At 45.9% G+C, this 71,788-nt stretch overlaps 1 protein-coding gene and 1 non-coding gene across 3 annotated transcripts; one reads left to right on the forward strand and one right to left on the reverse strand.

The window, feature by feature from the left end:
- Positions 1-27,132: 27,132 nt before the first annotated feature.
- TFRC (transferrin receptor) lies at positions 27,133-60,547 on the reverse strand. Of its 2 annotated transcripts, none has more exons than XM_065539624.1 (19): positions 60,491-60,547; positions 55,541-55,599; positions 53,664-53,865; positions 52,457-52,652; positions 50,234-50,383; positions 49,611-49,713; positions 47,679-47,792; positions 45,610-45,708; positions 45,081-45,220; positions 42,966-43,123; positions 41,720-41,839; positions 40,281-40,366; positions 40,009-40,072; positions 37,622-37,689; positions 36,217-36,275; positions 35,929-36,010; positions 32,914-33,135; positions 31,437-31,577; positions 27,133-30,032 (listed from the first exon to the last, which is right to left on the reverse strand). In XM_065539624.1, exons 2-19 carry the CDS (start codon positions 55,574-55,576, stop codon positions 29,790-29,792), a joined length of 2,283 nt encoding a protein of 760 aa, XP_065395696.1. In that variant the 5' UTR covers positions 55,577-55,599; positions 60,491-60,547; the 3' UTR covers positions 27,133-29,789. The 2 variants fall into 2 exon arrangements, with proteins under 2 accessions (XP_065395696.1, XP_045243212.2); XM_045387277.2 differs by having other exon boundaries at positions 59,555-60,547.
- Positions 51,052-51,111, forward strand: LOC123572037 (U7 small nuclear RNA). The gene has a single exon (XR_006696382.2). It is a non-coding gene; the product is annotated as a U7 small nuclear RNA (small nuclear RNA).
- Positions 60,548-71,788: the final 11,241 nt, after the last annotated feature.

Consider the following 71,788-nt stretch of genomic DNA (forward strand, 5'->3'; position numbering starts at 1 on the left):
ACATCCGCTCCTCCCCAGGTCTCCAGCTCCATGACCCACAATCTAGAACATCAGCTCCTCCCTAAATCTCCAGTTGAAAGACCCTCAATGCGAACAACATCAACTCCTCCCTGAGTCTTCAGTTGCACGATCCTCAAACTAGAACATCAGCTTCTCCACTGGTCTCCAGCTATAGGGCCTTCAAATTAGAACATCAGCTCCTCCCCAAATCTCCCGCTGCACAATCTTCAATCTAGAACATCCGCTCCTCTCCGGGTCTGCAGCTGCATGAACCTCAAACTAGAACATCAGCTCCTCCCCGGGTCTGCAGCTGCTCGAACCTCAATCTAGAACATCAGCTCCTCTCTGGGTCTGCAGCTGCAAGACCCTCAAACTACAACATCAGCTCCTCCCTGGGTCTCCAGCTCCATGACCCTCAATCTAGAACATCAGCTTTTCCCTGAGTCTCCAGCTGAAAGACCCTCAATGCAAACAACATCAGCTCCTCCCCGAATCTCCAGCTGCACAACCTTCAATCGAGAACATCTGCTCCTCTCCGGGTCTGCAGCTGCACGAACCTCAAACTAGAACATCAGCTCCTCCCCGGGTCTTTAGCTGCATGAACCTCAATCTAGAACATCCGCTCCTCTCCGGGTCTCCAGCTCCATGACCCACAATCTAGAACATCAGCTCCTCCCTGAGTCTCCAGTTGAAAGACCCTCAACGTGAACAACATCAGCTCCTCCCTGAGTCTTCAGTTGCACGACCCTCAAACTGGAACATCAGCTCCTCCCTGAATCTCCAGCTGCACAACCTTCAATCTAGAACATCCGCTCCTCCCCGGGTCTGCAGCTGCATGACCCTCAATCTAGAACATCAGCTCCTCCCCGGGTCTGCAGCTGCACGACCCTCAAATTAGAACATCCGCTCCTCCCCGGGTCTGCAGCTGCACGAACCTCAATCTAGGACATCAGCTCCTCTCCGGGTCTGCAGCTCCATGACCCACAATCTAGAACATCAGCTCCTCCCTGACTCTCCAGTTGAAAGACCCTCAACGCGAACAACATCAACTCCTCCCTGAGTCTTCAGTTGCACGATCCTCAAACTAGAACATCAGCTTCTCCACTGGTCTCCAGCTATAGGGCCTTCAAATTAGAACATCAGCTCCTCCCCGAGTCTTAGGCTGCATGACCCTCAAATTAGAACATCTGCTCCTCTCTGGGTCTCCAGCTCCATGACCCTCAATCGAGAACATCAGCTCCTCCCCGGGTCTTCAGCTGCATGAACCTCAATCTAGAATATCAGCTCCTCTCTGGGTCTGCAGCTGCAAGACCCTCAAACTACAACATCAGCTCCTCCCCGGGTCTCCAGCTCCATTACTCTCAATCTAGAACATCAGCTTTTCCCTGAGTCTCCAGTTGAAAGACCCTTAACGCGAACAACATCAGCTCCTCCCTGAGTCTTCAGTTGCATGACCCTCAAACTGGAACATCAGCTCCTCCCCTAATCTCCAGCTGCACAACCTTCAATCGAGAACATCAGCTCCTCCCCGGGTCTTCAGCTGCACCAACCTCAATCTAGAACATCAGCTTATCTCTGGGTCTGCAGCTGCAAGACCCTCAAACTACAACATCAGCTCCTCTCCGGGTCTCCAGCTCCATGACCCTCAATCTAGAACACAGCTTTTCCCTGAGTCTCCAGCTGAAAGACCCTCAATGCAAACAACATCAGCTCCTCCCTGAGTCTTCAGTTGCACGATCCTCAAACTGGAACATCAGCTCCTCCCCGAATCTCCCGCTGCACAATCTTCAATCTAGAACATCTGCTCCTCTCCGGGTCTGCAGCTGCATGAACCTCAAACTAGAACATCAGCTCCTCCCCGGGTCTGCAGCTGCACGAACCTCAATCTAGAACATCAGCTCCTCTTCGGGTCTTCAGCTGCACGAACCTCAATCTAGAACATCAGCTCCTCTCCGGGTCTTCAGCTGCATGACCCTCAATCTAGAACATCAGCTCCTCCCCGGGTCTTCAGCTGCACGAACCTCAATCTAGAACATCAGCTCCTCTCTGGGTCTTCAGCTGCATGACCCTCAATCTAGAACATCAGCTTTTCCCTGTGTCTCCAGTTGAAAGACAATCAACGCGAACAACATCAGCTCCTCCCTGAGTCTTCAGTTACATGACCCTCAAACTGGAACATCAGCTCCTCCCCTAATCTCCAGCTGCACAACCTTCAATCGAGAACATCAGCTCCTCCCCGGGTCTTCAGCTGCACCAACCTCAATCTAGAACATCAGCTTATCTCTGGGTCTGCAGCTGCAGGACCCTCAAATTACAACATCAGCTCCTCCCCGGGTCTCCAGCTCCATGACCCTCAATCTAGAACATCAGCTTTTCCCTGAGTCTCCAGCAGAAAGACCCTCAATGCAAACAACATCAGCTCCTCCCCAAATCTCCCGCTGCACAATCTTCAATCTAGAACATCTGCTCCTCTCCGGGTCTGCAGCTGCATGAACCTCAAATTAGAACATCAGCTCCTCCCCGGGTCTGCAGCTGCACGAACCTCAATCTAAAACATCAGCTCCTCTCCGGGTCTTCAGCTGCACGAACCTCAATCTAGAATATCAGCTCCTCTCCGCGTCTTCAGCTGCATGACCCTCAATCTAGAACATCAGCTCCTCTCCAGGTCTGCAGCTCCATGACCCACAATCTAGAACATCAGCTCCTCCCTGAGTCTCCAGTTGAAAGACCCTCAATGCGAACAACATCAACTCCTCCCTGAGTCTTCAGTTGCACGATCCTCAAACTAGAACATCAGCTTCCCCACTGGTCTCCAGCTATAGGGCCTTCAAATTAGAACATCAGCTCCCCCCCGAGTCTTAGGCTGCATGACCCTAAATTAGAACATCTGCTCCTCTCTGGGTCTCCAGCTCCATGACCCTCAATCGAGAACATCAGCTCCTCCCCGGGTCTTCAGCTGCACGAACCTCAATCTAGAACATCAGCTCCTCTCCGGGTCTCCAGCTCCATGACCCACAATCTAGAACATCAGCTCCTCCCTGAGTCTCCAGTTGAAAGACCCTCAATGCGAACAACATCAGCTCCTCCCTGAGTCTTCAGTTGCACGACCCTCAAACTGGAACATCAACTCCTCTCCGGGTCTCCAGTTGCACGAACCTCAATCTAGAACATCAGCTCCTCTCCGGGTCTGCAGCTCCATGACCCTCAAACTGGAACATCAGCTCCTCCCTGAGTCTTCAGCTGCACGACCCTCAAACTAAAAAACACCAGCTCCTCCCCAGGTCTCCAGCTGCGCGACCCTCCAATTAAAATAACACCAGCTCCTCCCGGGTCTCCAGCTGAATGATCCTCAAACTCTCCCACTCGGATCTCCAGCTCCACGACCCTCACAGAGGAACAGCCACCCCGGCTCCTTCACTGTCTTCAGCTCCACAACCTAAGACATCAGTGGCAGCACCAGTGCCTCCCCGGACCTCCAGCTCAATGACTCTCATAGACTTAAAAGGCAGCATCGGCTCCTCCCCAAGGCTCCAGCTCCACCACCCTCAGATGTGAACAGCAGTAGCACCAGCTCCTGTCCAGGGCTTCAGCCCCGTGACCCTCCCTGAACAATCCCGTCTCGTGAAATTCAGCAGTCAAGAAAACTGCAGCGGAAGCAAATGAATAAATGTTTTGTTTTCAAATCGATGTCTCTTTTATGTTCATGAGTTAACTTTTCTACTTGCCATTAACCTTGCAATCTACTTAAGTCCAATGTGAGATAGAAACACACCATTTGAAATCATGTTTAAAAACTGAGTAATTTTTAAAATACGATCACAGCTGTAGGGCCCTAGACGCAATCTTATTTCTCTCTGCCTGTGCAGAAGTCTTATGAAAATTGAAACTACGAATTCACTTTGTTGAGATTCCCAGAATATACATTAATCCCAAATGTTACTCCCCTCCTTAAAATATTTTAACATGTTCCCCATCACCCAAGCATAAATGCCAGCTCCCATCCACAGCCCGAAGTGCCCGGCACAGCCCTGCCCTCTGCCCTGGCCTCTGGTCTCCCCTCTTACACGCCAGCACCCATCCACAGCCCACAGTGCCCAGCACAGCCCTGCCCTCTGCCCTGCCCTCTGCTGTGGCCTAAGGTCTCTCCCCTGTGCCCTTCCCTTCCCACCGGACAGGCCTCTGTCCGTTCCTCAAACCGCACAGGCTCAGGCCTGACTCTGGGCCTTTGCCCTGTTGTGCCCTCTGCCTGGGGTGCCTTTCCCAGGCTCCGCATCCTCCTCTCGACTCGCTCAGCTCCAGCCTGCTGGTCGCCCCTCGGGTGGATGAACACACGGTGTCCTCCCGCCCCACCGGCCTTTGCACAGGCTCTTCTCTGTGCCAGACACACTCCCCCTCTCACCATCGGGCTTTACACTCTTTTTTTTTTTTTTTTTTTGAGACGGAGTCTGGCTCTGTCGCCCAGGCTGGAGTGAGTGATGCGATCACGGTTCACTGCAAGCTCCGCCTCCCGGGTTCCCGCCATTCTCCTGCCTCAGTCTCCCGAGTAGCTGGGACTACAGGCGCCACCACCTCGCCCAGCTAGTTTTTTTGTATTTTTAGTAGAGATGGGGTTTCACCAGGTTAGCCAGGATGGTCTCGATCTCCTGACCTCGTGATCTGCCCGCCTCGGCCTCCCAAAGTGTTGGGATTACAGGCGTGAGCCATCGCCCGGCCAGGGTTTACTCTCTAAATGCCATTCATCCTTGGAGTCTCCACTGAAATATCGCTCCCTGCCCACCCCCCTCACTGGGACTTAACCTTGGTTCGGTTGCCAACCACCGTCTCCTGACTCCAGGAAGCCAGATGTCATCCCAGCACTCGGAACCCCCCACTGCCACATTTTGCACACCGGTGATCACTGTGTTAGGTTGGTGCAGACGTCATCGCGGTTTCTGCCGTTACTATTAATGAACTGCGGCAGCGGCTCCTCCCTTTTTTTGTGTGTCATTATTTTTAATGACTGCTGCACCAACCTGTTAGAATCATATGTATTTATTCATCCATCATCTGCCTTCCCGTCTAGAAAGGAAGCTCCGTGAGAACAGAGGCCAGATCTACTCAAATCACTCCAGCTTCCCCGCACACTGCTTGTCATAATCATTTCCCGACTGACAGAGAAATGCCGTCACTGTTGCTGGGATGAGGCACACGACACGCCCCTTTGAAAGCCACTGTCATGGACAGTTAGCGTTTGCTCTTCACTCCTGCACCTGTGGCGTGGCTGGGCTTAGGCTGATCTAATCTGGGCTTGACTCCAGGCTGAGCGTGGGAACCATGTGTGCTCCACACGCCTCTCATCCTGCAGCCAGAGCCGCTGTTCCCTGGGGCACGCGCATCTCGTGGGGAAAATGAAGAGCCTCAGAGGGCAGGCCTGGCAGTGCCCGCACGTTCCAGGCTCCTGCTTGTGCCGTGTCCGTGCAAATCTCGTTGGCAGAAGCACGTCACCCAGCCACGAGCAACACCTGTGGGATGGATAAGTCCATCCACCCTCCCTCGGGCCCTGGCTAGGCTGCAACTGGGGGAGTGAACAGATGAAGCCCAACATTAAATCACCCACAGCAAGAAATGTCGGCCTCCGTGTCCCCACGCTGGAATCATTCTTCACCAGCGGGCTCGCCTGAGCTGACTTCCCTTTGCAATGGTGTCTGCAGGTTTAGGCCAATGCTGTTCCCCGTGGAGGACAGAGAAGCCTCAAACGGCCTCTGTCTCCGTGGACAGAAGTTTGCATAAATATTTAAGCGATGTTAGTTCCTGAACGTCAGGACTGAACATACAACCAAGCTGTGGCAGGTCTGCGGCCAGAGCCCTCTGGAGCCCTCGCTGGAAAGGCCCTGCTCAGGGGGCTGCCATTACTGGTTGAGGAGGGGAGATGTGCCACTCACCTCTCCCAGGGAGCCCCCGGCCACGGACTCTGGAAAGAACATGAAGAGCAGTGACCAGGCAGTGGGTGTGCCTGCGTCCCCTCCTGGGCCCCTCCTGCATCCCCTGCCTGCATGGAGGCAGCAGAGTCCACAAGCGCTCAGGGACCACGTGCAGGACACTCCAGGAAGGACCACGCAGACTGAGCTGGGGGTCATGGAGAGAGGACCTAAGGGGAAGGGCAGATACCCCACCCCTCTCCACACTCTGCCCTCTGCCCCCTGCCCCCTGCCCCCAGCAATCACCTGGGTCTGTGGCAGCAGCTGTGGCAACAATGGCAGAGGGCCGGACCCAGCCCCGCGGGGGAACCTCCTCTCCACATGGGGCTCCTGCAGGATGGGGCCAGCCCCACTGCTTCTTTCTCCCTCATCTTCCCAGCACTTGGCCCAGGCCTGGCTCAGCCGTGAGAGTGTACAGCTCAGGAGGTAACTAAATCCCCGGCTTTCTAGCGAGAGAATGAAAATGAGGGTTCCCAGGGAGAAAAGACATTTTAGGGAGATTCAAGAGAGGGAGAGTCTTGATAAGTGGCATGTGGCCTCCTGGACTGCCCTGAGCTGCTCACATGTGGATTTGAGCTCATACGCAGACCTCAGCCTAGACCCTGGTGGTGCACACACAGGGCAGAGGCAAACAGCACTGAAGGCTTTGAGAAAGGAACTGGCTGTGGAAACCCAGACCGCAAAATGTTAGTTGAAACTTGCAGCCTGAATTTAATCGGGTTAATGCTCACTAAAACAAACCAATACACAATCCACGCTCTTCACTGGAGTAAAATAAGATGCAGAGTCTCCAAACATAATATTCATGGTGTCCAGAATGCAATTCAGCCTTACTAGGATATGAAGAACCAGGAAAATCTCAACTCACACAGGAACCAGTCAGCCCAGCCCCTGCCAAGACGACTGAGATGTTGTGATCTGCTGACAGAAACATGCAAATAGCTATGATACAATCACTCCACCCATAGTCACAAACAATCTTGAAACGAAGAGAGAAAGGAGAAAATCTCAGGAAGGAACTAGAAGATGTAAATATAAACCAAAAGGACATCTTAGAATGGAGGGGCAATAAGTTCTTTTTGAAAAAATCCTCACTGGCTGGGATTATAGAAGACGGTAAAGAAATATCAGAATGGAGCAAAGAGTCTGTGGATTCGAATATAGATCAACGGAAATTATCCAATCTTAACAACAGAGAAAAACATGAGAAAGGCATGTTTTAAATGAGAATGTCTTCTCGTGGAGACGCAGTGTGCAGACCTAGCTCGTAACTCTCCTGTCACTGGAGGGGCAGGTGAAGGAGACCTACGTGGAGATGGATTCACAAATTCCAGCAAATATGGATTCCAGGTGACGTGTGAAAAGTTAACGATGTACATTTTATTTCCTAGAGAGTGATGCACTGTGTAAAATTAAATCACCCCAAATATAATGACAGAGACAGGATGAAAATCAAAAGATGAAAAATGAAGCAAATGCCAGGCACACCCTCATAGAAGACAGTGGGATAAGCCATGTTAGTATCAGGCATCGTAGGCCTTGAAGCAAATAAAATCACTAGGGATAAAGAGAAGAAATAAATAATGACAAAAGGGTCAAGAAAACAACAATCCTAAATGTGAATTCACAAAATGCCAGAACTCTAAAATACTTGAAACAAAAATTTAAAAACCCAAAAAGAGAAATAGACAAAGTCCACAGTGAGGAATGGTAACACTGCTCTGTTAATAAAGAGTATACTAAAAAGATAGAAAATTCTCAATAATGTAGGTTTTCACTTTTTAAAAGGTAGAAAAAGGAAACCAAAATGAATCAAAACCAAGCAGGAGTAGGGAAATAATAAAGGTAAGATCAAAAAACAACAAAATTATTTTAAAATACAATAGAGAGGCCGGGCGCGGTGGCTCAAGCCTGTAATCCCAGCACTTTGGGAGGCCGAGACGGGCGAATCACGAGTTCAGGAGATCGAGACCATCCTGGCTAACACGGTGAAACCCCGTCTCTACTAAAATACAAAAAAAATTAGCCGGGCGAGGTGGCGGGCGCCTGTACTCCCAGCTACTCGGGAGGCTGAGGCAGGAGAATGGCGTGAACCCGGGAGGCGGGGCTTGCAGTGAGCTGAGATCCGGCCACTGCACTCCAGCCTGGGCAACAGAGCCAGACTCCATCTCAAAAAAAAAAAAAAAAAAAAATACAATAGAGAAATGAATGACACCAAACCTAATTCTTTGACTAAATTTGAATAAAACTGATGAACTTCTAACAATACCATTGAATAAAAAAGGAGAGGAGGGAGACACAGTTTACCAACGTTGGAAAAGAAAGATGGGTCATCGTTACAAACGCTGCAGGCATTAAGGGATAAACAGGGCATAATATGACAACTCCACACACATGAGCTCAACACTCAGGTAAAATGAATGGATTCTTCAGAAAACACAAACTCACCCATGTGAAAGCAATACCCTCAAAGGGTTATTTGCATTCCCAAACCTTCTAACAAAGAAATCTTCAGGCCCATTTTTTTGCTAAGAAATTCTAATAAATATTTCACAAAGAAATGCCATTAGTTCTACACAATGTCTTCAAAAAATAGAAGAGGAGGAGGACTTCCCAAATTATTTAATGAGAGCAAGTCATCAGGATACCAAATCCAGACAAAGAGCATTCAAATAAAGAAAGCTACAGATCAATACTCCTCATGAACATGGACATAACAGTCCTCATTCAAATGTTACCAAATCGAATCTGACAATAAACCAGGAGAGTAAAGAGTACCACACTAGAGTCGAGTGGTGCTATTTATTCCAGGAATACAAGGGTGGTTTGATAGCTAAAAAAGTAAAATCAACTAATACAATACATCATATTAACAGTCTAAAGAATAAAACAACATGATCATATCAATTGATGCCAAAAGGCAATTGACAAAGGAATATCAATTTATGATAAAAACTCAGCAACAAAGATTAGAGAACTTCTCCAACCTGAACAGGGCATCAGCAGAAGGTCTACAGCTGGCATCACACTCCACAGTGAGGGCCCCATGCTTTCTCAGCGAGATCTGGAAGAAGATAGGAATGCCCAGATTTTCCAATCCTATTGGACATCACACTTAAAATCCCAGTCAGTACAATAAGGCAAGAAAAAGAAATAAAATGCATATTGATTCGAGAGAAAACAGTGGTGTCCTTAGTTGTAGATGACATGATTTTACACACAGAAAACCCCAAGAAACACAAAAACTAAATAAATAACTCCCAGAAATAATGAATGAATTTAGCAAAGTAGAATTTATGATCAACAAACCATATTTCTACATTTACATAGAAAGCCAATCATATTTTTACATAATAACAATGCATAATTGGAGATTCAATTTTTTTTTTAAATGCCATTGTTTTTTTCTTTTTTTTGAGACGGAGTCTCGCTCTGCCGCCCAGGCTGGAGTGCAGTGGCCAGATCTCGGCTCACTGAAAGCTCCACATCCCGGGTTCACGCCATTCTCCTGCCTCAGCCTCCCGAGTATCTGGGACTACAGGCGCCCGCCACCTCGCCCGGCTAGTTTTTTGTATTTTTTAGTAGAGACGGGGGTTTCACCGTGTCAGCCAGGATGGTCTCGATCTCCTGACCTCATGATCCGCCCGTCTCGGCCTCCCAAAGTGCTGGGATTACAGGCTTGAGCCACCGCGCCCGGCCTTAAATGCCATTGTATAACAGGTCCAAACAATGAAGCACTTAGGTGTGAATCTTTCCAAACATGTACAGGATCTCCATGTACTACAAGAAGCCTATGAAGACAGTTTTTGCATGTATGTATAAATAAATGAAGAAACAACATGTTCATAGATTGAAAGCCCCAACATGGTAAATACATCAGCTCTCCCCAAATCGACCTGTAGATTAATGCAATTCCAATTAAAATCCCACAAAAATGTTTAAACTGAGTTGATTCTAAACTTCATATGGAAAGGCAAAGGACAGAGAATATGCAACTTAATACTGAAGAAGAACAAAGTTGGAGAAAACAAAATTAAAACTACTTTTTTAAGACTTACTGTAAATCTGCAGTCATCCAGACTGCGGCATTTGCAGAGTAGCAAACGTATAGATCCTTGAAACAGAATACAGTGTCCAGAACACAAATACGCCAAATATGCAGAAGGAGCTCATGGAGGGAAGGAGCCTTTCCAACAAACCGTTATGAATCATGTTGACAGGCGTGTGCAAACATCCTCGATCTAAACCTCACATCTTATGAATATTTAACTGAAAGTAATCACAGACCTAAATGAAAACTACGAAAGTATAAACATTTTAGAAGAAAGCGTAAGAACTCTTCATGGCCTGTTATTAGGCAAAGAGTTTACTAAAATCAGGTTTAAAAATTGATGTACTCCATCACAATGTTCAAAATTAAACTTTGTACTAAACAATATCTCAATTCAATTGCACCCTGGTAAAAAGCCAATTCTAGCTGGACGTCTCAGAATCCTCTGCACCAAGCGTGGAAGGATGCTGGCTTCCCACACCTGCTGTAGTCAGTTGCCAGAAACCCAGGGGCTTAAAGCCATCGAAGCTTCCCCCACAGCTCTGGAGGCGTGAGGTCCAAAACCAAGGTATGGGCAGGGCCTGCTCCAGTCAAGGCCTCTCGGGTCTGTGGGACGTGGCGGACGGAGGAGGCACCTGTGGGACGGTCGTCACATCAGTCCCAGCAGAAGCGCCCGAGCTTCCCGCAGCAGCCTGAAGAGAGTTGGGGAGGGGCAGTCGGCAGCTGTGCCCTCTCTGTTTGAGCAGAAACCGGAATAAAGGCGCAGGTGGCTGCAGCTGCGTCCAGCACCACCGATGGGGCCTTTGTGAGCCATGGCCACACCGAAGGACCTCAGTATCTTCAAAGTGCTCAGACGTAGCAGAAAACCAGTTGGCAGGAATATTTGCTCCCTCACCGACACGCAGACAGCCTGACCGTGGTGTGAGTACAGAGACCAGGGGGTTCCTTCCGAAGGCTGTTTAAATTCCCATCGTGTTTTCAGCTGGGCATTCATTTAGTGGTCTTGCCTTTGTGGATTATAAAAATCAATGTTCTGTTTGTTTCTGTCCCTCAAACGCACTCAGTTAACCTGCTCCCGTCCCCAGAAGGCGACTAACACTTAAACCGCTGGTCAGCTTGGTCATTACCCCAACCCTGCATGACGGTGGAACCATCAATACAACTTACCTTTGATCTTTTTTTCCTCCCCAAGCACCAGCTCAAAGGAGGCCAGTGGGGTCCCTCTGGCTGGGGAACGTTGCGCCGGGCCCAGGAGCTTCACCCCCTCCTGACGTGATGTGTGACTCTGGGACCTCCTCACACTCCTGGCCCTGCAGCCCCCTCCCCTGCATGCCCGTTCCTGGGAGAGTCTCAGGGACTGTCCAAGAGCACACCTGGCCTTTTCTCTCCATGACCTTCTCCTGGGCTCAGATCAGCACACGGAGAGCCAGGATGGAGAGCTCAGGCCTCAGCTTCCCTCAGCGCGGCCCCAGGGCCTGCGGTGGTGATTGCCTGAGGCTCCCCACGTGTGGTGGGCAGGTGTTGCTGCCGGTGTTGTGGTGGGGGGTGCTGGGGTGGACGGGTGTTGTGGCGGGTGTTGTAGTGGGCAGGTGTGGACTCAGGTGTCGTGGTGGGCGGGCGGGTGTTGTGGTGGGCAGGTGTTGTGGTGGGCAGGTGTGGACTCAGGTGTTGTGGTGGGCAGGTGTTGTGGTGGGTGGGTGTTGTGATGGGCGGGTGTTGTGGTGGGCGGGTGTTGTGGTGGGCGGGTGTTGTGGTGGGCAGGTGTGGACTCAGGTGTTGTGGTGGGCAGGTGTTGTGGTGGGCGGGTGTTGTGGTGGGTGGGTGTTGTGGTGGGCGGGTGTTGTGGTGGGCAGGTGTGGACTCAGGTGTTGTGGTGGGCGGGTGTTGTGGTGGGCAGGTGTGGACTCAGGTGTTGTGGTGGGCAGGTGTTGCCACAGGTTTGTCACCTCTTCCTGCCCCAGGAAAGTGCTGGTTCCCAAGAGCACTCCCAGATGTTAGGTGGAGGTTTTCCACTGTGGGCTCCAGCCTGAGTTCTGGGCCCTGGGAAATTCTCTCTGGACGCTGTGCTCTCACCCTGTGCATGGACATTGAGCTATTGGTAGGTCTTTACAAACAATACTGGGTCCACTATTCTGAGACAAGCTGAACTCCTGTGTGAGACACCACATCTGAAACCAGGGCCAAAAGCACAGATGGAGTCTTCCTTTGCTTCCCCAAAGGAAGGGTGCACAGGAGCCTGGCACTCCTGGACCTGAGGAAACCCTGAAAAGTGTTGGTATCTGCAGATCCTCTCCAAAAAGAGTTGGCCCATCTCCTCAGACTGCAAGCTGACCCCAGCATTCTGGGAGCCAAGAGGGAGAAAGAGTCTGCGGATCTCCCTGCTCAGTAAATGGCTTTCACTAAATACTCGCTTTGCATAAGCAGCATTGCCCAGTGTCCTGGAGCTTAGAAAAGTTCTGTTTCAATGTCTGAAGAAAACGAATTGTTTCTTTTTCCGATGTCAGGGAGGAGCATTTGACTGCCAGGGTGGACTGAGGGGTCTTGGGATCAGCTGCCTCTGTAGGCATCTCTCTTCCCAATGTACTTTGAACCGACCCTCTGTGTCTGCCTCACCATCTCCTCTGCTTACCTAGACACTTGGGAACCCTAACACAAGCCCTTCTAGGAGTCTGTGGTGTGGCTCAGCTGTCTCTGTAGGCATCTCTCGGGGTTAAACATTTTCGACTCTGCTAAGGCAGGGCCATCCATTCTTCTGCTTCATCTTCAGAAGACACCGAGCCCTTCCCCACCCTCCACACCAAGTCCGCGGCGCCCTCGAGGCCATAGGGTTGCTGCCACAGGATTTTTGAATTGACTGCTCTCACTCCAAGCAACTGTGAGAGATTTCTATGGCAGGGCCTCCAGGTTCCTGTCAAATTAAATTGTAGTTGAGTGTTGGGTGCTATTCAAGAAGCATCCCCCTTTCTCCTTCCTAACAGAGCCCTGAATTATTCAGTCACGTGGTTTGAAACATGTGGTGGGTCCTGGTTGACTTAACCAGCACTGTCTCACCATGTGTCAGTTACTGGTTCCGAGGTGGGTGCATAACTGAGGCTCATGCCAGGTGCCACACAGCACTCCCTTGGTCCCCCTAATGGACTTGGGGATGGGCAAGGGTCTGAGTTTTTCCAATTAGAGTCAAATACAAGTTGTGGTAGGTTGTTAGGAACAAGCGTTTGCTTGTTCATGCTCCCTCTTTGGTGAAGAATGCAACCTCAGAAATTGTTCCTGGAGATTTTGCCACACGCAGAATGATTCTGACTTCACTGAAGGCAGAGCAGAAAATTGGGAAGAGACTGAGTTCTGGTAGCATCCATGAGCTTCTGTACTCAGATTCACCCTGAAGCCTGGCCTGCTTCTGAACTACGCACCTGAGTCAATACATTCCCGTGTATTTAAAGTCAAATTGAGCTGGATTTTTAGTTACTTGCAGCTGCAGGTGTTCTGTGACGCTGGTACTGTGAGTTTGCATCTGAGAATATTTACAGTGTTTCTCTCATGGCTGAGTCAATCATTTCAAGGATGCTCTGAGGGTAAAAAGAACGATCAATTGTGAAGCAGTGAATTGTGCTGCCAGGCACAATTCATTGGACAATAGAAAGCCTCATTTCCTGGGCAGTAGAAAGTTTCATTGTACACAAATTACATATCTTGTTTCTGTCTCAACCTCTTATTTTTTCGTATGCAAAGGAGGTAAGGAAGTCCATATCAGTCCAGCAGCCGATATGCCTCTCAGGTGTGATCCAAAGCAGAATTGAATTACACAAGCATTGTTAAAATTCATCGTCATTATTCATATTTCTGAATATTTAAATTAGAAATTCTGAAAAAGCAGTTTGTTTCAGAGGTAGTTTGTGTGTATGTAGGTGTTTTGTCAGGATCAAAAGTTTATTCTTTATTGTCTGATTGAGTTTAATTTACATACAATAGAATATAGTAATTTTAAGTGTACAAATGAATGCATTTTGATGAATATATATAGTCATGTACACAACACTACCATTGAAATGCATTTCATTACCCCAGAAATTCCTTTGCATGCTGCTGTAGTTAGTGACCCCTGCCCCACACCACAGCTCCTGGCAGTTGCTTTCTTTCACTATAGTTTTGTCTGTCTTAGAATTTAATACAGGCCACGTGCAGTGACTCATGTCTGTAATCCTAGCACTAGACTGAGAAGGGAGGATCATTTGAACAAGGAGTTTGAGACCAGCCTAGATAACATGGCAAAACCCCATCTTAAAAGAAAAAAATCACACACACACACAGATGAGCCAGGTGTGGTGGCACACCCCTGTAGTCCCAGCTACTTAGGAGGCTGAGGTAGGAGAATGGTGTGAACCCGGGAGGCAGAGCTTACAGTGAGCCGAGGTTAGGCCACTGCACTCCAGTCTGGGCGAGAGAGCGAGACTCCGTCTCAAAAAAAAAGAAAAGAGGCCGGACGCAGTGGCTCACGCCTGTAATCCCAGCACTTTGGGAGGCCGAGGCGGGTGGATCACGAGGTCAGGAGATCGAGACCATCCTGGCTAACATGGTGAAACCCCGTCTCTACTAAAACTACAAAAAACTAGCTGGGCGTGGTGGCGGCGCCTGTGGTCCCAGCTACCCGGGAGGCTGAGGCAGGAGAATGGCAGGAACCCGGAGGTGGAACTTGCAGTGAGCTGAGCCCTTTGCCCATTTTTAAAATCAGATTTTTTTGTTTTTTGTATATTTTTATATAATCTTTTATCAGATATATGATTTACAAATATTTTTCTCTCATCCTGTTGGTCATTTTTTCTCACTCTCTTGATAATATCCTTTGATGCACAAATGTTTTTCATGTTGATAAAACCCAATTTATCCATGTTTTGTTGTTGTTTCATGTGCTTTTAGTGTTACATTCAAGAAATCATTGCCAAATCCAATGTTATAAAGGTTTTCTGGCTGGTCATGGTGGCTCAAACCTATAGTCCCAACACTTTGGGAGACTGAGGCAGGAGGATAGCTTGAGCCCAGGAGTTGGAAAGCAGCCTGGGCAACATGGCAAAACCCTGTCTCTACAAAAAATACAAAAATTAGCCAGGCGTAGTGGCTTGCACCGACAGTCCCAGCTACTCAGGAGGCTGAGATGGAAAAATAAGTTGAATCTGGGAGATCAAGTCTGCAATGACACTCCAATCAGGGTGACAGAGTGAGAGCTTATCAAAAAAAAAAAAATTCCCTGTTTTTTCTTCTAAGAATTTTATAGTTTTAGCTCTTAAGGTTAGGTATTTAATCATTTAAGTTAATTTTTGGGCCAGATGCTGTGGCTCACGTCTGTAATCCCAGCACTTTGGGAGGCCAAGGTGGGTGGATCACCTGAGGTCAGGAGTTCGAGACCAGCCTGGCCAACGTGGCAAAACCCTATCTCTACTAAAAATACAAAAATTAGCCAGGTGTGGTGGCAGGCACCTGTAGTCCCAGCTACTCGGGAGGCTGAGGCAGGAGAATCGCTCGAACCCAAGAGGTGGAGGTTGCAGTGAGCCGAGATTGCGCCATTGCACTCCAGACTGGGTAACAGAGCAAGACTCCATCTCAAAAAAAAAAAAAAAAGGTAATTTTTATATATGGTGCAAGGTAAGGATACACCTTTATTCTTTTGCAGATAGATACCCAGTTTTCCCAGCACCTTTTGTTAAAAAGACTGTACTTTTCCTATGGAGTATCCTTGGTACTCTCGTCCAGCCAGGGTTTATTTCTGGGCTTTCTATTCTATTTCACCGGACTATGTGTCTGCCCTCATGTCAGTACCACACTGTTCTGATTATTACCTCAGTTTTGTAGTAAGTTTTGAAAAATCAAGAAGTGTGAGTCTGTTACCGCCCAAGGGGTTCACCTTGCCCGCTGCCTAGACAGAGCCGATTCGATTCATCAAGGCGGGGGACTTGCAACAGAGAAAGAGTAACTCAGGCAGAGCCCGGCTTGTGGGAGACCAGGGTTTTGTTATTACTTTTATTATTACTCAAATCAGTCTCTTGCTGGGTGGGGAAGCCAGGGACCGGGGTGCTCACTGGTCAGGGATGAAATCCCGGGGATTCAGAGCTGTCTTCCTGCGGAGTCAGTTCCTGGGTCCGGGTCACGAGATCGGACCAGCCAGGTTATCGATCCGGGTGGTGCCAGCTGATCCATCAGGTGCAGCGTCTGCAGAATATCTCGAGCTCTGATCTTAGGAGCCGTGTAGGGAGGGTCAGAATCGTGTAGCCTCCAGCTGCATGGCTCCTAAACCAGGATTTCGAATCTTGTGACTAATGTTAGTCCTACAAAGGAAGTCTAGTCCTCAGACGAGGAGGTCTGCTTTGGTAAAGTGCTGTTATCGTCTTTGTTTAAACTATAAACTAAGCTGCTCCCAAAGTTAGTTCAGCCTATGCCGAGGAATGAACAAGGACAGCTTGGAGGTTAGAAGCAAGATGGAGTCGGTTAAGTTAAATCTCTTTCACTGTCTCAGTCATCATTTCGCAAAGGCGGTTTCAAGTCCTCCAACTTTGTTCTTCTTTTTCAAGACGGTTTTGGCTATTCAGGGTCCCTTGAGATAACCACATGAATTTTGCCTTTTTTTTTTTTTTCTTTACAGAGACAATCAAGTCACTACATGAATTTTTATTTTTTATTTTATTTTATTTTGAGATGGAGTTTCACTCTTGTTGCTCAGGCTGGAGTACATTGGCGCAATCTCTGCTCACCGCAACCTCCACCTCCCAGGTTCAAGCGATTCTCCTGCCTCAACCTCCCGAGTAGCTGGGATTATAGGCACCTGCCACCAAGCCTGGCTAATTTTGTAGAGACAGGGTTTCTCCATGTTGGTCAGGCTGGTCTCGAACTCCTGACCTCAGGTGATCCACCCACCTTGGCCTCCCAAAGTGCTGGGATTACAGGCGTGAGCCACTGCGCCCTGTGTGAATTTTTATTTTTTATTTTTTATTTTTTTGAGACGGAGTTTCACTCTTGTTGCCCAGGCTGGAGAGCAGTGGCGTGATCTCGGCTCATTGCAACCTCCCCGTCCCGGGTTCAAGGGATTCTCCTGCCTCAGTCTTCGAGTAGCTGGGATTATAGGCACCCACCACCATGCCCAGCTAATTTTGTATTTTTAGTAGAGATGGATGGGGTTTCTCCATGTTGATCAAGCTGGTCTCGAACTCCCGACCTCAGGTGATCTGCCCGCCTCAGCCTCCCGAAGTGCTGGGATTACAGGCGTGAGCCACCACGCCCAGCCAGAATTGTTTTCTTAATATCCTTTCAGAAAGTTCATTGCTAGTGGGTAATAATGCAGCTGATTTTCCTGTGTTGATTTTGTATCTTGCCATGTCTCTGAATTCTGGAGTGAGATGTAACCATGTTACTGTGGATTCTTTAGAATTTGCTACATGTAATGTCTTCTGTGAACAGAGATGATTTTACTTCTTCCTCTCCAATTCAGATGGGATTTATTTTTGGTCGAGTTCCCGCGACTACAAGGGCTACTCCTGTGTTGAAGAGAAGTCCTTATCTTCTTTCTGATCTTTGGGGTAAAGTTTTAAGAAATTCACCATTGTATATGATATTAGCTGTGGGTTTTTCAGATATAACCTTTATTATTTTGAAGGAATTCCCTTCCATTCCTAGTTTATTGGCTGCTTTATCATGAAAGTGTGTTGGATTTTGTCAAATACTTTTTCTGTATCGACTGAGATGATCGTTTGGGGTTTCCACTTCATTCTATTAATTAATTAATGTAGTGTGTTACATTGGTTGATTTTCCTATGTTGAACCGTCCTTGCATTTACAGAATAAACCTCACTTAGTCACAGTATATAATTATTTTGATAAGCTGCTAAATTTGGTTTGCTAGTATTAAACATTTTGCATCAATATTCATAATGGCAGATGGGCGTGGTGGCTCACACCTGTAATCCCAGCACTTCGGGAGGCCAAGGCGGGTGGGTCACGAGGTCAGGAGTTTGAGACCAGCCTGGCCAACATAGTGAAACCCCATCTCTACTAAAAATACAAAAATTAGCTGGGTATGGTGGTGCGCACCTGTAATCCCAGCTACTGAGGAGGGTGAGGCAGGAGAATCACTTGAACCCGGTAGACGGAGGTTGTGGTGAGCCAAGATCATGCCACTGCACTCCAGCCTGGGTGACAGAGCAAGACTCTGTCTCAAAAAAGAAGAAGAAGAATTCACCAGTGAAACCATCTGGTGAAGAAAAGGCCAGGGTCTTACTGATTCGACCTTAGTAGTTTGGAGTCTATTCAGATTTTCTACTGCTTTATGAGTCATTTTTGGTATATTGTGTATGTCTATGAATATGCCCATCTATTCTAGGTTATCCAGTTTGTTGGTATACAATTGTTTATGCTATTCTTTTATAAACCTTTTACTTTCTGTTAAATTGGTAATAATGTCTCTAATTTCATTTCTGATTTTAGTAAACTGAATCTTCTCTCTTTTTTTCTGAATCCACCTAGTTAAAAGTTTGTCACTGGCCGGGCGCGGTGGCTCAAGCCTGTAATCCCAGCACTTTGGGAGGCCGAGACGGGCGGATCACGAGGTCAGGAGATCGAGACCATCCTGGCTAACACGGTGAAACCCCGTCTCTACTAAAAAATACAAAAAAAACTAGCCGGGCGAGGTGGCGGGCGCCTGTAGTCCCAGCTACTCGGGAGGCTGAGGCAGGAGAATGGCGTGAACCCGGGAGGCGGAGCTTGCAGTGAGCTGAGATCCGGCCACTGCACTCCAGCCTGGGCGACAGAGCGAGACTCCGTGTCAAAAAAAAAAAAAAAAAAAAAAAAAAAAAAAAAAAAAGTTTGTCACTTTTGTTGATGTTTTCAAAGAAAAACTTTGGTTTCATTGATTTTCCTTGTTTTTCTATTATCTACTTCATTTATCTCAGCTCTGATTCTTTATTATTTCCTTTTTTCTAGCTTTGAGTTTAATTTGCTCTTCTCTTTCTAGTTCTTTGAGGTGTACAGTTAGGTTGTTGATTTTAGATCTTTCTTCTCTTTTTAATATAATTATTATTTGTCAATTATGCCTCATAAGAAGAAAAGAATTCTGAGTAAAAAATAAAATAATACAGAATTGGTCCATTACATAAAAAATAAAACACAGCCATATTTTATTTACAAAAGAAACATTTTATGTAGACAGACATATTCTAAAAGTGAAAGGATGAAAATAGATCATGCAAATATTAACCAAGGGAAAATTTATATGGCTATATTACTATCAGACAAAGTAGATCTAAAGTAGAATTACAAGACATAAAGATACACATTTCAAAGTAATAAAAAGATCAATTCCATAGGAAGCTCATAAATTTGTAAATACCTAATAGCATAAATTTCAGTTATATAAAGCTTACAGAACTATAAACTATGGTTTATAGTTTATAACTATAGAAGTAATATACAAGTCCAACCAGGCACAGTGGCTCACACCTGTAATCCCAGCACTTTGGGAGCCGAGGCAGGTGGGTCACGAGGTCAACAGATCAAGACCATCCTGGCCAACATGGTGAAACCCCGTCTCTACTAAAAAGTACAAAAATTAGCTGGGTGTGGTGGTGTGAGTCTGTGGTCTCAGATAGTCAGGAGGCTGAGGCAGGAGAATTGCTTGAACCCAAGAGGCAGAGGTTGCAGTGAGCTGAGACCACACCATTGCACTCCAGTCTGGCAACCGAGTGAGACTCCATCTCAAAAAAAAAAAAAAAAAAAAGAAGAAGTAATATACAAGTCCACAATCACAGGGGACACTAATCCACTGTTTGCAGTATTTTTCTTTCATGTATAGATTTACAACTATACATTTCCCTCTTAATGCTGCTTTTGCTGCATCTCATGAGTTTTGGTTGGCATTTTTTTTTCATTTATTTATCTTAAGGTATTATCCAATTTCTCTTGTGATTCTTTCTTAGCTCATTTGTATTTAAGAGTGTGAATTTCCAGCCGGGTGCGGTGGCTCGTGCCTGTAATCCCAGCACTTTGGGAGGCCGAGGCGGGTGGATCACAAAATCAGGAGTTTAAGATCAGCCTGGCCAACATGGTGAAACCCCATCTCTACTAAAAATACAAATATTAGCCAGGCGTGGTGGCACAAGCCTGTAGTTCCAGCTACTCAGGAGGCTGAGGCAGGAGAATTGCTTGAACCCCGGAGGCAGAGGTTGTAGTGAGCCGAGATCATTCCACTGCACTCCAGCCTGGGCAACAGAGCGAGACTCCATCTCAAAAAAAAAAAAAGGGTTAATTTCCATATATGTGTGAATTTTCAAGTTTTCATTGTTATTGATTTCTAGTTTCATTCCATTGTGATTGGAAAAAAAGCTTCGTCTGATTTCAGTCTGTTAAAATGTATTAAAACTTGTTTTTGGCCAGGTGCCAAAACAAGTTTGTATCAAATCTTTTATCAATATGTAATGCCCTTCTTTGTATTTTGTAATCATTTTAAAGTTTATTTTATCTGATAATAATACAGCCACTCAGCTTTCTTTTAATTACTATTTGGTAAAATACCTTTTTTCATCATTTACTTCCAACATTGTATCCTTACATCGAGAGTGAATCTCTTGTTGACAACATTTAGATGGATCTTGTTTTTTTTTTTAAATCCACTCTGCCAATCCCTGCCTTTTCACAGGAGAGTTTAATCCAGTTACATTTAACATTAGTGATAAAACAATATTTTCTTCTGCCATTTATGCATTTGTTTTTGTATGTCTTACATTTTAAAAATTCCTCAATACCTTAATTACTTTTTGTATTTATTTTTTTAGTGTACTTTTTAAAATCCTTTCTTCATTCCATTTCTGTACATTTTTAAGTTATTTTCTTTTTTTTTTTTTTTTTTTTTTTGACACGGAGTCTCGCTCTGTAGCCCAGGCTGGAGTGCAGTGGCCGGATCTCAGCTCACTGCAAGCTCCACCTCCCGGGTTCACGCCATTCTCCGGCCTCAGCCTCCAGAGTAGCTGGGACTACAGGCGCCTGCCACCTCGCCCGGCTATTTTTTTGTATTTCTTTAGTAGAGATGGGGTTTCACCGTGTTCGCCAGGATGGTCTCGATCTCCTGACCTCGTGATCCGCCCGTCTCGGCCTCCCAAAGTGCTGGGATTACAGGCTTGAGCCACCGCGCCCGGCCTTAAGTTATTTTCTTAACGGTTAACATGGGGGCCACAATTCGCATCTTAAATATGTAACAACCTAGTTTTGTTTGTTATGTTTGTTTCGAGACAGGGTCTCACTCTGTTGCCCAGGCTGGGGTGTAGTGGAGCAATCCTGGCTCACTGCAGCCTCCACCTCCTGGGTTCAAGGGATTCTCCTGTCTCAGCCTCCCAAGTAGCTGAGATTACAGGCATCCACCACCACACCCAGCTAATTTTTGTCCTTTTAGTAAAGACAGGGTTTCACCATGTTGGACAGGCTGGTCTCAAATACTGGCCTGAAGTGATCCACCTGCCTCAGCCTCCCAAAGTGTTAGGATTACTAGCGCGAGCCACCGTGCCAGGCATCCAGTTACAGTTTTGAATTACACCTACGTACACCTGTATTACTGAACATAGGAAAGAGATATTCATCACAAATCTATGATGGTCATTACATTTATTTCCTCAATCAATAAAAGAGAAAGAACAGGTAGGAAAGATGAGTCATTATTCCCGAGAAACAATCAATCAAGAATATATCTAATCCAAACTAATGATGTGAATATTTAGTTCTCATGTCAGGTATGTGATTCTGCTTTCACTTGAATAAAATTAAAGTGTGGAAATTGGCCGGGCACAGTGGCTCACACCTGTAATCCCAGCACTTTGGGAGGTCGAGGTGGGCGGATCACCTGAGGCTGGGAGTTCGAGACCAGCCTGGCCAATATGGTGAAACCTTCTCTACTAAAAATACAAAAATTAGCCAGGAATGGTGGCGGGCGCCAGTAATCCCAGCTACTCGGGAGGCTGAGGCAGGAGAATCGCTTGAACCTGGGAGATGGAAGTTGCAGTGAGCAACCTGTGTGCTCCAGCCTGGGTGAGGGAGTGAGACTCTCTCTCAAAAAAAAAAAAAAAAAAAAAAAAAGGAGCAAAAAAGTGTAAAATTTGAGGTAAAGGAGAAGAACGTGGACCACAATTTTACACCCGTAGTATTTTTGTAATGGAAATAAAATAGACATGCAGATTTAAAAATAATAATAATCGTATATACGGGTCTACTCAGATGTCCTGATGTTACATTAATTTTGGTAATTTGAATATATCAATAAACTTGTCTACTTACATTTAAGTTGTCAAATTTGGGGGCCTAAAGTTGTTCACAGGGCCAGACACTGAGACTCACAGCTGGAATCCCAGCAGCTCCAGGCTGAGGTGGGAGGGTCACTGGAGGCCAGGAGTTCAAGACCAGCTTGGGCAGCAGCGCAAGAGCCTGTCTTAAAAACAAACAAAAAAAAAATTGTAGCGGCCGCCGCGGCCTGTGCCCGCCCGTGTGGCGCTGGCGGAGCCGTGGTGGGGTCGGGCGGAGGCGGCTCCCGCGGAGGGTGGTCCCCGCCCACGGCCGCCATCGCGCCGCGCTCGCCTGCCCCCTGCCGGACGGACGGAGCTGACGCTCGCGGGCTGAGGCGCTCGGGCGAGACCACCCGTCACCGCCCTCACGGCAGCCGAGCTCAGCGGAGACGCGACGGCCCCGGGGGCTGCGACCCGAGGAAAGGAACTCACGGTCACGTCGCGGCCAAGATCCAGACCGGCCGGCGCCGAGGCTCACGCCTGTGGTCCCAGCATCTGGGAGGCCGAGGCGGGCGGATCGCCTGAGGTCGGGAGATCGAGACCAGCCTGCGCAACACGGCGAAACCCCGTCTCTACTAAAAATACGAAATATGAGCCGGGCGCGGTGGCGGCGCCTGTGGTCCCAGCTCCTCGGGAGGCTGAGGCAGGAGAATGGCGGGAACCCGGGAGGCGGAGCTTGCAGTGAGCCGAGATCGGCCACTCACTCCAGCCTGGGCGACAGCCGCTAGTCGAGGCTTTTGTTTACAGAATAGATGCTGCAGGCCGGGCGCGGTGGCTCACGCCTGTAATCCCAGCACTTTGGGAGGCCGTAGACGGGCGGATCACGAGGTCAGGAGATCGAGACCATCCTGGCTAACCCGGTGAAACCCCGTCTCTACTAAAAAATACAAAAAACTAGCCGGGCGAGGTGGCGGCGCCTGTAGTCCCAGCTACTCGGGAGGCTGAGGCAGGAGAATGGCCTGAACCCGGGAGGCGGAGCTTGCAGTGAGCTGAGATCCGGCCACTGCACTCCAGCCTGGGCGGCAGAGCGAGACTCCGTCTCAAAAAAAAAAAAGAATAGATGCTGCAGGTCGTGAGAAGATAGAAGCTTCCTGAAACGAGCTACATAATCTTCAACAAGAGAAAAACTCCGTGTCAAAAAAAAAAAAAAAAAAATTGGGTCTTGTTTTACCACCCAATGTATTAGTTCATTCTCACATTGCTTTAAAGAACTACCTGAGACTGGGTAATTCATAAAGAAAAGAGGTTTAACTGACTCACGGTTCCGCCGGCTACACAGGAAGCATGGCTGGGGAGGCCTCAGGAAGCTCACCATTGTGGCAGAAGGCGAAGGGGAAGCAGGTGCATCCCACACGGCTGGAGCAGGAGGAAGACAGCAAAGGTGCTACAGGCTTTCAAACTCCCCGATCATGTGGGACCGATCATGAAAACAGCAAGAGGGGATCCAACCACCTCCCACCAAGCCCCCTCCCTCAACACTGGGGATTACGATTTGATGTGAGATTTGGGCGGGAACAGAAATCCAGACCGTATCACCCAGTGTATGGTCTGTCTTGCTGAATATACCACGTAGACCTAAAAGTGTACTTTGCAGTTGTTGGATGTGGTGTTCTACAAATGTCAGTTAGATTGAGGTGGCTGATACAGTGGTTCAAATAATTTGTCCCGATTTTTTTGGTCTACTTTCTGTATTTACTGCTGATAAATGGGTGTTAAAATCTTTTATAATGGCAGAATTTTCATTTCTTTTTCATGTATTTTAAGGTGCATACATATTTATAAGTGTGCTATCTTCCTGAATGGCCCTTTTTACTATTATAAAATGCTCCTATTTTGTAGTGCTATCTGTTTGAAGTCTTTTTAATCTGATATTTATATAACCATTCCAGCCATACTATGCTAGTGTACATGTTGTATTTTTTCCCATCTCTTTCAATTTATCTGTCTTTAAAGTTCTTGTAGGCAGCATATAAATGGGTCTTGATTGCTTTTTAATTGTCAGTCTTGATTAGAATGTTCACACGTCAATAATATAATTGTTGATATGGCTGGACTCGGCATGCCAGCTTACTAGTTTTTTTGTTTGTTCCTCTTTTGGTTTCTGCCAATTCTTTCCCTTTTGAAGTCACTTCTCCAAGTTGTACTCCCCTCCACAGTTCACCTACCTTTGTTTACATCTCAGGTTTGGGAGAGCTTGCCCCTGTCTTACTGAGCTTACAGCTGTAAGCAGCAGAAGGGATAGGTTGTAGGGGGCTTATGTGGTGACAATAGAACCAGAGCCCCCATATATGCTTTCATGAAGATCTGGTAGATAATTCTCATTTATGCATAGACAACTTTGAAAGTGTACATAAGAAGTTGGTAAATGGCCAGGCCCAGTGGCTCACACCTGTAATCCTAGCACTTTGGGAGGCTGAGGCAGGTTTATCACTTGAGTCCAGGAGTTTGAGACCAGCCTGGGTAACAAGGCAAAACCCCACCTCTCAAAAAATACAAAATTAGCCGGGCGTGGTGGCGCCTGTCTGTAGTCCCAGCTACTCTCAGGAGGCTTAGGTAAGAGGATAGCTGGAACCCAGGAGGTGGAGGTTGCAGCGAACTGAAATCATGCCACTGCAATCCAGCCTGGGTGACACAGCGAGACCATCTCAAACTAAAAAAAGAAAAATGGGTAATTGTGGAGATTTAGAGGGATGACATCTCTGGAGACTAAGAGGAAAATACTCTTTAATACAGACTTTTCTGCACTTCGACTGTATGTGAATATTTTCAAAAAAGGCATTAAAAATTATACAAAGCGGCCGGGTGCGGTGGCTCAAGCCTGTAATCCCAGCACTTTGGGAGGCCGAGACGGGCGGATCACGAGGTCAGGAGATCGAGAGACCATCCCGGCTAACACGGTGAAACCCCGTCTCTACTAAAAAATACAAAAAAACTAGCCGGGCGAGGTGGCGGGCGCCTGTAGTCCCAGCTACTCGGGAGGCTGAGGCAGGAGAATGGCGTAAACCCGGGAGGCGGAGCTTGCAGTGAGCTGAGATCCGGCCACTGCACTCCAGCCTGGGTGACAGAGCAAGACTACGTCTCAAAAAAAAAAAAAAAAAATTATACAAAGCTGGCCAGGCGCAGCGGCTCACGCCTTTAATCCCAGCACTTTGGGAGGCCAAGGCAGGTGGATCACCTGAGGTCAGGAGTTCAAGACCAGCCTGGCCAACATGGTGAAACCCCATCTCTACTAAAAATACAAAAATTAGCCGGGCGTGGTGGCGGCGCCTGTAATCCCAGCTACTGGGAGGCTGAGACAGGAGAATGGCTTGAACCCGGGAGGCGGAGGTTGCAGTGAGCCAAGATCATGCCATTGCATTCCAGCCTGGGTGACAAGAGCAAAACTCCATCCCAAAAAGGAAAAAAAAAAAAAAAGGAATATAAACTATCTTGATAATTTTTAATGATTATATGCTAAAATGATAGTATTTAACATATACAGATAAAACACTAAAATTTCACCTATTTTATTTTTCACCCTTTACCTTTTAATGTGGCTACAGGGACATTTAAAATTACATATGTGGGGCCAGGCATGGTGACTCATGCCTGTAATCCAGCATCTTGGGAGACCGAGGTGGGCAGATCACTTGAGGTCAGGAGTTCGAGACCAGCCTGGCCAATATGGTGAAACCCCATCTCTACTAAAAATACTAAAATTAACCAGGCATGATGGCCCACACTTGTAATCCCAGCTGCTCAGGAGGCTGAGGCAGGAGAATCACTTGAACCCAGGAAGTGGGGGTTGCGGGGAGCTGAGATAGCACCACTGCACTCCAGCCTGGACGATAGCAAAGATTCTGTCTCAAAAACAAATAAAATTACGTATGTGGCACATGGTGCCATATATTTAGAAATTGACAATAGAGGCCGGGCACGCTGGCTCACGCCTGTAATCCCAACACTTTGGGAGGCTGAGGCAGGTGGATCAACTGAGGTCAGGAGTTCAAGACCAGCCCGGCCAACATGGCAAAACCCCATGTCTACTAGAAATACAAAAATTAGCCAGGCGTGGTAGTGGGCACCTGTAATCCCAGCTACTCAGAGGCTGAGGTAGGAGAATCGCTTGAACCCGGGAGGTGGAGGCTGCAGTGAGCCGATTGCCCACTTAGAAGACAGCGGCAATCATGTACCTTGGTATTTACCTAAAGAGCTGAAGACCTAGGTTCACAGAAAAAACATGCACACAGGTGCTTATCAGTTTATTCATAACTGCCAAAACTTAGAAGCAACAAGATTACTTAGTAAGTAGGTGAGCTAGATAAACTGTGCTAACTGCAGACAACAGAATATTGTTCTGTGCTAAAAAGAAATGAAGAACACATCATGAAGACATGGAGGAAACAAATGCTATTGCTTAGTGAAAGAGGCCAGCCTGAAAAGGCTATATTCTGATTCCAACTGTAACATTCTGGAAGAGGTAAAATTATGGATATCGTAAGATCTGTGGTTGCCAGGATCTTACAGAAGAGATGGATGAATGGGCAGAGCACAAGATTTACAGCAATAAAACTATTCTGTAAGGTATAGAATGGTATTACACATTTGTCAAAAACCATAGGAGAACAAACCCTAATAGAAACAGCAGACTAACGGTGCTGACGGCGCTAACGGTGTGCCCACGCAAGCTGCCCACTGTAACAAACACGCCGCTGAGGTGCAAGGTGCTGGCAGTCATGGAGGATGTGTACGTGGCAGAAACGGTGGGTATGTGGGAATTCTGTTTAATTTTGCTATAAGCCTAAAACTGCTCTTTTTAAAAAATTTATCTAAAAACGACAACTCAGTGTTTAAGTATTTTATTAAATCAGATAAGGAATCTCCACATTGTTGCACGTAACAGCTTTTATACAATGATAAGGACATATCATTTGTTTACAAAGAAAGTCTAAAATTTCAACAACATTCAAAGAGCTAACACAGTAAAGGTCATGCAAGTTCTAGAATAGCGAATCATGACAGAACTCACTAATTGTATCCTTTACCTCCAAAAGGCCCATCTCCTTAACGAGAAGACATCTGAAGACCAGGAGCTTGTCACTAGTCTGGTATTTCATTCAGGAATATTGAGCCTGTTACCACACACTGGCTTGATAGGAAGTAACTCAACCCTACTATAGAAGAGGGTTTTCTGAAGAGACTGACTGCTGCAAAATGTATGCCTTTTATTCATGTTGTGTTACACTATGAGTATGTCACACACTTTCATTTAAGTATGTAAGCGTAACACCCAAACCAGGAATCTCGGCTATGACCTTTTCACATAGCTACACTAAATGTCAGTCCAAGATAAAAGAGGAGATTAAAGATAAAACTGAAGATGAAAGAGACTGTGAGTAGTGAAACGATTCCAGTGAGGCTGTAAATCTAGGTGAGTTACACTAAGAACCTCAAGAGACCCCTATGAGCCTCTTCCTAGGAGGCAGTTTCAAACTGCCCTATGACAAACAGCTGATCACGTTTATAACGATGGTTCACTCATGTAGCTTCAAACTTATTCATACCTACATTTAATTTATAACCACGAATGGGTAGGCAGACGTGTCAAAGATCTTCTGGGGACTCTCCCTCCCCACACCCCCCAAACCTCCTATACAAAGTCCCCCTGCTTTAAGTCAAAAGGCCAATTCTGAATTAAAACTTGTCCGCACTAAGTTTATAGGAGGTAACATGCAAATAAGGTGATAAAGTTAAAATGACTTGTCAATAGCAAACATTACAAATGTATGCTACTATCCTGTTAAGTAGAGGACCTGGAGAAACCACAAAGATAACAAAAACCCACGTTAAATTTCAAATTTTGTAGTAATTTCATTTTACAGTGGTTGCATTTACCCACCAAATGCTTTATGACCACAAAATGTTTCTGCAACTAAAACTAAAAGATAGGGAATTATAGGAGTTGGGAATACATGTTAGATACTAACGATCTTCAAGCTTTGAAGATGTCATTGCATGAAGAAAATTATGGGAAACACTGTTCCCGATAATTACTTACACCCTTTAGTGTAACATATGGAGACCACTGTCTCCGATACAGACCCTGTGGTAGGTAAAAACTACCTTGTTCTTTATACATTATGGAAGACACTGCTCCCGATAATGTGTTAGGATTGTGACAAAGGTACTGGAAATTTTGCAAAATGGGAATTAGAGTTATACCTTGGATAAACTGAGCTATAAAATTGTGCAGGAGTACTTCCACAGCCTTTAAGTGACATTTATTTATAACTTGGTCACAATTCATTGCATTTAGGAAAACTAGCATTCTTATCTGGTCAGTGCTCACTTCTTAGCAACCCCTAATTAAATTTAATTCATCTCTAAATCTTAGCTTCAACTTTATTCAATTACATTTGGCTTACGGCTGTTTTCCAAAACCCCTAAGTGTTGACCATAAATGCAAAACTTCCAGTATCTGTTGAGTTTTATTAGCAGATGCTGCTTTTATTTAAAAAAACCGACAGTATAACTGTCATAATTATGGAAGGCACTGCTTCCGATAATTATATTCTATAAAAAAAAACATCATTTATAGTGAACTCTGTCACTGATAAATAAACAATAAATATCTCAGTGCCAAAAGGACAGAAAGCTCTCCCCTAAGATTAACACTTTGGCCAAAATTTGGCAGTGTATTATTCTTTGAAGTCTGACAAACAGAGTCTGCAACTAAACACCTGAAACTGGTTCTCTTTCAATGTGCTTTGGAAGAAACAAAAATAACAAAGAACTAAATGGAGGCTTATGGGGAAGGGACAGAGGAAAAGAAAATATGCTAAGTCTTTGGCTTCTGGTCCCCTCTTTTCATAAATGACATTGAGGTGAACATATTAAGGCCTTATTCCTGCAATCAACAGTTGAGCCTCATTTGATCCAGCAGAAGGACCTCCATTTCAGACCCCACTGGCAAGAAAACAAGCCCATCTCTTCGGAAAGTTAACTGTTTCTTTCAGGAATGAGGAAACCAGCTACGTTCCTTATGGAAAGGCTCAGATCTCATTTGGAGAAGGTCTGTCGACCTGGTGTCTCCTATCCGGCATCAAATGAAGTTGGAGGATCACTCGAAGTAAGCGACCCCTTACAGCCTTCAGCAGAGACCAGCCCTTAGAGTTCACAGCGATCGCTCACAAAACTGGTTTCTGACATTTTCATTACCACCACCAGGAAAGAGGCAGTTACCATTACACAGCACTTACGACTCTAGAGAGGGGAATATTCCATCAGGGACATTTTTTAAGTGGTTATTCGCTTTAACGTGAAGGACAGGTTGTCTACCCTGGATTAAAAGCTGCTGCCTAAAGACATCTAGTAGTACCAAGATGATGGGATGGAATTTTCACATCAGGTTTTGAAGCCCTACTGAAAACGTAGCACAATCAGCACGAGTCTAGAAACTAGACTATCCTGCTGTTCTGACGTAAGCTACGGGTATCACGTTTAAAACTCATTGTCAATGTCCCAAACGTCACCAGAAAGGGCATTTGCAGCTCCCTGAATAGTCCAAGTCGCGAGAGCCAGCTGGTTTCTGAACAGCGTTTCATTAAAAGCACTGTTATTCTGTCTACGCAGTTTCAAGCTCTCCAGTAAAGCGGACAGCGTGTGGGAGCCGGAGCCCCAGAAGACGTGCCGGAAAGGAGACTCTTTTGGAGACACATAGGGTGAGAGGAAGTAATACTCGACCTATAAAACAAAACGTCGGGCAATTTACACTGTCCTGTGACTTCTGTAGCAAAACAACTGTTCACTTCCAACATAAAGTTTCCCAAATTAGGAATGCTGATCGCTCTTTTATTTTTTTTTTGAGACAGAGTTTCTCTGTCGCCCAGGCTGGAGTGCAATAGCACAATCTCGGCTCACCGCCACCTCTACCTCCTGACTTCAAGCAATTCTCCTGCCTCAGCCTCCTGAGTAGCTGGGATTACAGGCGCCGCCACCACACCCGACTGATTTTTGTATTTTTAGTAGGGACGGGGTTTCTCCATGTTGGTCAGGCTGGTCTTAAACTCCGGACCTCAGGTGATCTGCTTGTCTTGGCCTCCCACAGTGCTGGGATGACAGGCGTGAGCCACTGAGTCCAGCAGCTGATCAGACTTTCTGTAGCAGAGTGAGGAAAACAGAATGCTGGGAACCAGGCTAATGCTAATCTTCTAAGGTTAAAATTCTAAAGGAGGCCGGGCACAGCGGCTCACGCCTGTAATACCAGCACTTGGGGAGGCAGAGGCCGGTGGATCACCTGAGGTTGGGAGTTCAAGACTGGCCTGGGGGCCGGGCGCGGTGGCTCAAGCCTGTAATCCCAGCACTTTGGGAGGCCGAGACGGGCGGATCACGAGGTCAGGAGATCGAGACCATCCTGGCGAACACGGTGAAACCCCGTCTCTACTAAAAACTACAAAAATCTAGCCGGGCGAGGTGGCGGGCGCCTGTAGTCCCAGCTACTCGGGAGGCTGAGGCACGAGAATGGCGTAAACCCGGGAGGCGGAGCTTGCAGTGAGCTGAGATCCGGCCACTGCACTCCAGCCTGGGCAACAGAGCAAGACTCCGTCTCAAAAAAAAAAAAAAAAAAAAAAGACTGGCCTGGCTAACATGGTGAAACTCCGTTTCCACTAAAAATACAAAAAATGAGCCGGGCGTAGTGGCAGGCACCTGTAATCCCAGCTACTCGGGAGGCTGAGGCAGGAGAATCACTTGAACCCAGGAGGCAGAGGGTGCAGTGAGCCGAGATTACGCCACTGCACTCCAGCTTGGACAACAACAGTGAAACTCCGTCTCAAAAATAAATAAATAAATAAAAAGTTTAAAGGAAACGGATTCATTTTATGAAGGAAAACTTTAAATGTGTTCAGATTCTTTTCCCCACTGGAGTATACCCGGAAGGTTTACAGCAAGTCTCTTCCAAGAAGACTAGGTTTGGCCAAGGTCTGAATTAGCAGAAATAGAAAATGACAGCTAAGCCATTAATGCTCCTTCTTCCCTTCTTAACGGAATTCTAGACTCCTAGAGTTTGTCCACTCTGCGGAAGTGGAAGATTTATCCACTAAAATTTTACACATACTTTAGTTCCTCCTTTCCCAAAAGTTCACTTACTCTCATGACACGATCATTGAGCTTCTTCATGACAAACTTGTCCCTTTTCTCAGCATTCCTGAAATCTGTTGTTAGCCTGGAAGTAGCACGGAAAAAGTCTCCACGAGCAGAATACAGCCACTGCAAGCTCAGGCCCATTTCCTGAAACAGACATTCTTCGCTATGAGTTTTGTTTCTAAGGACGCTCTTTTGCGTGCCTTTCTAATTTAACGTGTGTTAATAAGATTCTGATAAAAGGAACTCGCAGATAAGCTCAAGACTCCAAAAGCACCTTGCACAGGGTTCCAAGCTCTATAGACTGTGATATACACTCTATTTCAGCCCAGCATGTAAGAAAACCATTCTCATTAGGAATTTAAACATAATTATATAATCCTATGTACTATATTGTTTCCAGTTCAATTCTCCTTCTGGGGGAAAACTTCCCTATAGGGGAAAACATTGTGGTTCAATGTACTTCAGGATCGTTATCTCCATCTGGTAAGTTCCATTTTCAACAGTTACAATTAGTTTCAAGAAAGACATAAGGGGCCAGGCGCGGTGGCTCACACCTGTAATCCCAGCACTTTGGGAGGCTGAGGCGGGTGGATCACCTGAGGGAAGGAGTTTGAAACCAGCCTGTCCAACAGGGTAAAACCTCAGCTCTACTAAAAATACAAAAACTATCCGGGCATGGTGGCACACGCCTGTAATCCCAGCTACTTGGGGAGCTGAGGCAGAAGAATTGCTTGAACCCGGGAGGCGGAGGTTTCAGTGAGCCGGGATCATACCATTGCACTTCTGCCTGGGGGACGAGAGTGAGACTTTGTCTCTCAAAAAAAAAAAGAAAGAAAAAGAAAAGACAAACATAAAAAGATTTGGTTATGAGTGATTTACTTCAATTAAGAGATCTGTTAAAAAATCAACTCCTAGTACCATAAAACTATCTGGAAGCCACTTAATATTAATTTTATTAATTTATTTAGAGATGGGATTTTGCTATGTCGACCAGGCTGGGCTCCAGTAATTCTCCTGCCTCAGCAGAAGTAGCTGGGGCTACGGGCGTGCACCACCTCACCCTGCTTATCAGCTTCACTTAATGGAATATTTGAATTTTAGATGCACAGGATCAATACGAGACAGAATCCTCCTAGCTGTGCTGTCTTTCCATCCACGTCATGTCTGAAACGCACACAGCCCAACTCCTTGTGAGACCGTCATACTCTGTGGCGGGCTGCCTGGGAGACATGAGTGATAGAAAACCTGACATTGCTCTAGATTCCGAAATACTGCTGAGCTCTGTCCTATGTCTCTGATCCACAGCCTCCCAACTTCTGTCAAACAAGTTACAAATTCTATGTAAAATTGTGCCTCCGTTCACTTTAAAATGTACTTTGGCTACAATCATCCTTCCACCCACCAGGAACACATAGGAACACATCACACTTCAAACTACTTGACATTCAGCAGTAAAAACATACTTGGAATCAGTGCTCACCTTTACATCTGCTCTGTACTGGTTCAGATCCCTCAAAAACAAAAGCAGCTGGCTGTTGTACCTCTCATAGTCCAGGTTCAATTCAGTATCATGGGTCAGTTTAATCACGAACTGACCAGCTACTTCTGCCGCTGCTCGTGCCACTTTGTTCAGCTCAGGAATCCTCTCCACCAGTTCCTTATAGGTGTCCATGGTGGTGCCCAAGTAAGGATAATCTGTGTCCTGCAAGAAAAAGCGAGGCTATGGCACTCACGTGAGGTCTACCAGCAAAAGCCTCACATTCTGGCTTCCCCATCGAGGTAAGTTACAACAGCTCCCCGCTGCTTCTAACACATTCCCACCCCAGTGTGATCTCGTTATCTGCTGCTTTAAGTACATTCTTGCTACTTCTCTGAATCTAACCCACTCCTAGAGTGATGACTTTCTTCCAGATTCTACAGAATCCCTGTCCTATCGTATCATATGCCTCGAATAGATTTCTAGCCAAATTCTTACGGCTGTACGTTTTTCATTCTGGGAAGTTTGGGCCTTTATCATGGAAAAAGAGAACACACATGAAATGTACCTTGAGACGAGGTCTCACTCTGTCACCCAGGCTAGCGTGTGCTCATGCACTCCTGGCTCTCTGCAGGCTTGAGCTCCTGGCTCAAGGGACACCCCCTGCCTCAGCCTCCCAAGAAGCTGGGACTACAGATGCCACTGGGCAGCTTAATTAAAAAAATGTTTGTAGAGATATAGACTAGGCATGTTACCCAGGCTGGTCTCACTCCTGGCCACCTCAGCCACCCAATGTGCTGGAATTATAGGTGTGAGCTATTGCACCCAGCCTGATGAAAATACTGTTCAGCTGGACTGTCCAATAGGCAGGCCACTGCTCAATCACTCAAGAAAATCAGCCTCGTTTTTTTGTTGTTGTTAGACAGAGTCCTGCTGTGTCGCCCAGGCTGGAGTGCAATGGCGCGATCTCGGCTCACTGCAACCTCTGCCGCCTGGGTTCAAGCGATTCTTCCACCTCAGCCTCCTGAGTAGCTGGGATCACAGGCATGAGCCACCACACCCAGCTAATTTTTTTGTATTTTTAGTAGAGATGGGGTTTCACCACGTTGGCCAGGCTGGTCTTCAACTCCTGACCTCAAATGATCCACCCACCTTGGCCTCCCAAATGCTGGGATTACAGGTGTGACCCACCACACTCATTATTAAAACTCATACTTAAAGAAGTTTTAGCAATAAACTCAAATGCTAATTAAGCTAATATTAAAACTGATAATGAAGGAACATGCAATAATTACATGTGTATAACTTTTTTTTTGAGACAGGGTCTCACTCTGTCGCCCAAGCTGGAGTGCAGTGGCTCCATCTCAGCTCACTGCAACCTCCACCTCCCAGGTTCAAGCCATTCTCCTGCCTCAGCCTCCTGAGTAGTGGGCTTACAGGTGCCCGCCACCACATCTGACTAATTTTTTGTATTTTTAGCAGAGACGGGGTTTCAACATTTTGGTCAGGCTAGTCTCAAACTCCTGACCTCGTGATCTGCCTGCCTTGGCCTCCCAAAGTGCTGGGATTAAGGGAGGAGACCACCCCTCATATTGTCTTATGCCCAATTTCTGCCTTCAAAGAAAGAAGTAGAAACTAAAAGGCAGAGGCAGACAGCCCAGCGCCGCACCCTGGGCATAGTTAAAGATCGACCCCTGACCTACGGGTAATGTTATCTATAGATTCCAGACATTGTATGGAAAAGCATTGTGAAAACCCCCGTCCTGTTCTGTTCAAATTACCAGTACATACAGCCCCCAGTCACGTTCCCACTGCCTGATCAACCATGACCCTCTCACGCCGACCCCCTTAGAGTTGTGAGCCCTTAAAAGGGACAGAATTGCTCACTCAGGGAGCTCGGTTTTTAGAGACGTGAGTCTTGCCAAAGCTTCCAGCCCAATAAAGTTCTTCCTTCTTTAACTCGGTGTCTGGGGGGTTTTGTCTGCGGCTGGTCCTGCTACAGGATTACAGACGTGAGCTACCACGTCCAGCACTTGTGTATAACTTCTTAAAACATTTTAAGGCCGGGCGCGGTGGCTCAAGCCTGTAATCCCAGCACTTTGGGAGGCCGAGATGGGCGGATCGCAAGGTCAGGAGATCGAGACCATCCTGGCTAACCTGGTGAAACCCCGTCTCTACTAAAAAAAAATACAAAACACTAGCCGGGCGAGGTGGCGGGCGCCTGTAGTCCCAGCTACTTGGGAGGCTGAGGCAGGAGAATGGCGTGAACCCGGGAGGCGGAGCTTGCAGTGAGCTGAGATCCGGCCACTGCACTCCAGCCTGGGCGACAGAGCAAGACTCCGTCTCAAAAAAAAAAAAAAAACAAAAAACATTTTAAGCACTCCAGTAAACTTGGTCTCAAAGTTGACACAAGAAGATCCATGGCCAGGTGTAGTAAGTAGCTCTTGCCTGTAATCCGAACGGTTTGGAGGCTGAAGGGGGAAGACGGCTTGAGACTGCAGTGAGCCATGATTGGGCCACTGTACCCCAGCCTTGGTGACACAGCAAGACATCATTGTCAAAAAACAAACAAAAAAACCCCAACAACTAAGATACGTGCAAAAGCAAAATGGAGTCACTAGTGTTAACAAAAATGCAACCCTGAAGAGAAGGGTCTCACCCTTCTATGTCTGATAACAAGGACTAAGGGTTTTTGTTTTCCTTTTTACGAAAATACAACCTTACACAGAGGCCACTGACACCTTGCACCAAAAAAATTCTCTTGTGAGAAAATCTGCCGAGCAACTGCCTGTAAACCTTGACTGATCTTGGTAGTCAAGAATAATTACCTCAAAATAATTATGTAATCCTTGTCATTTGTCCTTTAAAAACTTGCTTTCCTTTACCTCTCTGAATAAAGCACATTCCCATGTACTTTCCCATTCCCAAATAAAGATCATTTCTTTTAGAGAGCCTCTCTCCATTTGTCATTTAAATGAACTGATGGAATGCTTTTGGTTTTGGGTTCCTCAGACTTACCTCACAAAAACAGAAAGAAACTGCTGGGATTCCAGAATACGCAAGGAAAGGGAAAGCAGCATTGTCTAAAGTGAGTTTCTCACTGCAAGAAGAAAGGATGTGTCTTTAGAAAGTTTTCTAAAGAAGACTGTTCTATCATGCTAGTCCTCACATCCGAAATAAATTCTTTAGTTGAGTATCTTTAGGTGTAAGTAAGCTCAATGCAAGGACAGATTTGGATTCTACTTGACACAGGAGGCAGAATCTCTGCTTTTCTATTAGTTTGTTCATTCACTTTTCTCAACTTACACTTTGCTGGCCCAGTTGCTGTCCTGATATAGAGATCGCCCAGTAACCGGATGTTTCACCTGTAAGATAAGAAATTATCATTAAAACTAACCTTTTGGAACTTATTTATTCAGGCTAGTCACTAACATGTTACTCTATAAAAATTTATAAATAGAAAACTTGTATTATATCTTCTTGAAAAGAAATTATTTATGACAGTTAAAACAGTCTCAATTTTAAGTTATTACTAACTAGGCTCATGTTTTCAGTTCCTTTAGTTATGGTTAGGAAAAAATGTTTCCTTCTTAATTAACATTTTAAAAGTGGGCCTAGGCCAGGTGGGGTAGTTCACACCTGCAATCCCAACACTTTGGGAGGCCAAGGTGGGAGACCTCTTGAGCCCAGAAGTTTGAGACCAGCCTGGGCAACAGAGCAAGACCCTGTCTCTTAAAAAAAAAAAAAAAAAAAGCCGGGCACAGTGGCTCATGCCTGTAATCCCAGCACTTTGGGAGGCCGAGTGGGATGATCACATGGTCAAGAGATCGAGACCATCCTGGCCAACATGGTGAAACCCCGTCTCCACTAAAAATACAAACATTAGCCAGGTGTGGTGGTGCATGCCTGTAATTCCAGCTACTCGGGAGGCTGTGGCAGGACAATCACTTGAACCCAGGAGGCGGAGGCTGCGGTGAGCCAGGATTGCTCCACTACACCCCAGCCTGGGCAACAGAGGGAGACTCCGTCTCAAAAAAAAAAAAAAAAAAAGCACCCAAAAAACCACGGTGGCATACCCACAATTGTAAAAGCCCTCTTTAGGCTCCATAATATGCCTATCTTGTTTCTGGTTTCTTCCTTCTAGTGCATCTTATGCCACCAACCTAACTGGTAAATTCATTATTGCCTTGCTTGAGATCCTATAATCCCTAGTATCCCTTGGGATCAAAGCCAATATCTGCTGTCTGACCTGTATCTAACTTTACTCACTCCAATACACAGCCTCTAATCCCATTAAGCAAATGTTTTCTTTCATATGCTGCTCCCTCACTCAAAACTATGGTAATTCTTTATTCAATGAATATTTCATACGGCTTTCTCAAAGTATAGTTCAAGTTGATTTCAGCCTTCCTTAGCATTGTGACTCTACAGACAATCCCCTGTGGGCACCTGCACTACAGCTCAGGCCTCATGGCATTTTGTTATATATTCCTAAAGAGACGACATATTTTTTGAGATTGCAGCCCTTCATATACCTCCTCATCTCATATGGTTCAACAGGCAAGTATCTCTTTAATGATGCTGCTATAGAATTTATTCTCAATTCCTAGTTTTTGTTACTGACTATGGTTTTACATATCAGTGTTTTTTATCTCAGGTCGATTCAACAAAAAATTAAGTCATCCATTTTTGTAATGAGGTATATACTCACATCTTGCATTGTTTTCTCAATCAGCGTATACAACAACGGGCTGGCAGAAACCTTGAAGTTGCTGGTACCTGAAAAGAAATTATTTTATCATTGCCCCTTCTCCACTCCAGTAATTTTCACACTGCTACTTCTACAAGTACTTGACAAGACAGTAATCTACATCAGTGGCCCTACGCAACAGCTATCCTATTCATCAAGTAGACAAAAGTAATTTTGGTATCAAGTTCTTTAGCAACTATGATAACTTGACTCAAGTGAGGCTCTTACTACTCCTTGAGTTTGCATACTTTAATCCTAGTGATCTTTTTAAAAATATCAGCAGTTTTAGGTTCAGCAGCAAAATTAAGATAAAAGTACCTAGAGGTCCCATAAATCCACTGCCCCGACACATGTGCAGCCTCCCCCATTAGCAATTTCACATTTAACTTTCTGGTTCACCCAGGTTAGAGCTACAACATGCTTGCTATACTCAGCACATTCTGCTGCAAACACACAACAGGGAAATAACTAACCTAGAGGCTTAATTGTAACTCTTTCCTTTTTCCCCCCATGTAGACATTTCACTATTCTCAGTTCATCAGCTACATCTGCACTTTCTTTACCCCATTCCTGTTGAATGTAATCTGCACTTTAAATAACACTCAAACTCTGTCAATTTTCTGCTGCCAGTGAACATTCAAACTCTTCTAGAAGTATGATTATCCAATATTTCTATCAGTGATGCCACAACATAACAGGATGTGAATTACTCTCTAAGTACCATTCTATATGGCATAGTTTAGTTTCTTCTCACCTCAAAACAGTCCAGACTTATGGTCCTAAAACTTTAGTGCATCAGAATTACCTGGCATGCTTGTTAAAGTTTTTTGTTTATTTGTTTGGGTTTCTTTGCTTCAGGATACTTTGTCCTTAAGAAAATAGTAAGTTTTTATTCCCCAAAGGTTGCCCAAAAAAAAAGCCCAGTTTTTTTGTTTGTTTCTTTGAGATGGAGTATCGCTCTGTCACCCAGGCTGGAGTGCAAAGGCACCATCTCGGCTCACTGCAACCTCTGCCTCCCGGGTTTAAGTGATTCCCCTGCCTCAGTCTCCTGAGTAGCAGGGATTACAGGTGCCCACCACCACGCCCAGCTAATTTTTGTATTTTTAGTAGAGATGGGGTTTCACCATGTTGGCCAGGCTGGTCTCGAACTCCTGACCTCAGGTGATCCACCTGCCTTGGCCTCCCCAAGTGCTGGGATTACAGGCGTGCGCCACCATGCCCAGCCAAAAAAGCCCAGTTTTTAGACCAACACTCCCATTTCTGACTCAAAGGTCTGGGGTGGACCTGAAAGTTTGCATTGTAACAGTTCCTGATGCTGCTGATCTGGGGGCCACATTGAGAACCACGCACTGGGCCGGGCGCGGTGGCTCAAGCCTGTAATCCCAGCACTTTGGGAGGCCGAGACGGGCGGATCACAAGGTCAGCAGATCGAGACCATCCTGGCTAACATGGTGAAACCCCGTCTCTACTAAAAATATAAAAAAAACTAGCCGGGCGAGGTGGCGGGCGCCTGTAGTCCCAGCTACTCGAGAGGCTGAGGCAGGAGAATGGCGCAAACCCGGGAGGCGGAGCTTGCAGTGAGCTGAGATCCGGCCACTGCACTCCAGCCTGGGCGACACAGCGAGACTCCGTCTCAAAAAAAAAAAAAAAAAGAGAACCACGCACTGCTCTAGACAAGGCAATATGTGTTCATTGTGTAACTTGACCGACTATTTAAAGGAAGGTTAAGATACAGGCTGAGGGCAACGGCTCACGCATGTAACCGCAGCATTTTGGGCAGCCGAAGTAGAATGCCTGAACTCAGGAGTTTGAGACCAGCCTGTGCAACATGGCAAAACCCCATCTCTATAAAAAAAAATTAGCCAGGTGGCTGAAGTGGGAGGATCACCTGAGCCCAGGAGGTCAAGGCTGCAGTAAGCCAAGATTGCGCCACTGCACTCTAGCCTGAGCAATCGAGTGAGACCCTGTCTCAAAAAAAAGCTTCCTTCCACTTCAAAGTAGTTTACCCGGCCAGGCATGGTGGCTCACGTCTGTAATCCCAGGCCAAGGCAGGCGAATTGCCTGAGGTCAGGAGTTCGAGACCATACTGACCAACATAGTGAAGCATAGTCAATTTTTTGTACTAAAAATACAAAAAATTAGCTGGGCGTGGTAGTGAGCACCTGTAATCCCAGCTACTTGGGAGGCTGAGGCAGGAGAATCACTTGAACCTGGGAGGCGGGGCTTGCAGTGGGCCAAGATTGTGCCATTGCACTCCAGCCTGGGCGACAAGAATGAAACTCCATCTCAAAAAAAAAAAAAAAGTAATTTACCTGAATTCATAAACAGCTAAACAAAGGGATACTTACCAAGCACCGCTTTATCCAGATTAATGTAAGTGAAAGCCTTTAAATGCAAGGATGAAAGGTATCCCTAGAAGAGAAAACACTAATAAGTACAAATCTGTTCATTTATCACATACAGTAGCAATAGGGATTCATTTTCAATTCTGGACTCTATTGAGACTAAGCGCAAAGGCAAAAATGGTAAAATCAAACCTAAAAGAACATCATTTCTGGAGGACAGCCTGAACCCACAAGCTCAGGTGCCCAATATGGGAATAGATGATGATAAAGAATACCTCTAGCCATTCAGTGGCACCAACCGATCCAAAGTCTCCAGCACTCCAACTGGCAAAGATAATGCTTCTGCTGGGCTGAAACCCATCTGAAAGAGAAGAAAGTTAGCTTTATCTTGGGAACGGTTATACACGGGCAAGGATGGAAGGTATCCTACTTCAGATGAATCAGAAAGTCTAACTCCAAGATAGCAGATTCCAAAATCTTCTTTTCTGAGCCAAAAAAGAAAAAAAAAATACTAACAAAATCTTTGAGACTCCAGGTGAAAGAATAAAAGAATAGGAATAATTTTTTTTTAAGCAACCTACAAAAAGCAATATAGGAGATCTGCAAATAAGATTTCGAGTACATAGCAGGGGCCAGTAGTCGCCCTTTTACAATTTCATTCTTTCAGTTCCTTAACTTCTGGACCCAGAAATCACTGAAAACAGTGTAAGCATGATGATGCACATCTTGAGAATAATTTGCATAGAAGTAAATCAAAACATTGGATTTTTAAAAAATAACTCTAAAATAAAATAAAAATTCACAAATTTAAGTTATAAGAAGAGTTTGCAGAGAAACTACACTTGTGACAGCGCCTTTTGGGGATACATATATCACTGCCCTCCATCCCACCCACTTCCCTCAGTATTTTTTTTTCTCCATTAATGTACTCTGTATTAAATAAAGATAAGCATTGCAATTTGCCTTGTGACCCAAAGATTCAAGAATATGATGATTTTGAATGTGTGGGTGGGTAGGAGTGTGAAAGAGTGGCAAGCAGGACAGAAAGGCTCAAAAATAAAACAGGCGGGGCACGGTGGCTCACTCGTAGCAGTTTGGGAGGCTGAGGCGGGTGAATCACTTGAGGTCAGGAGACCAGCCTGGCCAACATGGTGAAGCCCCGTCTCTACTAAAAATACAAAAATTAGCCAGGCGTGGTGGTGGGCGCCTGTAATCCCAGCTACTCAGGAGGCTGAGGCAGGAGAATGGCTTAAAGTCAGGAGGAGGAGGTTGCAGTGAGCTGAGATCATGCCACTGCACTCCAGCCTGGGCAACAGAGTTAAACTCTGTCTCAAAAAATAAATGAATAAACATAAAATTTCAATAGCTGTTAGGCCTCAGTACATGAGTATAGAGGTATGCTACTGCTTTCAAATAGATTACTTAGGGACTATGGTCCGCCTTATCATGCTGGATACATCAAACTAAGCACTAGGGCTCAATAACCCACTGTCTCAAAGAAACTGGTGATTTTTAGCACAGCTAAGACATTTTATGGAAAGCTGTTTCAAAGAAAAAGGTAGCTACAACAAAAGACAATCTGCCTTGTATTTAAGAACTAGAGTCTGGCATGAGGGAACCACAGGAATGCAGGCAAAGCGAGCAAAGCACAGTACAACATCTAGAACCATCTGTAGTGCACCAATATTCAAAGGAACCAAAATTTGTACTCTACCTTTTAAGACCATATCTGAGAACATCTGGGCAAGTTTCAACAGGAGAGCTGTCCCCACACTGGATTTTGCAGCTCCGGGGCCCCACGCATCTCTCTGGGCCCCAACCACAACATAGTGATCTTTAAAAACAAAAGAGGAAGAATTTAAATAAGCTTCTAAACTTTTCTACAATTAGCACATCAGTAAAAAGGTAAAAGTGCAGTATATGTATTAAGAATAAAAGCACCTTACTTCAAATCTGACTAAAAACTCTGGGAATTAAAAATTCACATGAGAATATTAATTTTACTTTACTAGTAGAGCTACTTTTTTCCTACACTACTAATTAAATTTACTGACTACTTAAGTGAAAGAAAAAAAGAACAGGAATAATTTTTTTTAAGTAACCTACAAAGAGCAGCAATATGGGAGATCTGCAAATAAGATTTTGAGTATGTAGCGGGGCCAGCAGTCATTTTCTTATTTCTTAGTAGGTTTGGCTATTTGATTGCATTTAAACTCAACTCCAGGGACTGGCAAACTACAGCCTGCATACCCATTCATTACGTACAGTCTATGCCTATTTTCTTGCTTCTACAGAGTTGAACAGCTAAAACAGAGACTGTATAGCCTGCAAAAGGTTTATTATCTGCCCCCTTAAGAAATTTGCTTATCACTGGTCTAGTCAATAACTTAGAATAGATTTTCTAGTCACAATGGTCAATTTTTAACAAGAATTTCCTAGGGCCTTATTACCTCCCAGTAAAACTGACACATAGGCCGGGCACAGTGGCTCACACCTGTAATCCCAGCACTTTGGGAGGCCGAGGCAGGCAGATCACGTGAGGTCAGGAGCTGACCTCATAGAGCCTGACCAACATGGAGAAACCCTGTCTACTAAAAACACAAAATTAGCCAGGCATGGTGGTACACGCCTGTAATCCCAGCTACTGGGGAGGCTGAGGCAGGAGAATCACTTGAACCTGGGAGGTGGAGGTTGCAGTGAGCCGAGATCGCACCACCGCACTCCAGCCTGGGCAACAAGAGTGAAACTCCTTCTCAAAAAAACAAAAACAAAAACAAAAAAATCTGACACATAAACAATTCACTTTAGGACAGATAAGATTAAGCACTTCATAAAACCAAGCCAAGCCAGCATCGTACACTCCCTCCTTCCCTAGCCACATCCTTAAGAACAGCAAAGAAAACAACAACAACAACAACAACAACAACAACAAAACCAAGAGGGGTGGGGGCGGTCTTTACCTGGTTCTACGAAGCCTTTAATAACTCCAAAGATGTTAAGAATTTTTGTCTCTTTCAGCACATTGCTCACCGTGAGCTTCACACTCTTGTTTTCCGAGGTTACCATCTTACACGTAGAGTCTGTTTTCCAGTCAGAGGGACAGTCTCCCTCCATATTTCTAGAACCAGAAAGTTCTGAGTTATTGTTCCTTGCCCAAAGTTTACTTTTGTCTAGTGAGGCTCTAGATTAAGAGGACATATAAACAAAACTTACTCTCGGGCAGGCGCAGTGCCTCACCCCTTTAATCCCAGCACTTTGGGAGGCCGAGGCAGGTGGATCACAAGGTCAGGAGTTCAAGACCAGCCTGACCAACATGGTGAAACCCCGTTACTACTAAAAATACAAAAATTAACTGGGCATGGTGGCGGGTGCCTGTAATCCCAGCTACTCAGGAGGCTGAGGCAGGAGAATCGCTTGAACCTGGGAGGCAGAGGCTGCAGTGAGCCGAGATCACACCATTGCACCCTACCCTGGGCAACAGAGCAAAATTCCTGTCTCAAAAACAAAAACAAAAACAAACTTACTCTGTAGTGGTGAACCATTTGTGTCTTACTTTGATCTGTAGGCAGCCAACTGAAAACCATGAATTCCTAGTTTAAGCAATATTTTACAAAACTTCCAACTGTCCTCATCTGATATATGCCTTTCCGCCAGATATAGTTATGTAGTTTATATTTGGAATACATACCAAGATGGACTCAAAATGAAGTTCTTTTAATATATAAAAGGATAGTAATACATTTTTATGTTTCCCAACTGTCACCACTAATAAGGATAGTATACATTCTTATCTCAGTTATAAAAAATATTCCTCAGCTGGGTGCAGTGGCTCACGCCTGTAATCCCAGCACTTTGGGAGGCTAAGGCAGAATTCCTTGAACCCAGGAGGTGGAGGTTGCAGTGAGCCAGGATCACACTACTGCACTCCAGCCTGGGCAACAGAGTAAGACTATCACCAAAAAAAAAAAAAAAAAAAAAAAATCCTATGCTTCCCCCATCTAATTCCTCTGTGTTACCCCAAATAATAGCTGTTCCTAAGGAGGCTTAATTACACAAATATAGGTTGAAACATTATTACTCCCCTACTACATAAGGGTAAGATGCGTCACTGGCTTCACAGGTTGGTTACGACTTGTAGGTGGTAGGTAGAATGAGTCAACAAAAATCACCTATGCTAAAGGCCTCTTAGCATTACCAATGATCATAGTATGTTACACACTCCTTCCTATGCTAAACGCCTCTTAGCATTATCAATGGCCATAGTATGTTACACACTCCCTCCCCTACGCTAAAGGCCTCTTAGCATGATCAATAGTCATGGTATTTCACATAGTCCTTACATACAGACGTTCTTCATTTGAGACTATCAAGTAGAATATATTTTCACTATCGAATTATGTTAAAGAAACAGGATCAGAGAGCCTATGTCATACAGGAGATAAATGCTTTCATAAAGGTCTGAAACTCGATCTCTATCCTATAACAGGAAATGAGAAATATGTCCACATCCAAATCAAAATTAATGCTACGTACTGTAACAGAACTGGGCTGTTTTTAAAGAGGAACACTAACACTACAGGGAGGATATCCAGGAGCGCCATGACCATAAATGGTTTCTCTGGAAACCAGCATGAGAAGTGAGGCTTCTCAATCTACAGACAAGGAAACTGGAATCATCCCGTGTTGCTTAGAAGAAAAATCCAGACAAATGGATGTTTCAGGGAATGGGATTTTATCCCAATATGAATTCTAACAGATTCTCTCCACTAACTGAATGGGTTGCCACAGGCATCGTGCCTCAGCACAGAAGTACTTGAGCAGAAGTTATGCCAGGAATCTTGCACAAGGAATTCACTGGGGTTGTAAGTCTCCTTATTCTCCTGCATTTGTAAGTCCATTATTAAGATCTCTTTATAGAGAAAAATTCATTTTTATCTATACCAAGGTAACAGCTATCTTCCAAATTCCCAAATGTGGAAAATTATAATCATGTTTAACATTTTAATCAACATATTACCGTTCTTCCCTAACCATAAAACCTCACCCTGCAAGACAGCTTTCAAATAAAAACTTACCCAAACAGCTTTTCTGCAGCAGCTCTGGAGATCGTTTGGACAGGTATATTAGGCAATCCTGACGACTGAGATGGTGGAAACTGAGTGTGATTGAAGGAAGGGAATCCAGGCGTGTAAGGGTCACCTGTTCCCAGATGAGCCTAGAAAAACAAAGAGCAATTCGCTCCATCACATACTTCCTCAAAAGTTCTCTGTAAGATTCGGAGTTGGTATAAGATTCGGATTTGGTATAAGGCTGCAGCCCAACCTTAGTTTACCAACTTGAAGCCTCAAAAATCTGAGTGGCTATACAATGTGACTCCTGTTTTCATGGCACATGGAAATTCTCAGTTCAAGGTACTATTGATAAAGTACTTCTACCAACAAATAATAAAGCCTCAAAGTCAATGTAATCTATCTTCTTGCTTACTGCTAATGCCCTCCCAGAAAAAGAGCATTTAAGGAAGACACAGTGCTATTTCTGCTAATATAGGAATCCAAGAACAATTCAAAGAACTCAAAACAGCGATTTACTCAAGAAATAACTCACATGTCCAAAGAATGAAAGGTCTGCCTTAACAATAGGAAATTTAGTCTGGTCCATATATATCAAGACACCAATTGCATTTAAGCTTTCAGCATTTGCAACCTAAAAGAAAACATATAAAGCTCAGAAAATGAAAATCTGATCATATGAAATGAGAATACATCTTGGACATTATGCTAAAGGCCAAATGGTTACAGAGGACTAAACTCAGAATACTTCCAAATGTTTCAAATTGTTTATCTAGTAATGTGTTGTTAATTGTTTCCTGAAAAATTAACTCACTTGTTTGCAAAGTAAGAATAACGGGCCGGGCGTGGTGGCTCACGCCTGTAATCCCAACACCTTGCAAGGCTGAGGCAGGCAGATCATGAGGTCAGGAGTTTGAAACCAGCCTGGCCAACATGGTGAAATCCTGTCTCTACTAAAAATACAAAAATCTGGCCGGGCGCGGTGGCTCAAGCCTGTAATCCCAGCACTTTGGGAGGCCGAGACGGGCGGATCACGAGGTCAGGAGATCGAGACCATCCTGGCTAACACGGTGAAACCCCGTCTCTACTAAAAATACAAGAAAATTAGCCGGGCGAGGTGGCGGGCGCCTGTAGTCCCAGCTACTCGGGAGGCTGAGGCAGGAGAATGGCGTGAACCCGGGGAGGCGGAGCTTGCAGTGAGCTGAGATCGCGCCACTGCACTCCAGCCTGGGGCACAGAGCAAGACTCCGTCTCAAAAAAAAAAAAAAAAAAGAAATTTAAAAATACAAAAATTTGCTGGGCTTAGTGGCAGGCGCCTGTAATCCCAGCCATTTGGGAGGCTGAGGCAGGAGAATTGCTTGAAACTGTAAGGCAGAGGTTGCAGTAAGCCACTGCACTCTAGCCTGAACAAAAGAGCAAAACTCCATCTCAAAAAAAAAAAAAAAAACAAAGAATAACGAAGGCCAGGAGTGGTGGTTCACGCCTGTAATCCCAGCAATTTGGGAGGCCGAGGCAGGCGGATCACCTGAGGTCAGGAGTTCAAGACCAGCCAGGCCAACTTGGTGAAATCCCCTCTCTACTAAAAATGCAAACATTAGCCGGGCCTGGTGGCAGACGCCTGTAATCCCAGCTACTCAGGAGGCTGAGGCAGGAGCATCACTTGAACACGGGAGGCAGAGGTTGCAGTGAGCTGAGATCACGCCACTGCATTCCAGCCAGGGTGACAGAGACTCCATCTCAAATAAAAAAAAAAAAAGAAAAGAAAAGAAAAATAACAAAAACCCATCTAAGACAACCACTTTTTTGAGTCCCACTGTCACCCAGGCTGGAGTGGCACAAGTCACATCTCACAGCCTCCAGGGCTCAAGCAGTCCTCTCACCTCAGCCTCTCCAAGTGTTGGGATTACAAGTGTGAGCCCTGCCACTTCTTTAAAAATGCAGAAATCACCACTGTCCTTTGATATGTTCCAATCTAGTTCCTTGTGTATGTTTGGCTATTTATTTTCCTTTTTATAAAACATGCTTTTAACTGTATTCTGTATATGCATAAAACTGAGTTATACAGACAAACAGCTTTCACTTAAGCATTTCTGATTAGGGAAGTGGAACTTATTTGATTTGCTTAGCACTTTTTTTTTTTTTTTTTTTTTTTTTTTTTTTTTTTTGAGACGGAGTCTCACGCTGTTGCCCAGGCTGGAGTGCAGTGGCGCGATCTCGGCTCACTGCAAGCTCCGCCTCCCGGGTTCACGCCATTCTCCTGCCTCAGCCTCCTGAGTAGCTGGGACTACAGGCGCCCGCCACCGCGCCCGGCTAATTTTTTGTATTTTTAGTAGAGACGGGGTTTCACTGTGGTCTCGATCTCCTGACCTTGCGATCCGCCCGCCTCGGCCTCCCAAAGTGCTGGGATTACAGGCTTGAGCCACCGCGCCCGGCCTGCTTAGCACTTTTAATAAATTATATTATCTGGTATGAGAGTTTAAGATCGCTGGTTTTCAGAATGTAAGAATATTAACAAGAAATATAACTTACCTGAAGAGTAAGATACCAAAGTACTGTATTGAATATTATATATATATATATATATATAAAATAACCCACACTCACCTTTTCTGCAAAGGTGATTTTTCCTGCTCTGACAATCACTATAGATCCATTCACAGGAGAGTCTAAATCCTCAAAGTCTTTTTTAGTACCAAAATTAGCATGGACCAGTTTACCCTAGAACAAAGACATTAGATTTAATGAGCATTATGGTATTGGAACAGCTCTAAAATCTTGAGACAAAAGAGTTTTATAGATCAAACCTAAGACAGGCAATCCAAGTAAGAGATAAAAGGAGGCCAAGGCCTAAAAAAGACATGAGTTCTAAAAAACTTTATAATTTTTAGGTCAGAGGTATTAGAATAAAATCAAAAGTTTTAGCCTCCTATGTCTTTCATGCTTTTATTCCACACTGCCTTTCATGTAAAGGGCACTTAGATTAAAGAGGCCTGTGTAGGCTGGTCATGGGACTGGAGGCCTGGAACAATCTTCGCCTTGAGGACATCATAGAAAGAGGTTTTAACCGAAAGACCTGACAATACATCTGTCCCAAAATTAAAATACCATCTGTTACAACAAAGTGACTTGCATACACCAACTTTGGATGTGTCATTATGTTCCTAAGCTAAGAAGAGTCCAGATGAACAGCTATAGACAGACACTAACACCAAGCACCTGAACACAGAAAGCTGGAAGCTGAAGAAAAATCTTCAATGTTCTTTAGCAGAACAATCTACCATCTCTAAACTCCTGGCTTACAGGCAGCCAGGCAAAGTGATAAAGCACAAGTATCCAGAAAGGCAAGGAATCACCACAGACCTGCGCCCGCCTCGAAAGGTATCCACTGGAGATGCCCGACTCACAAATGTGATTTTTTTTTTTTTGAGATGAATTTCGCTCTTGTTGCTCCTGCTGGAGTGCAATGGCGCAATCTCCACTCACTGCAACCTCCGCCTCCTGGGTTCAAGGGATTCTCCTGCCCCAGTCTCCCAAGTAGCTGGGATTACAGGCACCCACCACCACGCCTAGCTAATTTTTGTATTTTTAGTAGACTTCAACATGTTGGCCAGGCTTGTCTCTGACCTCAGGTGATCTGTCTACCTTGGACTCCCAAAGTGCTGGCATTATGGGCGTGAGCCACCACGCCCAACCACAAATGTGATTTTTAAGCTGAAAATTATTCCATCTATCTGTTCTCTATTTCTGTGTTAATTTGACTGTATCTGCCTAAGTTTAAAAAGATCAAGGGCTGGGTGCAGCAGCTTACTCCTGTAATCCCAGCACTTTGGGAGGCCGAGGTGCATGAATGGCTTGAGCTCAGGAGTTTGAATTCAAGACCAGCCTGGTCAACATGGCAAAACCCTGTCTCTACCACAAATAATAATAATAATAATAATAATAATAATAATAATAAATAAAAATTAGCAGGACGTCCCAGCTACTCGGGAGGTTCACTTGAGCCTGGGTGGTGGTGGAGGTTGCAGTCAGCCAAGCTCACGCCACTGCATTCCAGCTAAGGCAAAAGAGTGACACCCTGTCTCAAAACAAAAATAAAAAAAGATCAAGCATTAATGAATCAAGCTAAGACTAGGCCCCATCCAAGATGGATATTTAGATCTGTCCCCACAGGGAGGATATGCATTTGTTTAGCAAATACTACTATGTATGGTCAGCCATTCTCCAAAGCTCTGGGACATGGCAGTAAATAGAACTAACCCATGGTTCTTCATTTGGCTCACATTCTAACGGAAACAAAGGTATAGATAATGTCAGGTGCTATCAGTACCATAAAGAAAAAATAAAGCAGGATATGGGGAAAGTAATTAGAGAGAGAAGACATTGCATGTTGACTGTGTCATTAGAGGGTTGAAAACCAAAATATCTCTCGATAATTTACATTTTACAAGTAAATGTATAACTCCTAAGAATAGAAAAGATGAGTTTTGAATGATTCAAGAGGGAAAAGCATCTCATGCACTGTTTTGCCTTACTTACAGTAACTGTTGCAGCCTTACTATATGCCACATAACCCCCAGGATTCTCCACCAGGTAAACAAGTCCACCATTCTTATCAACTATGATCACCGAGTTTTGAGCACTGTTAAAAAGATGAAGTTAAAATAAGCCTAAGGTCATCCTTCCAAAAAACACAACAGCTTACATTTAGTATGTCTTGCATTATTTGGCTTCAGGAAATTTACCTCTAAATCTTAAGCTTAATTTTTATTTTAAAAGCCTTTGGGCCACGTGTGGTGGCTCACGCCTGTAATCCCAGCACTTTTGGGAGGCCGAGGCGGGCAGATCACCTGAGGTCAAAAGTTCGAGACCAGCCTGGCCAATATGGTGAAACCCCACCTCTACTAAAAATACAAGAATTAGCTGGGCATGGAGGTGTACACCTGTAATCCTAGCTGCTTTGGAGGCTGAGGCAGGAGAATCAGTTGAACCCAGAAGGCAGAGGCTGCAGTGAGCAGAGACTGTGTCACTGCACTCCAGCCTGGGCGACAGAGCAAGACTCTGTTTCAAAAAAAGCAACAGTAACAAAAAGTCTTTGCTATATTTAGCACACCTGAAAATAGCTACTTGTATAAAAATAAGTTTACCATCTTTCAACATACCTGTCCTTGACCTGAATCTTAACAAAATGTTGATCACGCCAGACTTTGCTGAGTTTAAATTCACGAAATTGATTTTCAATATACAATGCAAGATTTTCATCTTTTTGAGATCCAGCCTCACGAGGGACATATAAATTTTCATTCAGCAGCCTGGAGGAGAAAATGTCTTTTAAATAAACTTAAGTTTAATTTAAAATAAACATTTAACTCAAGGATTAAACAAATTGTTTTGAAAGCAAAATATTATCCCTCATAGTTTAGATAAACGAACTGTGACCCAAAACTTCTAGATTAACACAAACTAAGAAAAAAAAAACTGTGCCCCAAATCTTAATTTATAACTTCACAGCTTCTTTACCCACTATAAAGGACCCCTTCAAGAGCCTCATCATAATGTATCTGCTGAGGGGAAATGAGTAGCTTCCAGGAGATCTACTATAAAGTCAATTATAAAATCTAAGATAGTACTACTGTGCTAAACAGGGTGCATAGTTTCAATTTTCACCTACTTGTGAAGCATTTCTGAATACCCTGAAGCAAAGCTGCTCCTTGGTCTGATCTCCCATCGCTCTTTCTATTTACTCAGCATATTAGTTCTCACATGTTTGTGGGGTGGACTATATTCTCACTTTATCCATAATATCTGGTGTACAGTAAATAAGCACAAAAGCATCAACTAGATGAAGTAGAAAATGCCATAACTTAAGACTAAAGAATTACAGTACCACGCTAACTATAGGAAGCTCGAAAAAAGGAAAAGATAAATTTATTATTTGCACAGAGGCATGGATGTGCAAAGATAGTAAAACTATATGGACAAGTGTTACAGCTCTTAGAATCTGTCTAGCATGCTTTCTGGCTTTTGCCAGAAAGCCCATTAAAAATAAAATAAATAAATATAAAATAAAAATCTGGCCAGGTGTGGTGGCTCACACCTGTAATTCCAGCACTTTGGGAGGCCGAGGCAGGAGGGTCGGTCACCTGAGGTCAGAAGTTCGAGACCAGCCTGGCCAACATGGTGAAATCCCGTTTCTACCAAAAACAAAATTAGCAGAGTGTGGTGGCACAAGCCTGTGATCTCAGCTACTCAGGAGACTGAGGTAGGAGAATCACTTGAACCTGGGAGACAGAGGTTGCAGTGAGCTGAGATCGTGCCACTACACTCCAGTCTGGACAACACAGGAAGACTCCATCTCAAAATAAATAACTAAATAAATAAAAATAAAAATCTAAGGACAGACCGGCCTGGAAGACATGGTGAGACTCCGTCTCTTAAAAAACAAATTAGCTGGGTGTGGTGCTGCGTGCTTATAGTCCCAGCTACTCAGGAAGCTATGGTGGCGGGATCGTTTGAGCCTGGGAGGTTGAAGCTGCAGTGAGATGAGATCGTACCACTGTATTCCAGCCTCCACCAGAGGGAGACACTGTCTCTGGATACTTATTGGCCTATGGGTTAATGGGTGAGTATCAGCAGAAACTAAGAAGCACTAGAGACTTAAGTCAGGCAGTTAAATTACCCATGATCTAGAAGATGAAAAAGGCTACTTCTGGCATGTGTTGTTTCCCATAAAAGAGAAAAGCTACTGATGCCCTTGTCAACAAAGGAGAGCTTAGTACAACATTATAAGAGGTTAAGAAGAGCCAGGCGCGGTGTCTCACACCTGTAATCCCACCACTTTGGAAGGCCAAGGCGGGCAGATCACGAGGTCAGGAGATCGAGACCACCCTGGCTAACACAGTGAAACCCTGTGTCTACTAAAAACACAAAAAATTAGCCGGGCGTGGTGATGGTCGCCTGTAGTCCCAGCTACTCGGGAGGCTGAGGCAGGAGGCAGAGCTTGCGGTGAGCTGAGATCGTGCCACTGCACTCCAGCCTGGGCGACAGAGCAAGACTCCTCAAAAAAAAAAAAAAAAAAAAAAAAAAGAGATTAAGAAGAAAAATCAGAGCCAAAGAATGACAGCAAGCAATAAGCTACAAAGATCGGGAAAACATCAAGGGCCTATGAATTTTTTAAGAAAAAGGAGACTCCCTAGAAGTTCTACCTTTTTTCCTACCAGTATAGTTTCAGTTCTTTACAGGCCCCTCACCCTCTTTAGCTAAACATGGCAAGTCTTGTATTCTCTGAAAAGCCATTCCCACAGTGTCACCATTATTGTTTCCCTGCAGCCTATCATAATTCCTGAATTACTCATCTAGATACTTGCAAAGTAGCTCATGCTCACTTGATGGTGCTGGTGAAGTCTGTGGTGTCCAGTTTCTCTGACAACTTTCTCTTCAGGTCGTCCCAGTATAAGCGCGGTGCCGCAGGGAAGTCCTCTTCTGGCTCCTCCCTCGCTGGAGACTCGGTGCCTGCCAGTCTCTCACACTCAGTTTTTGGTTCTACCCCTTTACAATAGCCCAAGTAGCCAATCATAAACCCTAAAGAGACAAAGTTCCAGAGCTGAACTCAGAATTTCACTTGTGATCTATCCCTGTTAATACTTTTCAGGTAAGCCTTGAAAATACTGGTTTTCAAATTCTAAGTAGTTTTAAAGTATATAATGCATCTCAGTTTTGTATACTTTAAGCCACTTAATGAACTGTATACTAGCTTTATTGCAAATAGCTAGCTATTCAAAACATAGGTACTTTTTCCAAAAGACCTCCTTGAAACATCAGACTGAGCTTCTACACCACCAGTATCCTGTGTATATGTTTTAGTGTAACATTTGTTTCCTGGTGGAGTGGTAGCAAACAAAAAAATACATAAATAAAAAGAAAACACTTGCTCGTCGTATTGAAAGAATTCATGGGTCTCTCTCTCCAACCAGACTAAATTCAATGACAGGTATAGAATCTACTCATGATTGTCTTCCTAGTGGGACTTAAAAAGGCACAAAGTGGACGGGTGAAGTGGCTCGTGTCTGTAATCCTAGCACCTTCGGAGGCCAAGGTGGGTGGATCACAAGGTCAGGAATTAGAGACCAGCCTGCCCAACATGGTGAAACCCCGTCTCTACTAAAAATACAAAAACTAGCCAGGTGTGGTGGCGCACACCTGTAGTCTCAGCTCCTCAGGAGGCTGAGGCAAAAGAATCGCTTGAACCCAGGAGGCAGAGGTTGCTATGAGCCAAGATCACGCCACTGCACTCCAGCCTGGGCGACAGAGACTCCATCTCAAAAAAAAAAAAAAAAATTAGCCGGGTGTGGTGGTGAGCCCCTATAGTCCCAGCTACTCAGGAGGCTAACGCAAAGAATCGCTTAAACCTGGTAGGCAGAGGTTGCAGTGAGCCAAGACGGTGCCACTGCATTCTAGCCTAGGCAACAGAGTAAGACTGTCACAAAACAAAACAAAACAAAAAGGCACAAAATAACTATATGCTGAACTGAAATAACAGACTTCTCAGAGTTGGTTATGGAAAATATTGAAGTTTGGAATGGTCATTCTTACCAATCAAGAAAAAGATGATCACGGCAATAGTCCCATAGCAGATATTTCCACCACACCTTTTTGGTTTTGTGCCATTGGGCTTTGTGTTATTGTCAGTATTTTCTTCTTCATCTACACCAAGTTTCATCTCCACATGACTGTTATCGCCGTCTACTTGCCGAGCCAGGCTGAACCGGGTATATGACAATGGTTCTCCACCAAACTGTTTTGGGGAAAAAGGCATGATGAAGAACAGGCACAGGAATGTTTAGGAAAAGCTTGCTTAGGTATATGCTTGTTATTGGGCCATTACTATGACTTGCTATGTATTCCTCAGTGTTTTCCTTTCAAACCAACATTCTTCCCTGGGCCCAGTCAAGGGCTAGTTCACACTGGTCTTCTCAATCAGTCTTTCCTTTTCTGTAAATGGTTTTTTGGTTTTTTTTTTTGAGACAAGGTCTCCCTCTCTCTCCCAGGATGAAGTGCAGTGGTGTCATCACAGCTCACTGCAGCCTCAAAATCCTGGGCTCTACTGATTCTGCTGTCTCAGTCTCCTGAGCAGCTGGGACTAGGGGCACAAATCACTTTAGGATACTATGCAGTAACCCAGACCATGATGCTGGCGGGAGCCAGGGAACAAGAATAAAACAAGGTTATAAATAAGCAGAAATTCTGACTAAGCATAAGATAGAAGACAGAAAAGAGAGAATAGGCCGGACGCGGTGGCTCACGCCTGTAATCCCAACACTCTGGGGGGCCAAGGCAGACGGATCATTTGAGGTCAGGAGTTTGAGGCCAGCTTGACCAACACAGTGAAATCCCGTCTCTACTAAAATAAAAAAATTTAAAAATTTAAAAATTAAAAATTAAAAAAAAAAAACAAAACACCAGCTGGGCATGGTGGTGCACGCCTGTAATCTCAGCCACTCAGGAGGCTAAGGCAGGAGAATTACTTGAGCTCAGGAGGCGGAGGTTGCGGTGAGCACTCCAACATGGGCAACAAGAGCCCACGCTGAGACTCCATCCCAAAAAATAAATAAATAAAAGAGAGAATTGAGGTCTAGATAGTGTGTCAAGAGTTAGGCTCCTTTTCATCATGTCCTGGATGGCTGTCTTTTCTGTATGTTCTTTCAGCTTTCGCTCATACTGTCTACTCAATGTTTCTTAAAATTTCATTTTTTTTTAATAGAGATGGGATTGCTATGTTGCCCAGGCAAGTCTCAAACTCCTCAAGTGATCCTCCTGCCTCACCTCCCAAAGTGCTGGGATTACAGGACTGAGCCACCACACTTGGCCTCATTTTTTTTTGAGATGGAGTCTCCCTCTGTGACCCAGGCTGGAGTGCAGTGGCGCGATCTCGGCTCATTGCAACCTCCACCTCCCAGGTTCAAGCCATTCTCCTGCCTCAGCCTCCCGAGTAGCTGGGACTACAGGCGTGCGCCATGACACTCCACTAATTTTTTTTTTTTTCTTTTTGTATTTTTAGTAGAGATGGAGTTTCACCGTGTTGGTCAGGCTGGTCTTGAACTCCTGACCACAGGTGATTGACCTACTTCAGCCTCCCAAAGTGCTGTGATTACAGGCGTGAGCCGCGACGCCCGGCCAACTTTGCTTTTTACCTCTCTCACTAAGGAGACATTTTGATCAGCGCTTTCTTTAGTTCACCTTGTCTACTCGGCTGCCCCTCTACCACACCCAGAACCACGCTGAGAATTCTTCCAAGACCTTCTATAATCAACCCTATTGAAGGCTGAACTCTGTGGGATCAGTTATGCCTCAAGACCAATTCAAATGTAAATGAATACCTGATAATAGATTTGGGTTATTATTTCATGCTTCAAGTCATGCTTGTATATTTCACATTCTTGCAGACAGAAATACAACTGAAAATATCTTACCAAGTTAGAGAATGCTGATCTAGCTTGATCCATCATCCCGAACTGCCACACAGAAGAACCTAGGTATCAGAATAGAGAATTATTGAGAAAGATACTACTGTATCACATTAGTGAACTTTCTATTACCAGGCTAAATGTTGTATCAAATTTTTAAAATACCTTATCACTTTTCTAGAAAAGGCATTTAACCACAATTTACATGACAACTAAATTAAGTGTGATCCTTTTTAATACTTGTTATATATGTATTTCCTTTTTTTTTTTTTTTGTAGAGACAAGGTCACTCTATGTTGCCCAGGCTGGTCTTGAACTCCTGGCCTCAAACAATCCTCCCACCTTGGCATCCCAAAGGGCTGCGATTACAGGTATGAACCACTATGCTCTGAGTAGACAAAGAAGTGACACATACTGCCGGGTGCAGTGGCTCACGCCTGTAATGCCAGCACTTTGGGAGGCTGAGGCTGGTGGATCACCTGAGGTCAGGAGTTCGAGACCAGCCTGAGTTCGAGACCAGCCTAACCAACATGGTGAAACCCTGTCTCTACTAAAAATACAAAAATCAGCTGGGCATGGTGGTGTGCACCTGTAATCCCAGCTACTCGGGAGGCTGAGGCAGGAGAATCACTTGAACCCGGGGAGCGGAGGTTACGGTGAGCCAAGATCACACCATTGCACTCCAGCCTGGGCAATAAGAGCAAAATTCCGTCTCAAAAAAAAAAAAAAAGTGACACACACAAAAAGACAACAGACTATCACTTGAAAAAATTAAGACTAAAGCAGACAAGACCAGTTATGCTACGAACACCACAAACCATCTTCAATGGAAAGGGGAAGAAATCCTGATTCTGACTGAATAGTTCTACAAGTGATTCGATCTTTGACACAAAAAGAAACACGAAACACAGATCTGCTATTTTACAGATGAAGAGGCCACTTATCAGAGAAACTAAGTGGCCTGTTCACGGCTGAAAATTGATAATCTAAGTGAAGTTAAATGGGTTACTGGGTTATAGAAATTGTATTCTCATCTCTGGAAATTTAAGACATTAACCTTAACTTCTGTCAAAGCAAAATACATCTCTGTAATCAAAGTCCTATGTTAAGTTAAAGGCCTTAACTGAAATCTGAATTTTCGGTTTGAGGGCATCTAGATACGTGAAAGTGATATGATCCTGAGATTTGCAAAATGGACATTTATTGGACTATTTTAAAGCTTTTCCTACATACGAGTACACTGAGAGCATATTAAACGCGCACACGGCACAAAGCCAGCTGTGAGGTATATGCAAACTGTAAAGCAAAGGGTATGATAACTGGCATTAAGAAAAAGCTTTCTGGCCGGGCGTGGTGGCTAACGCCTGTAATCCCAACACTTTGGGAGGCTGAGGCAGGTGGATCACGAAGTCAGGAGTTAGAGACCAGCCTGGCCAAGGTGGTAAAACCCCCATCTCTACTAAAAGCACAAAAATTAGCTGGGCGGGCTGATGGGCACCTGTAATCCCAGCTACTGGGGAGGCTGAGGCAGGAGAATCGCTTGAACCCGGGAGGCAGAGGTTGTGGTAAGCCAAGATGGCGCCACTGCACTCCAGCCTGGGGGACAGTGAGACTCCATCTCAAAAAAAAAGAAAAAAAGTTCTAAAACCCATTACAAAAAAACTTATTTTTAAATCCAAGCTTTAAAGACCAGCGTCCATATGCAATGGGTCATATTCTTAGAAGCATAATCTTTTTTTTTGAGACAGAGTTTCAGTCTTGTTGCTGAGGCAGGAGTGCAACAGCATGATCTCGGCTCACTGCAACCTCCGACTCCTGGGTTCAAGCGATTTTCCCCACCTCAGACCCCGAGTACCTGGGATTACAGGCGCCTGCCACCATGCCCGGCTAATTTTTGTATTTTTAATAGAGACAGGATTTCACCATGTTGGCCAGGGTGGTCTGGACCTAAGGTGATCCACCCACCTGGCTTCTCAAAGTACTAAGATTAGTTACTTGACAAGAACATCCCAAGGCGTGAGCCACTGCGCCTGGCCAGAAGCACAATCTTTTGCCCCTTCTGTTACAAAAAGCTTATCACTGCCACCACCAGAGCAGTAAGGACCCAATCACTAGAGCAGACCTGGAAGGCCCCACCCTGAACCAATTTTAATCATCCTTTTCCAGGAAAAAACATCTTGCAAGGTTTGACACTCATCTGAACCATCATTCCTCAAGTTTTCTAGTTTTAAATTAATTTTAAGAACACAAAGCGATGGCCGGGCATGGTGGCTCACACCTGTAATCCCAGCAACACTTTGGGAGGCCGAGGCGAGCAGATCACCTGAGGTCGGGAGTTTGAGACTAGCCTGACCAACATGGAGAAACTCCATCTCTACTAAAAAAAATACAAAATTAGCTGGGCGTGGTGGCGAATGCCTGTAATCCCAGCTACTGGGGAGGCTGAGGCGGGAGAATCACTTGAACCCAGGGGAGGTGGAGGTTGCGGAGAGATCGCGCCATTGCATTCTAGCCTGGGCAACAAGCGTGAAACTCCGTCAAAAATAAATAAATAAATAATCTAAGCTACTTGTGTATCTTTGGTGTTCTCAATGGTGACTGAAAACAACAATTCAATTTTTCACATTAATAATGAAGTTCAGGTAGGCAAAACGTAGCCCCACATTTTGAACTATGAAATGGAACACATTCACTGCCTAACCACTTCACTACCCTCTATTTTCTCCAAAATCTGACAGAATCCAGCCCATCTTTTTACCCACTAACATTCTTCTCTGTTCCTTGAGGTCCTCATTTCTTCCAGGCTCAGCTCAAGGGCCATCTCTATGAAGCCTTCTCTGACTGACTTCCCTATCCTGTAATAACTGGTATTGAACGACCTGATAATGAGTAAAAATATTGTATTTAACAGTACTGGGGCATGCTTGATGTATGAGATTCCAAATGATATGAAAAATATAATGAAAACATTGGACCAGTAATCTTTTCCCATCCCAGCCACTCTTCTGGTTTAGTAGGGAGGTTCTTTTTTTGTTTTTGAGATGGCATCTCGTTCTGTGGCCCAGGCTGGAGTGCAGTGGTGCCATCTCAGCTCACTACAACCTCTGACTTCCAGGTTAAAGTGATTCTCAAGCTTCTGCCTCCTGAGTGGCTGGGATTACAGGTGTGCACCACCACACCCAGCTAATTTTTGTATTTTTAGTAGAGATGGGCTTTCCCCATGTTGGCCAGGCTGGTCTCGAACTCCTCACCTCAAGCGATCTGCCTGCCTTGGCCTCCCAAAGTGCTGGGATTACAGGCATGAGCCACCATGCCCTGCTAATTTTTGTATTTTTAGCAGAGGCAGGCTTTCACCATGTTAGTCAGCCTGGTCTCGAACTCCTGACCTTAGGTGATCCGCCTGCCTCAGCCTCCCAAAGTGCTGGGATTACAGGTGTGAGTGAGCCACGGCACCCAACCAAGAATCAGTTTTAACATAAATTGGATTGTGATCCAATTCAGGTTTGGCTGGGAACCTTGCTCCATGACATGTAAATACATTATCAGAGGCAAGTAACTGCCTCGCCTGAGGGCACAGTTAGCCAAACTGCTGTGTATCCAACGACCTTCAACACAGGCTAGGTTTACAGCCACCATTACTTGATAAGAACATCCAAAGGAAATTGAAGGATGCCGTGCTCTATATAACCTTGCAATATCGATGACAAAAATTATCTTAACTCTGGATTTTCTTGAGAAGCATACTGTAACCCAAAATTGAGGGCGGGGGGTGGGGGGACCAGCAGGGTCCACAAACACTCTAGAGAGCTTAACCTTAATTTTCACAGTAAGCTTAGCATACAAGTATGGGGTGGCCAAATACAATTTCCTACTTCAATCCTCTTATCAACGGGGAAGAAAATGGAAAAAGCTGCAGAATCCAGTCCCCGGATAAGTGACGTACCCAAGTCTCTACAAGCAGTGAGCAGAGGGAAAGCGTTAACCGAAAAAAGCCGAATCAGAATGTATTTTCTTACCCACCCTCCCAACCTTAAAGAACTGTCCAGCAGAATGTGACACAACGGCCTCTCGGGCGCCCATCAACACAGCGCAGCCCTCTGACCACACCGCTAATCTCCAAGTGTCTTTCACCAGTAAGACTCCCATGGCTCCCGTCTTGTCGTGAGAACTGCTAGCAATATTCTTAATGTCAACACCTGCGGCGTTCCGCCGGATTCTGCCTTGAGAAAATAGAATCCACACACGGCGAACAGGCAGAGCGTGGCGAGACCAGCTGGTACCAGAGCCGAAGGGTCAGTTTACAGAAGCCCGTATCTAATTAATGCCTGTAACACGCCAGGTAACCGAATCGGGGACAGCTCTGTCCCCTTCCGCAGTGAGAGCGGGGCCTGCCCGGAGCCCGGGGAAGCGAAGGTTTACAAGCCCAAGGTCACCCACGGATCCCAGCCATTCCCCGGGGCGACTTCCTGGAGCAGCCACGTGTTCCCCGACGCCGCACGCCGCGCAGCTGCACCGGGACTGCGCCCGCGCTCCCGGACCCGCAGCCCGGAGCCCGCGCACGAGGGCCTGCAGCCTGCAAGGGCGAGGACCCGAAGTCCGCGGGGCTGAGCGACGTGGGGTACACCTGCTCTCGTCCTCCGAGCAGTAAGAGAAGCCATTCGTCGCTCTGTGACTGAGGCGGCGGGCAAGAAGGGACGAGAGGCGAAGGGACGAGAGGAGAAGGGACGCCTCTCCGCACAGCCGCCCGACCCCGCTCGAGGTGCCGCCACAGCCCCTTCCCCACAGGCTCGCGGCCCCGCTCCATCCCGGCCGCCCCGCCTGGGGCCGCGGCCGCCTTCCCGCTCCCCGCGCGGCCCCCTGTGGCTGCTGGACAGCAGCGGAGCGGCCGCTCCAGCAAGCCCCGCAGGACGAAGGGAGGCCACGAGGGTCGGCGTCGTTCTAGAAGCCCGCACTCACACTAGCGCGTCCTCCGTCCCGCGCCGCCTCAGCCGCCACCCGATATCACGACGCTCTGAGGGGATGGCGGCCCCGAACCGGCGGTTTATAGCCTGGCCCCGCCCCCGGCCCCCCGGGGCCTTGCGTCACTTCCTGAGGCACGTACGCTCGGCGAGGTGCTCTGACAGATCGCCTGGGGGCGGGGATGCGCGCGCACCGGGCGGGGCCCTCCGCGGAGGGCGCTGCGGGCGAGGCGAAGGCAGAGGGAAAAGGCGCCAAGGCAGCAGGTGCCCCGAGGAGCCGCGCGATGGGCGCGCTGGCCTCTGCCTCGGCGCCTTCCTCCACCCTGGCAGCCTGGCAGCCTCCGCCTGACCTTGACCGACCTCCAGTCCCTGCAGTGCAAGGTCAAATCTGTTGGCGTTGACGCTCAAATGTTGGATACTTGCACTGCAGCAGTTCCTTAAAATGTATGTGCAGGATGGAATGTTAGGTAACCATTAAAGCCGCTCTTGTGAAGATGTATTTTGCAGCCTCAGAAATTCAAAAAGGAAAAGAAAAGCAAAATGCAAATTTTTGTTCAGAATATATACAAGCTGCACTGTAACCAAGAGTAGCGGAGTGCTTTGCATAATGTTTAATGCATGAGGGAATAAAAGGGAAAATAGAAACAATCGGGTGATAGGATTGTAGATTAACTTTCGTTTTCATTGCCATTATTGCTGTTACTGGATTGTGCAGGGCATAACAAAATTCAATTCTTATCACCGTTTAAACTCTTTCCAAACAATCACACCCTCTCCCTCCCTCTGGTCAGTAAACTGCAGGCCAGGGAGGTAGTAGCTACAATGCAAGAAACCAACCCAGACCTTAAAAGCATTGCACATAAACTGACCTTCAGCGCCCTTAGGGACACAGAACAGCCCTTTAAGAAGCAAATCTGTTTCTCGGCCTTGGGCTTTTACTTTTCCCTTTATTTTTTCTGCTCTAAGATAAAGTACTTGGGATTATCTCACCGCCTTTCTCTTTACTCCCATTCTCTGCAATCTCTCTCCCCAGAGAGAAGTGTTTAAAAGTCATTGAGTTGCCGGGCGCGGTGGCTCACGCCCTAATCCCAGCACTTTGGGAGGCCGAGGTGGGTGGATCACGAGATCTGGAGTTCCAGCCCAGCCTGACCAACATGGTGAAACCCCATCTCTACTAAAAAAAAATTTTAAAAAAATTAGCCGGGTGTAATGGCGCGCGCCTGTAATCGCAGCTACTCACAAGGCTGAGGCAGAAGAATCCCTTGAACCCAAGAAGTGGAGGTTGCAGTGAGCCGAGATCGCACCATTGCACTCCAGCCTGGGTAACAGCAAGATTCCGTCTCAAATTTAAAAAAAAAAAAGTAATTTGAGCAGGAGCATTGCTGCACCTTAAATGATCTACTCAGGAAAAGGTTAAGGACGGACTTCCACAGAAGGCCTACCTTAATATTCAGATACCAGGCCTGCTCCCCTCTGCTCTTCTTTCTTTATTTTTTTAATTATTAATTTTATATATTTGTGTTATTATTATTTTTAAGAAAGTGTCTTGCCCTGTCACTCAGGCTGGAGTACAGTGGCATGATCTCGGGCTCACTGCAACCTCTGCCTCCGGATTCAAGCAATTCTCCTGCCTCGGCCTCCCAAGTAGCTGGGACTACAGGTGTGCACCACCACGCCCGGCTACTTTTTGTACTTTGAGTAGTGATGGGGTTTTATCATGTTGGCCAGGCTTGTCTCGAATTCCTGACCTCAGGTGATCTGCCCACCTTGGCCTCCCAAAGTGTTGGGATAACAGGCATGAGCCACCGTGCCCAGCCTATTTATTTTTTATTTTTTATTTGACGCAGTTTGCTATGTAGCCCAGACTGGTCTTGAACTCCTGGGCTCAAACAGTCCTCCTGCCTCCGGCCTCCCAAAGTGCTGGGATTACAGGCATGAGCTACTGTGCCTGGCCTTCTGCCTTTCCTTGACTGAAGTATCTTTTAAAAAGAAACAAACTATGCTGGTATTTGCCGGTGAAGATCTTATACCCTCATGGAGGACGTAGGTTTAGGTGGACATATGAGATGGCTAATCCCTGTAATCCCAACACTTTGGGAGACCGAGGCAGGTGGATCACCTGACGTCAGGAGTTCAAGACCGGCCTGGCCAACATAAAACCCCATCACAACCAAAAATACAAAAATTAGCCTGGCTTGGTGGTGCACACCTGTGGTCCCAGCTACTCCAGAGGCTGAGGCAGGAGAATCATTTGAACCCGGGAAGGGGAGGTTGCAGTAAGCTGAGATCGCACCACTGTCCTCCAGCCGGGGCAACAGAGCAAGACTCTGTCTCAAAAGAAAAGAAAAGAAAAGAAAAATATGCTTAGGAGACATTTAGAGGCCAGGACCATTTGGACATGAAAATCCAAATCTGAAAAATTTATATTTGCTGAAATAAAACCATAAACATGACACTAAAGGGGCTGTCAATTATATTTTTATTTTTATGCTGTTATTCGTATTAACAGACACTGCAATTAAAGTCCATTTATTAACACTTTGACTATTTATTTATTTATTTTTGAAACAGTCTTACTCTGTCACCCAGGCTGGAGTGCAGTGGTGCGATCTCAGCTCACTGCAACCTCCACCTCCGGGGTTCAAGCAATTCTCCTGCCCCAGCCTCCAGAGTAGCTGGGATTTGAGGCCTAAACCATCACGCCACGCTGATTTTTTTTTTTTTTTTTTTTTTTTTTTTTTTTTTTGTATTTTTACTAGAGACGGGGTTTCCCCATGTTGGCCAGGCTAGTCTCGAGCTCCTGACCTCAAGTGATCCACCTGCCTCAGCCTCCCAAAGTGCTGGGATTACAGGCATGAGCCACCATGCATGGCCTATTCTTTTGAGATGGGATATCACTCTGTCGCCCAGGCTGGAGTGCAGTGGCGTGATCATGGCTCACTGCAGCCTCCACCTCCCAGGCTCAGGTGGTTCTCCTGTCTCAGCCTCCCAAGTAGCTGAGACCACAGGTAAATGCCACCATGCCTGGGTAATGTTTAATACTTGCAGAGACAGAGTCTCCCTTTGTTGCCCAGGCTAGTCTCCAACTCCTGGGCTCAAGGGATTCTCCCACCTTAGCCTCCCCAAGTGCTGGGATTACAGACATACCAACCCTTTGTGACTGAAGGCTTTGCAGAATCTCCCTCCTCTGCAATGTCAAGTAAATGAATATAAATTTGTCTTGTTTTGTTCCAGAACCTTTACACGCTAAGAGGCAATACAAAGGTTCATGCCAGGAAGGTAGCGTTACGGGTAGAAGTTCAAATGTTTTATTTTTTATCTGATTTTCATTGTGGTTATTGTTGCCATTATTATATAGTATTACCTCTGTTTGGGCTCAGAAACCAATACCCCAAAAATACAGCATTTTGACGTGCTGAACTAAAGAAACCTCAAGGCCTCTCTGGCCTCCCACCTCCACCTACAAAAGCACAGAGTGAAGTTGAAGTTCCTCTGTCTTCCTGAGATCCAGGCCCACCAGAAAGGAGCAGCTGGTTTTTTCTGCCCCTCTCTGTAAGACCAAGAATGTCACCACATCTGACAAATTAATCTGTTTCCTGATCCATTCATTCTCATTCTCCCTGGTAATCTCCTCAATAGAATTCCTCTTCTGGGCTGGGCACAGTGGCTCACACCTTTAATCTCAGCACTGTGGGAGGACGAGGCAGGTGGATCACCTGAGATCAGGCATTTGAGACCAGCCTGGCCAACATGGCAAAACCCCTCCTCTACTAAAAATACAAAAATTAGGCCAGGTGCGGTGGCTCGCGCCTGTAATCCCAGCACTTTGGGAGGCTGAGACAGGCGGATCACGAGGTCAGGAGATCGAGACCACCCAGGCTAACACGGTGAAACCCCGTCTCTACTAAAAATACAAAAATTAGCCGGGCGAGGTGGCGGCGCCTGTAGTCCCAGCTACATGGGAGGCTGAGGCAGGAGAATGGCGGGAACCTGGGAGGTGGAGCTTGCAGTGAGCCGAGATCACGCCACTGCATTCCAGCCTGGGTGACAGAGAGAGACTCTGTCTCAAAATAAATAAATAAATAAATACAAATATTAGCAGGGCATGGTGGTGCATACCTGTAATTCCAGCTACTTGGGAGCCTGGGCAGGAGAATCACTTGAACCCAGGAGGTGGAGGTTGCAGTGAGCTGAGATCGTACCATTGCTCTCCAGCCGGGGCAACAGAGCAAGATTCCATCTCAAAAAAAAAAAACCAAAAAACAAAAAAACAAAAAAAAACTCCTCTTCTGTCTTCTCCCATAACCTGGTTTGCCAGGAGCTTCTGAAGCCTGTCAGGGGATAAGCAGTCACTCTGTGATTGTCCCTGTGCCTGCACATGGTATGTTAAATAAATTTGTGTGCCTTTTCTCTTGCCAATCAGCTTCATGTCAGTGATCTTTGAACCTCCAGGGGGCCCAAGGCCTTGGCCCCTATACCTTTCATTTCTGGACATCCAGTAACTTGGATGTTTGCAATGAAATATATTTTTGGCACCCTTTATTTAATATCTAGGCCGTGGCCGGGCGCGGTGGCTCAAGCCTGTAATCCCAGCACTTTGGGAGGCCGAGACGGGCGGATCACGAGGTCAGGAGATCGAGACCATCCTGGCTAACACGGTGAAACCCCATCTCTATTAAGAAATACAAAAAAAAAAAAAACTAGCCGGGCGAGGTGGCGGGCACCTGTAGTCCCAGCTACTCGGGAGGCTGAGGCCGGAGAATGGCGTGAACCCGGGAGGCGGAGCTTGCAGTGAGCTGAGATCCGGCCACTGCACTCCAGCCTGGACGACAGAGGGAGACTCCGTCTCAAAAAAAAAAAAAAAGCCGGGTGCGGTGGCTCACGCCTGTAATCCCAGCACTTTGGGAGGCCGAGGCGGGCGGATCACAAGGTCAGGAGATCCAGACCACGGTGAAACCCCGTCTCTACTAAAAATACAAAAAATTAGCCGGGCGCTGTTGTGGGCGCCTGTAGTCCCAGCTACTCGGGAGGCTGAGGCAGGAGAATGGCGTGAACCCGGGAGGCGGAGCTTGCAGTGAGCCGAGATCGCGCCACTGCACTCCAGCCTGGGCGACAGAGCGAGACTCCGTCTCAAAAAAAAAAAAAAAAAAAAAAATATCTAGGCCGTGTATGGTGGGCTCATGCCTGTAATCCCAGCACTTTGGGAGGCTGAGTGGGTGGATTACTTGAGATCGGAAGTTCAAAACTAGCCTGGCCAACATAGTGAGATCCCATCTCTACTAAAAAAATACAAAAAACATAATTTGCGTGCGTGATGGTGCACGTCTATAGTCCCAGCTACTTGGGAGGCAGAGGTGGGAGAATTGCTTGAACCTGGGAGGCAGAGATTGCAGTGAGCTGAGATCACACCACTGCACTCTAGCCTAGGTGACACGGCGATGAGACTCTGTCGAAAGAAAAAAAAAAACCCTACATACATACATAAATACAAACAAAAATAAATAAATTCCAAAAGCTAAACTCAATGGCCAGCCCCTCCCATGGGAGTAACTCTCACAATGAGAACCAGCAAACTCCAGAGACAAACCCGGACCGCGGGAGACACAGGACCCGGACCGCGGCAGACACAGTCACAGAGACAGACCCAGACCGCGGGAGACACAGTCACAGAGACAGACCCGGACCGCTGCAGACACAGTCACAGAGATAGACCCGGACCGCTGCAGACACAGTCACAGAGACAGACCTGGACCGCGGGAGACACAGTCACAGAGACAGACCCGGACCGTGGCAGACACAGTCACAGAGATAGACCCGGACCGCTGCAGACACAGTCACAGAGACAGACCTGGACCGCGGGAGACACAGTCACAGAGACAGACCCGGACCGTGGCAGACACAGCCCATACCAAGCTGGGCCCCTGTGAACCCATTTACTCCAACAGGTGGAGGTACCAAAGTGGGATCTGGGGCACCTCTGACCTTAGTCAGGATGGAGAGAGTAACCGAAGCACATGCAGAGCGTAGGAGTGCACATCTGGAAATTACTGGAAATTGTTCAATTATTCGAATTTTTTTTTTTTTTTTTTTTTTTTTTGAGACAGAGTCTCATACTTTCGCCCAGGCTGGAGTGAGTGGCACCATCTCGGCTCAATGCAACCTCCACCTCCTGGATTCAAGCGATTCTCCTGCCTCAGCCTCCTGAGTAGCTGGGATTACAGGCACCTGCCACCACACCTGGCTAATTTTTTGTATTTTTAATAGAGACGGGGTTTCACTATGTTGGCCAGGCTAGTCTTGATCTCCCAACCTCATGATCCACCCACCTCGGCCTCCCAAAGTGCTGGGATTACAGGCGTGAACCACCGCACACAGCCTAATTATTTGAAATTATTATTGGAAATTATTTAATTTCCAACCCTCCACAAACTATTCCATGAGGCTTACCTCACTCTCTTGCAGTTCTTCTGAATGGTACACAGAAACCCCAGAATTTTCATAAAGGGAAGGAGATTGGTGAGGAAAAAGACACCATGAGCTATGGGGAAAAGAAAAGAGCACAAAGCCTAGAGGGCCGAGAAGCTGGAGTTCTCGACTTTCCTGAGCCTGGGTTGCATCAGCTGTAAAATGGGAATAAAGGCCGGGCGCGGTGGCTCACACTTGTAATCTCAGCACTTTGGGAGGCTGAGGCGGGAGTATCATTTGAGGTCAGGAGTTCAAGACCAGCCTGACCAACGTGGTGAAACCCCGTCTCTACTAAAAACATGAAAATTAGCTGGGTGCCAGGCGCAGTGGCTCACTCCTGTAATCCCAGCACTTTGGGAGGCTGAGGTGGGCGGCTCACAAGGTCAGGAGATCGAGACCATCCTGGCTAACATGGTGAAACCCCATCTCTACTAAAAATAGAAAAAAAAAAATTAGCCGGGTGTGGTGGTGGGCACCTGTAATCCCAGCTACTCGGGAGGCTGAGGCAGGAGAATGGCGTGAACCCGGGAGGCGGAGCTTGCAGTGAGCCGAGATTGTGCCACTGCACTCCAGCCTGGGCGACAGAGCGAAACTCCGTCTCAAAAAAACAAAAAAAAAGAAAAGAAAAGAAATTAGCCGGGCGACAGAGCAAGACTCTTTCTCAAAAAATAAAAATAAAAAATAAAATGGGGAAAAAAAAACCTTATTCCAAAAATTCCTCTTTTAGGGTCTAGAAGACCCTAAAAGCAATGACTGTCCCTGTCGTAGACTGTTGGTCAGCATGGTTGAGTCAGAGTCCCCATAGGGCGGAATGGGGTCAGGTAGGAATGTGACGAGGAAGATGTCTGCAGACTGGGATGGATGTGGGTTCAGGGAGAGGAAGGATGAAGGCATTTCAGCAGAGAAGTGGCCACCTGAAGGCTCCGTAGTGAGAAGGAGCCTGCGGTGTGTGTTAGAAATCCTAAGGAGATGTCTGACAGCTAATTCAGGGGAATCACTGCTGGAAACAAGAGTGCAGGATGATTAACCACAAAATTCTGCCTCCCTCTCTTTTTTCTTCACCAAGAGATGAAAGCGGGAGTCTTGCTTTTTGGTGAGAGAGAACTGGCAGGAAAAGGAAACCAGATAAGCCACTTACCTAGTGAAGGAGCCCCAGTTGGCAGGGCACAGACGCTCACGCCTGGAATCCCAGCACTTCGGGAGGCAGAGGCGGGAGCATCACTTGAGGTCACGAGTTCGAGACCAGCCTGGCCAACATGACGAGACACTGTCTCTACTAAAAGTACGAAAATTAGCCAGGCGTGGTTGTGTGCGCCCGTAATCCCAGCTACTCAGGAGGTTGAGGCAGGAGAATCATTTGAACCTGGGAGGCGGAGGTCATAGTAAGCTGAGGCTGGGCCACTACACTCCAGCCTGGGTGGCAAAGTGAGTCTGCCTCAAAAATAAAATAAAAAGCCCCAGCCTAGAAATTAGCAACTGCTCCCAGTGGGCCTGTCACGCACTGTGCTGCGGAACCGTGTGCGTCAGTCATGGCTCTGTACTTCATTTTCCCTGTCTGCCATGTGGAAATAATATCCCGTTACTGCCTTCATTCATTTACCAGTGAAATAAAAAGTAAAAAAACTCCTTAAACTACATGGTTATACAAATTTAAGGTGTTACTGGTGCAGAGCCTAGACTAAGTGAGTAAATGTGGTGGTGATGGGTCGAAGCTTTAAAAAAAAAAAAGGAAAAGGAAACTTTTTTTTTCTGGCTCTGTCACCCAGGCTGGAGTGCAATGGCACAGTCTCGGCTCACTGCAACCTCCGCCTCCCAGGTTCAAGCGATTCTTCTGCCTCAGCCTCCTGAGTAGCTGGGATTACAGGTGTGTGCCACCACGCCTGGCTAATTTTTGTATTTTTAGTAGAGATGGGGTTTCACTGTGTTGGCCAGGGTGGTCTGGAACTCCTGACCTCGTGATCCACCTGCCTTGGCCTCCCAAAGTGCTGGGATTACAGGTATGAGTCACCATGCCTGGCCCTTCAGGGCCTTTTGAATGCACCTATTCCAGAAAAAGTGACTTGGTCATTGATAGCAGTGGATACAAAAAGGTAATGCCATCATTATTTACTGAGTACTGTTGTGCGCTGGGAAAGGACATGTAAAGAGGTAAGAAGCAAGTCTGTACCCTTGAAAAGGCAAAAAACGTAGCTGGGGAAGCGTAATGTATATTTACAAGGATTTATATTTAAAGGCCAGGCCTAGTGCGGTGGCTCATGCCTGTAATCCCAGCACTCAAGGGGCCAAGGCAGGAGGATCGATAGCTTGAGGCCAGGAGTTCAAGACGACCAGCCTGTGCAACACAGTGAGACCCCCTATCACTCCAAAACACTTAAAAATTGCCAGGTGTGGTGGTGCTGCCTGTAGTCCCAGCTACTCTGGGGGCTGAAGTGGGAGGATAGCTGGAGCCCAGGAGTTCAAGGTTGCGATGAACTGTGATTGCACCACTACACTCTTATCTGAGTTCAAGGTTGCGATGAACTGTGATTGCACCACTACACTCTTATCTGGGCAACAGAGCAAGACCCTGTCTCAAATAATCATAATAATAAATATATAATGCTAGTCACCGTGGCTCATGTGTATAATCCCAGCACTTTGGGAGGCCAAGGTGGGCGGATCACCTGAGGTCAAGAGTTCAAGACCAGCCTGGCCAATGTGGCCAAACTTCTGTCTGTACTAAAAACACAAAAATTAGCCCGGCATGGTAGAAGGCGCCTGTAATCCCAGCTACTCAGGAGGCTGAGGCAGGAGAATCGCTGGAACCTGGGAAGTGAGCCGAGATCATGCCATTGCACTGCAGCCTGGGCAACAAAAGCGAAACTTTTGTTTTTTTGTTTTGTTTTGTTTTGTTTTGTTTTGTTTTTGAAGCAGAGTCTCACTTTGTCACTGAGGCTGGAGTGCAGTGGTGTGATGTCAGCTCATTGCAACCTCCGACACCCGGGTTCAAGGGATTCTCCTGCCTTAGCCTCCTGAGTAGCTGGGATTACAGGTGCGTGTGACCACACCCGGCTAATTTTTGTATTTTTGGTAGAGACAAGGTTTCGCCATGTTGGCCAGGCTGCTCTCAAACTCCTGACCTGATCCACCCACCTCGCCTCCCAAAGTGCTGGGATTATAGGCGTGAGCCACCGTGCCTGGCTAGAATCCCAGATATTTCTAAAAATAAGAGTTTGTAGCCGGGAGCTCGGCTCTTAAGACACGAGTCTGCCGAAGCTCCCGGCCAAATAAAAAAACCTCTTCCTTCTTTAATTTAGTGTCTGAGGAGTTTTGTCTGCGGCTGGTCCTGCTACACAACTGATGCTCCAGAAATCTCTGGATACTGTTTGACAGAAATGCAGTGCATTCATATTGCCCTTGCAAGCTAGCTGATTTGCTTAAATTTCCAGAATGCGTACCTACCTTTGATAAGGAGAGTTATTGAACTGATAAAATTATAGTATGAATGTATATATATTAAACATTGTTTCTGGGCCACACGGCAAAACCCTGTCTCTACAAAAAATATGAAAAAAAAGAAAAAACATTAGCCAGGCGTGGTGGCACACTCCTGAAGTCCCAGCTACTTGGGAGGCCGAGGCAGGAGGATCTCTTGAGCCCAAGAGTTTGAGGCTGCAGTGAACCGTAATCATGCCACTATACACTATACTACACTGGGCAACAGAGTGAGAGCCTGTCTCAAAAATAAATAAATAAATAAATAAATAAATAAATAAATAAATAAGTTAAAAAAAAAAAAAAAACTTTGTTTCCAAAATATAAATTAGTCAGTTAGGTTTTTCTTATTTGCCTCTTCCTTCTTTCTTTCTTTCTTTCTTTCTTTTTTTTGTATGGAGTTTCACTCTTATTACCTAGGCTGGAGGGCAATGGTACCATCTTCGCTCACTGCAACCTCTGCCTCCCGGGTTCAAGCGATTCTCCTGCTTCAGCCTCCTAAGTAGCTGGGATTACAGGCATGCACCACCATGCCCAGCTAATTTGTATTTTTAGTAGAGACAGGGTTTTACTATGTTGGTCAGGCTGGTCTCGATCTCCTGACCTCAGGTGATCCGCCCACCTCGGCCTCCCAAAGTGCTGAGATTACAGGTGTGAGCCACCACGCCCGGCCTCTTTCTTTCTGTTTTTTATAGAGACAGGACCTTGCTATGTCGACCAGGCTGGTCTTGAACTCCTGGCCTCAAGCAATCCTCCCACCTTGGCCTCCCAAAGTGCTAGGATTGCAGGCATCAGCCACTGTACCCTGCCTCCTATTTGTATCTTCTTTTGACATCTGAGCTTGCAACTCTCACTTATGTCTGAGTTTCCCTTCCTCTGTGGCTGGGACCTCAAACAATAATACTTCTGATAAACTGGGCGCCTGATGGCCAAAGGTTGCCTTTAAAAAAATGACTAAGCAAGAGGCCTTTGAAAAGGACACTGTGAAGTGGGGGTGACTGATGATGTCAATGGGAAAAATGAAGAAATGTGTGAAGAAAACATTTGCATACCGACGTCTAAATCTAAATCCCAAGTCAGCAAATCTAGCATTCAGGAAAAGTACCAAATCAGCGAAACTTTTGGTTTCTTCAGCTTCGTATACACAGTAGACAAATTTTCCTTTGGTTTGGAAAACGTTCTTGCCAAAACGTGGATTTCTTACACATGGAAACGTGGTCAAGGAGGCAGCTGTATGGTGGTTACATTTGTGAGAGCTGGACCGGCTTCGCTTGGTTCATCTCACACAATCCCCTGAGTGGTAGGAAGAGCCATATCCCAGGGCTGGGGGGCCCAGGGGTCAGAGTGCACTAACGTT

This window comes from Macaca fascicularis, chromosome 2, assembly GCF_037993035.2.
Source record: "Macaca fascicularis isolate 582-1 chromosome 2, T2T-MFA8v1.1".
Classification (NCBI taxonomy): domain Eukaryota; kingdom Metazoa; phylum Chordata; class Mammalia; order Primates; family Cercopithecidae; genus Macaca; species Macaca fascicularis.

Coding starts and splice junctions, on each gene's coding strand:
- TFRC (XM_065539624.1), bottom strand. CDS start 55,576: ATGATGGATCAAGCTAGATCAGCATTCTCTAACTTG. Junction 33,136..35,928: donor TTTCTTTCTGTTTTTGTGAG/GTAAGTCTGAGG, acceptor TTTTTCTTGCAG/GACACAGATTATCCTTACTT. Junction 31,578..32,913: donor AGTACAGAGCAGATGTAAAG/GTGAGCACTGAT, acceptor TGTCTGTTTCAG/GAAATGGGCCTGAGCTTGCA.